Consider the following 51,678-nt stretch of genomic DNA (forward strand, 5'->3'; position numbering starts at 1 on the left):
TGTAATATTCAGGCTCCACACGGATTAAGGACAAGTTTTCAGCTATACGGTAATGTGCCTTTGCTGTTTTTGGCATATGTTTTGTCCCTCCATTCTTTGCTATAAAGGACAACAAAGATTAAAATAATGTACAAAAAGATTAAAACCATGTACAAAAACACTTTTGGTTTTACAATGCAAAGTTAACTAACTTTTCTTTTTTAACAAACATATGAAAGTGTACTGTATGTAGTATGTACACTTCAGTGGCTTCAATCAATGGTACGTTTTCTGCAAATTGACTTATTTTTAGTATACTTTCAAGATTTTAAAGTACTACAAGTACACCTTCAATACAAATAAGCACAATACTTTTTCACAAGGGTGCATGGCAATTAAAAAATAAATACAATTTCTTTTATATGGTTTTTCCTGGCAAACGAATCTGGTTGTGCTATTTTATGCAACTTCCACTGTCAAAGGTCCTTGGAACAAAGCTTTGACCTTTTTATGCCATCAAAAATACTATTCATTCTTAAACAAAATGGCATGATTTTACTCTTCATTGTAGGCTTTAAAGATCAACATGGAGAAAATCATCCTAATGTTCCCTCTGATATTGCTTGTGCTGCATATACAAGGAGGGGAGTTCTCTAAAAATCCAGTTTGTTTGATTGCCGAAGCTCCACAGCCGGAAGTCGTGGAGTTCGACAACACAATCTATGCCACTTGTGAAATAACTCCCAGCCCTAATTTGCCACCTTGCCAGCCAAAGATCTTTGGGCAAATCCTCTTCAAGCAACTCTTCCCCAATGGAGATTTAGAAGTGAAAATCAACCTCCGTGGTTTGCCTGCCATCGATCATCAACAGCGTGCCATGCATATCCATCGGTATGGAGACCTCAGTCAAGGCAGCATCACTGTTGGTCCACATTACAATCCAAACAGCGTTGACCACCCTCATCATCCTGGAGACCTGGGCAACTTTGCTTCTGAGAAAGGAGTTATAAAGCAGTTCCTGAAGCTCCCACACGCCAAGCTCTTTGGGCCTCATTCCATTCTGGGACGTGCGGTGGTGGTTCACGAGAAGGAGGATGATCTGGGAATGGGTTCAGATGAGGAGAGTAAACGCAGTGGGAATGCTGGACAGAGAATCGCTTGCGGTGTGATTGGTATTACTACTCCAAGTCTGTGGCAGAAGACTGAACTGCTCCCCAAGAAAAGATGTGGAGGAGGGAACTGAGAGTCGGATGTGGAGGAAGAGCAGATTCAAATGATTGTCCTTGTGTATTCTTTGTCTATGTCCTACATTAAAGTAATATTTAATACCTGAACATGTTTTTGTCTTTGGTCTTTTCAGAGACTTTCCTATAGTAAATGCACTCTTAAAAATAAATGTAGAGTGGGCCGTTTAGTTTGACTACTGTGCTCAATAGGTTTACACTTTCAGAGCATGACAATGAGATTTAATTAAAGCTACATATTTCTTTAAATTATAAAATGGTTTTCATGATGCCATTTTAAAGGTAGAAAACAATCTGACATAAGATTTTATTTTCTGAATTATAAGGTTTCTCACAAATGTTATTATTAACTTTATTTAAACAATGTAAAATATACATTAACCTTAAAAAGGAGAGATGCATTTTACCAGGTTGTAGCACTTGTGCTAATTTTCACCTGTAGTCCCTGGGCAGGCTGATGTCAACAGTCTTACAAAAAAAAAAAAAAAAAGAGTAAATTAAATTAAATAAAATACACATGTTAATAATACATTTACCACAACAATGATCACACCCTTCATTCATTCCACAACATTTACAAATACAATCTCGCATACATATCAATTACAATACATTATGTAAACATGTTATGACTGTTCCTGGTTTGTTAGACTCAAATGCAAAGAATAACATGTGTTTTCTTGTAAGGAGTTTAAGTATTGCTGACCCACTTTTGGCTGAATGTGTTAAAGTGGGCCAGGATTCATGTAAAGTGGGTGACCTTAAACCTTAAATAATTATATTCATTAAATGTATGTACACTGTTTTTTTTATAGCTGACATGTATAATCTACTTTTTTAGAGAACAGAAATGTGTGCTGTTAGGAAATTTGTGTCAGAGATGGAAGAAATGAAAGCGAGCAAAAAATAAGAAGGAATTAAGTTTAATCTGTAGAGTGGAGAAAGGCTGAGAGGAGCAAAATGTATATAACGCTTTAAAATATGGACACAATTTAAAGGTATAGCGGAGGATCTCTCCTATTTTTTTAAAAAATGCACATGCGCAACACATATTTGCTCCGGAGAGGGAACGCCAGAGAATCGCTTGCGGTGTGATTGGTATTACTACTCCAAGTCTGTGGCAGAAGACTGAACTGCTCCCCAAGAAAAGATGTGGAGGAGGGAACTGAGAGTCGGATGTGGTGGAAGAGCAGATTCAAATAGGATAATTATTTTCCTTGTGTATTCTTTGTCTGTTTCCTACATTAAAGTAATATTTAATACCCTAAAATTCCCTAGATTTATTGCTATTACAAACGCTGCTTAAATGTCTTTTTCAATGCTTTTGAATGGTTTCCTGGCATCCAGCAATTCATGTTTGTTTTGGTCTTTTCAGAGTCATTTTGTCCATCAGGGACGTAGCTTGAGTATTCAGGGCCTCTGTGCAACTTTGCTGTGGGCCCCCTTTAAATAATGTTCCGAATGGGGGTTATGGGTCGCCCTTGGTTCAAACCGCGGGGCACCCCTAAAGTTGTCACCACCTTTTGCCCCGCTGGCAATGGCCCTGCATGCCAGTTTCTAATAGTAAATACACTCCTAAAAATAAAGGTACTAAAAGGGGATGTTAGCAGCGATGCCATAGAATAACCATTTTTTGTTTCCCAAAGAACTTTTCAGTTAATTTTTTTTATTAATGGGCAATTTTTTTGCCCATTATAAAATACTGACCTTTCTAATTCTGAATAGGGAAGTCCACATCCCCGCTACATATAAGTCGGCATGAAATCAAAATTGACAATTTTTTTTTTTTTTTTTTTTTACTGGTTGTGGGGCAGGAGAACTTGACTCTCACAAAAGATCTGATCGACCAATAGCAAAACACAAACATCCAACCAACCATCCAGTCAACCCCCTTATGGACAAAATTAAATCCAGCCCTACTTCATTTTATTTTTCAGAAGCCATTTCACTCTGATATATGTTGCAATAGGGAAGCAAAGACTATCGCAACTTGTGTTTTATGATGAGTTTAACACACATTTCAAAGTGACAGATACCAGCCACCAGAAGTGACATGACTTCCACTCACTAGTAAATATCTGAAATCCAGAAGTTTTCCTGGCTCGGTTTCATGATTTATGTACTGAACAACCACCGACAGACAAGCTGCCTCAATTCCCAAGGCATAAACAAATCAAACAGAATATAAATAAGGGCATAAAACGCAATGTGCCGTGCACTTCCTCTTAAAGTCTGTTTGGGACACTGCTCTTGAAGGGAAAACTGCTGAAATAATTGGATGCAATGAATTTCAGAAGGGAGATGCGATGTCTGCTGTGAGAGGCTGCCATGGGCTAAGTGAACAGATTTGAATTTAGGATCAGTGCTATGCTTGAACTAATAATGTTTATGCATAAAGTCTGAATTGGGATTACTGTTTGCCTGATATCGTGAACTGAAAAGAATTATAATATTTTACTGTGTGTTGATGTATTCAAAGCCGTGAGCTGTAGGCCTGTGTAAGTTCCACATGCCTGATGACAGAGTCACTCCAGCGGTTACTTGCTGGGAACATTTTGCTCCTTAAAATATTGGGAGATACGAATTTATAAGCAAAACTGTATTTACTGCTTCCATTACTCAGATCACAGCTCAGGAAAAGAGTTGTCACTCTATGTGGTACATTTCTTAAGAAAACTGACTGGAGGGTGTGCAGTTATCCATTTGAAAATTAATAAATTACCAATTTAAATTTGGTTTTGTAAGAAGTCTGCAAGAACAATTTATGTTAGTCTAGCCTTTGAGCCTTTAGATGAAAACGTATCCATCATGCAAAACATAAATTCAGTCCAAGTGTGTCCCAACAACAGTTAAATAGATAAATAAAAGTCAAATGAAAGCCATGTCAATATCCTGGAAAGCATATCTCACTGATGTTATTAACCACATGGAATCAGTGACTATTATAACTATTATTATTATATTTTGATATCAGTTTTAGTTATTTTAATATGTTTATTTTATTTAAACTAACGAAAATATTAATGTTTTTAATTTTATTTAATATAGCCCTGGTTGTAACACACCACAAAACAACACAACATAAAAATAGCATTAAAAAAAAGGCATCAATTGCAACAGACTTTTCCAGACTTTTTAATTTCACCTGCTTCTCAGTGCTCTGGCGTCATTAAATATTGGCATAAATGTATGCCAAATTTTAATAAATTCACAACAGTAATCCCAGCTTAACAGATAAAGTCCCCCTGTGGTGAAAATCAAGCTTTAATTTGTGTGGCATTTATATACTTTAAGACAAACCATGTGCAAATTCATAAGTCAACACCATTGCTGAGTATTTCTCCTTAAAACTGCAGTGAACCAGAGACAGTCTCAAAAACACGGTTTGAAATCGCTGATGTTTCTGACGTCACAAACTACCTAGTAACCAATCACGTCAACGAGTGATCGTCAACGAGTGGATCTCTGAGCTGGTGTGAATGAGTGGAGGCGGGACTAATTTGCATATTAATATAACAGCGTAGGCTATACTAAATGAGGCAATATTTTTAAGCCATGAATAATTTTTTTCAAGGGAAAAAAATAGTTTTAAGGGATAAAATTATTGACGACAGGGGGACTTTAATATTCTGAACTAAATAAGCCTATGATAAATATAAAAAGTAGCCTATAACGTTTTATATTTCACCAAGAAGAGATAATTATATCTGTTTTTCTTTTCTTCAGCAAAAAAAAAAGGGATGTGGATGACAAAAGTTTCATCACCATCGAAAGCCATTGTATGAGTAAGAACTGAACAGTAGCTACTCAAGCAGGCTGCTCAAAATGCACGTGCTCCTGTAAAATGAATCCCATAAGATTTCATACAACCACCCTATCACCTGCTTCTGAATATGTTTCTCAATGAATAATTCAACAATGTAGCCTACGTGCGCATCCTCCTGTACAAATGCAGCGTTTCTTGTCTAATAGGACCAAAGAGCAAGAAAAAGCAGCTGGAGAATATGTGTAGCAGTGGGAAGACAGTGACTGACGACCTGCCATAAGGCAGCAGGGAGATGCCAGCGCACCGTGGAGTCAATCGGTGTGTCACGTCAAACTTCTGATTTTAGTCCTAGTTAAGAAGTTTTACAGCTCTAGAGTGAAGGGTAGTCAGTGGCAGCAGGGGACTGTGACAGGAGATGGTGGAGACGACAGATTTGCCTCCTACTTGTGGAGAGATCCAACAGTGCATCGTGCTGCACTGTAACACGTGACGTTTTGGTTCTTTCTCTTGCTTTTACATTCTATATTCAGCTTATTTTGCGATTATCAATTTCAACTAAAGGTTGTAGGCTACTCGATATATGTTCCTTACAACTTACCAGAGATCCAGTGATCCATGGATAGGCTAGCATCTTGTTTCCTGAAATTTATATGCATGATTTTGACGCAGGAGAAATACATTAGCAAAGCCTGTGAACGCTTTAACACAAATAGGTCTAAATCCATGTGATCAGTTCAACTCAGTTTATTTAAAAACATCCAATTATGCAGAATATAGGCTACGATGATAAATATTTAATTGAGTTGTCAATACATAACAATGCAATAGGCCCTATAGGGTTTGATTTTACCCCTAAGTAATACCCCAACTAAAAGCATTATTGATTTGACACAAAATGATACTGAAAATCCACGCTTGTTTCTCTGGAGCATAAGGTTTATAGAAGTTTACCCAACTATGACGACTTCCATTTCTGAGAAACCCGGAAATGTGAAAGGGTCCATAGCATCCGGCGAGCAGCTGAATGTTTTCAGACCTGGCATTTTTTTATTACCATGGATCATTTAAAACAAACCTCCGGAAAATCACGGGTTGTAAAACAACAACAAAAAAACTTGATTTATTTGTTCACCCACTGATGTCATAAATCCACGTGTTTACCGGTGCCTCAGACCACATTCATCCGCTCAGTGGAGCAGAGCAACAGCACAACCACCACAATGTTCTGTGCAAAACATGCTATTCCATTCTTTACCACTAGGGGGCCATAATTAACAGTGTCTCTTTCTTTTTTTTAATGAAAAATACAATTTGTTATTTTTTCCTCCTGCTTCATTATTCTTGAACTAGTGAATGGGTAACCAGATTAACCTCGAACCTGCAGAGACTGTAAGCCTCATAACTCCATTAGCTCTGACTCCCATCTGTTTCCCAAAAGTCCTTCCTAATGCCGCATCAGCTGCCTGGCATCATGCCGCCCGATGTGCCAGTGTATGTGTAATACTGAGAGATTAAATAAGAAAAAGCTTCTCTTCTGCAGAACAAGCAGTTCAAACTTTGCCTTTTGATGTATTTGCAGTCAGGAGCATTGCATACTGTATGTAATCTGGATTGTGTTATGGATTTTATTCATATTTGTATCTGACCAATACATTGGCACATTATCTAAAGTAATTTCACTTCAATTAAATGTATCTTGATTTAAAGGGACAGTTCACCCAAAAATGAAAATTCTGTCATCATTTACTCACCCTCAAGTTGTTCCAAATCTGTATGAATTTCTTTATTCTGCTGAACACATAAGATATTTGGAAGAATATGTGTAACTAAACCGTTGTGGGGCACCATTGACTTCCATAGTATGGGGATAAAAAAATACTATGGAAGTCAATGTTGCCCCACACCTGTTTGGTTACTGACATTCTTCAAAATATCATCTTTTGTGTTCAGCAGAAAAAAGAAATTCATACGGATTTGGAACACCTTGAGGCTGAGTAAATGATGACAGGATTTTCAGTTTTGTGTGAACTATCCCTTTAAGAATAAATAAATATTTGAACAAGACAAATCTACAAACCGGTAAGTAAAAAAAGATTTTTTTTGCATTGAATGATACATAAAACTAACAATCGAGGGGTTTATTTGCTTCAGCATTGTATACTGGAAGTAATTTGGATTGTATTATGGATTTTTATTCAGCTTCTTTGTATCTTACCAATAAATCACCACATTTTAGACATTTCTAAGGAAAGCGTCTTCAGACCTTCAGTTCCACCTCCTATTATAGAATAGAAGAGTCGATTGGTTCAATCGGCTCTTTCTTTATGGAGGCACCTTCCAAAATATTTTCAAAGTAAGCTCTTTGAATCCTCACAGAGGCTTGAAAGTTGACATTTTCACAGTCGCTTTGGTCAAAAGTAATTGAAGATATTTGCGTTGCTGGAGCCAGAGCCAGAGCTGCATCTTCAGCCTCCTCCGCTATCAGGCACAGCTCCCCTAAAAGCTCACCCTCGCTCACAGTTGGGCTTCCCTCCATTTCCCGACCGGAACACGTTTTTGTGCAGACGCCTGTCTTTTTTTCAACAGGACCCTCCTTCACCTCGGTCCCGACCTGCCCATTAGTCTGCCTCACAATGTCTGTCCCACACAAGACGATCTCTTCCCTGTTGTCAGGGGTGACAGGTGTGTCCACCTCCTCTCTGCCTCCATCTGGACAGGGGTGGGAGCCGCGCCACATGTTCGGGAAGCTGTCATTGCCAGCTGTGTCCTGCTCCCATGGCGATGGCCCTCCTCTTCCTGTCCTGTCATCTGAGCCAATCAGGGGGACAAAGAAGATTAATGGACATTGTGTTAGTGCCATGCTAATGGAATGGAGCCCTGCGAGGCAAATGTGTCGTTTACCACAGTAGTGAAGCTCAGTTAAGAATTCATACCATGGTGAGTGCGCTTTGCAAACGGCAGAAAACTGTGAGGGACACAGCGGTTCAATCCAGATATCACGTTAGAGATTTTGTTTAGTGGTGCCTGTTAAATGTGAAGTATGTCGTTTCTGTGACACTAGCACCACCTAGTGGAATTACAAAAATAAAGCATCTTTGCAAATCCTCCCTTTCGCGTATACAGCTCTCACGGGGACATAAAGGCATGTCTCAACATGTAAGAATAGGCTACTTTCAATAAGGTCCAACATATTAAGAATACGTTTAGCCATGTTGCTATATATATCATTGTCGCGAACACGAGCATCTTGCGTATAATAAACCCATTCAAAGTATCTGCACTGGGCGCATTTTTTGACATAATGCGCCACAACTGTTTGATGCGGTGTAACTGGACCGCACCTGGTATTTAAAAACAACTTACACCTGGTATTTAGATGTTTTTTTGGTTAGACGAGTGAGACACATCCTCGTTTACACCTGGTATTTTCATTTCGTCCAATAGATCGAAAGTTCTGGAATACCGGCCATAAAGAAATCAGGACAGAAGTGGTTGAAAGAGGACAAAAGAGACAGATTAAAACACCTGGTGCAACTGGGTACGTGTCTTCCTAGTCTACTTGTGATCCAATAAACTTGCATACTTCACCTTTAAGGCCCCCATATTCTGAGACAATATTCAAAGATATTTCTGGTACTTCTGTTGTAATGACAAAGCTGCTTGTTTTCAAACTTTTTCATTTACAGATTTTAGGAGTGGTAGTATATTAAAAATAATTTAAATAAAATAATTTGAAATGTTAATTCAAATTTGTAGTTTCTGAATTGACCAGTAGTTTGTGATTATAGGATTAACCAAATACCACATTTTTAGCCGTTTCTACCTGACAATTTTTTTTAATTAAAATTATATTCTAATATCGATCTTACTGCAATGTGCAACAAGTCTCTCAACACAGCCACAGAGCCAATGCACAGAGTAACGTTATAACATCACTTTCAACACACTCGGACATATTTTTAATACGAGGCGGTGGATGTTAAATGTAACTTTAGTCATAAAATAAACAACAAAACTAAAGTAGCGGCAGCGGCATACAAGCATGATAAAAACAGCAACTGTAGAATATACCAGGCTCTCAGCCCTGCCCTGCTTCATACAACAGTAATGTTCATTAAACTTATATTAGCTCATCCATGAACATGAGTCCCGTCGGATTGCTTTCCGTCGGCTGTGGAGGTGAAGACAACAATTCCTGTGATTAGTTTTTATTTTTATATTGAATGAACATTTTCATTTTAGTTCAAGTTTTAGTGAATCTGTCAGATTTTGACGTTTTTAGTACTTTTTTCTTTAAAAAAACACATTGTTTTGTTATCTATATTAACCCTGCAAAGGACTAAAATATAACATAAGATAATCATGTAAAATAAGTCTTATGAGACTCTATATTTAAATCACTCACAATTCTTACATAGTAACAAAGCATGTGCAAGTTTCAAATAGCACACCAGCAAATAAAATACACACAACATAGGCATCCAGCTGGGAAAAGGAGTGTGACGGCCTATCAGCGATGGCAACAGCTTAGTTCTGCCTCTCCTCTGCATCATTGGTGCCTATTCTGCTGGATTACTGACCCATATTTGAGAGCATTCAGCTAAAAGGTTAAACACTGCATGCAGCTTATTTGTGGGACAACAGAAACGAGAAATACCACTTTACACCGCAGCATCCATATTTATGGGGCAGTCCTGACCGCAAAACACGCCCCAAAAGTTGGTGAATGTCAGCGAACGAGAATTCACTAGCATTTGCCAAATGCCATGACATTTGAAAGGGATTGGGCATTCATCTGGCCTGACCAATGAGAGCATGCGTGAAGGATAGGTGTGATAGCAAAGGGACAAGAGGGGTGGGCCGGTCAGAGAATTAGCTAATTACAGCTCTTCAACCTCTTGGCGGGATGATTAGCAAATGGCAGATTTGGTTACACACAATTACACACGCTCACCTGCAGGAGGTCGAGGGTTAGTGGTTTTTTGTGCTTCTGGCTGATGCGGATGGTCAATAGAGCACAGAGGAGTGGCACTCAGAGTGATGGCATCTCTGCCTCCTGTTGAACGCCACATAGAGAGGAGCTTGACATCATTTACAGTGTAAAAGACTGTTATCAATGCAAACTACCAATAGATGATGAAGAGAATGAATCTCTTTTATGTAACCAGATGTATAACACACTTAAAGGTGCAGTAAGTGATTTCTGAGAAACGCTGTTGAAAGTGGATCGGACAGAGCACCACAGCACACTAGCAGCCAATCAGCAGTAAGGGGCGTGTCCACTCATGATGGGGGAGGAGAGAAAGCGAGCAAGAGGGAGATCTAAAGAAGGACTGTAGAAAGAGAGATGGCTGAGAGACATTACAAAAGAGAAAAGGTCAGAGGAATATCACTTTAAAAAGAAGAGTTATGATCAGGCAGGAGATTTAAGATCAGTGCTAATATTAGAAACGCTTTCCAGCGCTGGAGAGACAGAAGCGGAAAGGCCTAAAAACGAACACAGAGGTTGCATTGTTTCTCCTCCATACGTGAGAAACATTGGTTTTGCTATGTTTCATAGAATCAAGATATGCTGGTGTTGTAATGTTAGCTACAGTAACAGGACAGTTTTGAGTGTCATTGTTTGCTTGAAGCTGGTGTGCTCGTGCCTTTATACTCTTGTGTACTGTAAGTTAATTTTTTGCTCTTCCTTGTCGTTTGTTCGTCCTCTTCAGCTTCAGCAATGATATAGAGACATTGCATTGTGTGTTTGTGCAATTTGGGGGCGGAGCAATGAAGGGAGGGGTGTGTTCGTTTGGGCTGATCTCAAATGCAACAGTTTCTCAAATCACTTACTGCACCTTTAAAGCAATAAAATACTACTTCAATAATACAGTATAATAATAATAATAATGTAATTTCATAAAATTAATTAAATGATAAACAAATTACAATTATTAGTGCACATAATTTGTAATGGATTTCCATAAAATAAAATAATATTTATATAAAATAAAATAAAATATTGAATTTAAAATAATGAATTGATATTTAATTATATATTTCAAATAAAATATATTTTAAAATATTTAGTAACTGTAAAAAAAAAGTGTATTTAAATTTTATTACAGAGTAGCTGGCTTATGATTGCTCTGAGCAGGATGTGTAAAGATGCAATGTGGCATAAAAGTAGCACAAAAATGTATGGATAGTAAGCCTTATAAATATAATAAAATATCTAATTTGGTCAAATTATATTTAAACTTATTTATAATTACATTTAAGTTAAAATTACTTATATTATAATATAATAGATTTTGAATACTTTAACAGTTCAAAATAAATACATATATATATATATATATATATATATATACACACACACACATAAAATGTACACCGCTCTCCTACACATTTTATAGAGGTACTGTACATATGGAGACTGAAAAGGTTCAGACTGGCCACATACACTCACACACAGAAAGTGACTACAGCTCCCTCATCTGTCTTCATTAGTACTGGCTGCATGCATCACAGGTTAATGCCATATGTTGTCCACAGGGGACTGAGCACTATATGCTGGTGCCATCATAACACTGGCCACCAGTGCTTCCATGCTTCCACTGTCTGATCAGTTTAAACACTGCTTTCTAGGGCCACTGTGGTATGAAATATAATAAACAACAGAGTCGTGCAGTGAATAGGAACCACGGCAGCGTAAAGCAGCACTGAGCTTAAGAGATCAACGTGAACATGGATTGTAAGCCTTGTTGCCACAAAAAGTGTTTGGTTACATTTCGAAGGACTATTATCAATTTGGTTGTTGAAAAACCTGTTGCACTCAATCTTCAACATGCCTGTCTTTTTGCTCTGAAATCGTGACTGATTTTTATTAAGTAAACATAAGAATAAGTTTTCTATTACGATTTCAAGATGAATACTTACTGGAATAAAGTAACTTAGGTTTACCTGATTATCCATACGTCTTTTTTTTTTTTTTGAATTTTTTGTAAAATATTTTTAAACATGTTAAAATGTGAGTATGATCCATCAGGCTTGTGAGGAACGTTTCTTTGTTCATCTCTCAATCATCATTGCTTAGTTTTATGATCAAAGCTCTGCAGTTTTTATATAATGCAACGCAATACATTTAAATATCATCTTACTAAAACATATTATTGGGAGATTGAGTGACAACTGATATTTATAGTCTTCTACACTGTTATAAAGATCTCATTTGATTTACTATACAAGCTGTCAGAATTTAATCTTTTTGCCCATATAAATATCAGCAACTGCACCAAATTGCTAATTTTTGCTCAGTTTGAGCATCTGAATAAAATGTAAGTGTTTTCTCCTCTTCAAGCTCTAGTCTTTTTAGATTTTGTCTAAAAGTTCAATGAGCTATTGGATTTTTAAAAATGAGATTTTTCTAACTATAATTTAATATGTTAGGCTTTACATGGTTAAAAAAAAAAAATGTAACCAGTTTTCACCAGTCAATGACGTCAAAAAAACAACATTTTACTGTATGTACAAACAAAACAGAGACATTTTTTCAAAAATCTCTTCTTTTGTGTCCCACATAAAGTCATACAGGTATGGAACAACATAAGGGTGAGAACCGGTACATGATGAGAAAATGTTCGTTTTTGTGTCGACTATCCATTTAAGAGTGCTTTGAGAAGCCAAAAACTTTTTGGGCACACTTTATGTAAACCTCCAGAAATGATCCTAGATTGACAGCTGACAGCAGCCGTGCGCCTCCATATGTTCCTCTGGACTACTTGAAGATCTCAAGAGAGGGTTTATTTTTAAGAGGCACTGAAATGATGCTTAAGCAGCTCTAAGCTCAACTTCCTTTGTTTGAAAAGGTCATTGTTGTGTTATGGAGACCGGCTACGGAGCTAATTAAAAAGCCAGGCTAATTCTGTATGCCGAACAGCATGGAGCTTCACTGCGGCTGCTTCACGGCCCGCTGTGCAAAACAGGATGGATGGATGAGAGGCGATCCCCACCTGGCAGCTGCCCATCCATCCATTCATTCACTGCTTGTCCCTGCCTCACACTGGGGAACAAAACCATCTAGTTTTATGGACAAACTGAGCTTTGTGTCAGATCGTACGGCTTGGAGTCACAGAAGTCGCTGCAGAAGACTGCTAACTTCCTCTCATGGTGACTTCTGGCACATTTCAAACAAGAAATGATCTCTCTCACTTGTTGTTTTGTCATTGCGATGACAGCCAAAAAGAGTCGTAAGGGGAAAACGAGTTTAAGTCAGACAGGCAGTTCTGACAGGACTGTAGTAGTCAACAAGGAAACAAGTACTACCTGTCAACTAAACAGACAACAGGAAAAAAGGACGGGGATGCCCAAGATCGGAAAGAAAAACTCTTCTATTTTCTTTCTCGAATGCACTCACTATTTCCATGCTAAGCACACTTAAGCTAGCATACTTTTAAAAATAGTACTTATTACAGAAAAATATACTTTAAAATAATATGCTTATTTGATAGCTGAATGTAAGGTTTTCAGACACTTAAATGCATGTTATTTGCAATGAAATTAAAATGCAATTAGCTGACCTGTAGAGTGCTTGACCCACTTACGGTATATAATATTTATCTTTATATTTAACTTCAAAATTACTTAGTTAGATATTTAAAAAGACAATATATCTAAAATACACTTTAATGTAATTTCTATTGAAACTAATAAGTCATGTATTTAGATATATTTAGAATAACACATTTGTAATGATGAATTTGCAATTTAGTACATTTAAAAATATGAACTTAATATTAATGTAACATTGAATAACATACTACAGCTCAAATTATAATCAAGTACTTTACATGTGCTTTAATATAACAGTGAGTCAACACAAAAATAAGTGTATTTCTTTAAACCACGACAAAAGCAATGCTTTAAAATGTACTTTAACGTAAAACTTTTAGTTTGGCATTACTAAGTGCACCCTTCAAAAGGGTACTTCAGTGCGTCAAGAAATGTAGTCCTTCTATTGTCTTGTACAATGTAGTTTTTTTTTATTGCTATCGTTATCTGCAAGTATAATTTTTTTTAAACATACTTTTAAGATCTGAAGTACACTTCAAGTGCACATTCAATACAATTCAGTGCACTTCTTTTTCACAAGTGGCCAATATATATTATACTGACACCTATTGGCACGGAGGCACACTAAATCAGTTTTTATTAGGCTACAATTAGTCTCCATCTCATGTGAGTGACTTTAAACATTTTGTACCAAAGGTACTATTAATTTCTTTAGACTTAAAACTTCTTTAATAAGGGAATAAAAATTGCGAGTGCACTTTAAACTGATTTCCCCTGTTCATTTCTGCAAGGCCACCAACTCTGCCATTCGATCACTTTCAACGACTGAGTTGTGATCCTCTCTCTCATCCACAAAGTTCCCTAATAATACCACATTCCCCAAATGTGTTTGTAATGTGGGCTATCAGTTTCAGTAATGGATGCTTGTCAGTTTTATGGCGGCAGAATGACAGTCTTATGACATGCGAGCGTGTGATCTGTGCTTCAGTGACAGTGCTTTACTACCCTCTTGTGGACGGCGACTGCAAGTACTTCTCTTGTACTGGTGCTTGTACTGCTATTTTACAAAAGTAGGCCAATGTAGACACCTATTAAATGGCCCATATAAAATTAAATGAGGTCCTTGAAACTAAACTAAAATCGTTTCATTAGTGGTGCTTGCCAAGTCAACCATCACTTCATCTATAGCTCATACTTAAGGGTTTGGGATTTGAACCAATGTCTAACTGTAAGAATTGTACCCATTACTTTTCTAAGTGACTTGCCAGTTTTGGCTGGTGGACAGTAAACTGGAAGAAACTGGTGCAAGATATAGTATACTTTAATGCCATTTCTATAGAATCGTGTGTCATGTATTTGTAATGTAATTAAGTTACAATTTAGTCAATTTAAAATATATTAACTTTAAGTGTAATATAAAATAACACACTGCAGTTCAAATTATCAAATAACACACTGCAGTTCAAATGATCAAGTACTTTACATGTACTTCAGTATGTTAGTCAACACATCACAATACGTGTACTTCTTTAGTACACGTAAAATGCATTTTAAAGTAAAACTTCTAATTTTATATTAAGAAGGTTATAGGTTTGGTCCAAAGTCACAACTCGTTCAGTAACTTTTTGTGCCATAGACAAGAATGTCACCACAAATCAAAGCTTGTTGAGTCTAAAGACTAAAATATCATTATTGCATTTAAGGCTACAATTCTATCCTATAAACAAAGATATTAGAAAATTAGATATCCGATAATGAGAGTATACGGACAATTCATTAATTACAGTACTCTAACAATAGAACAATATCAACAAATGGAAAGCACAAAAACCAGCATTCCAGAAACTCTTACCTGGGAGACTCCAAAGTCCCGAAATTTCCAGAGTCTTCAACTTCCTCTCCAAATCAGCAACTCGGTTTCCCAAAATTCTATAATGCACAATAAATTCACCCAATACAGATTTATGTATAACATGAGACATCTTTCTTTCAAAGCTTTGTGTATGAAACCTGCCATATTTAAAGGGATGGTCCACCAAAAAAATTAAAATTATGTCATAATTTACTCACCCTCAAGTTGTTCCAAACCTGTAGGAGTTTCTGTCTCATGCAGAACACAAAAGATGATATTTTGAAGAATGTCGGTAACCAAAACAGTTGATGAACCCCATTGACTTCCATAGTATTTTTATTTTTCCATACTATGAAAGTTAATGTTGCCCCACAACCGTTTGGCTACCAACATTCTTCAAAATATCTTCTTTTGTGTTCAACAGAGGAAAAAACTCACACAGGTTTGGAACAACTTGCGGGTGAGTAAATTATGACAGGTTTTTAATTTTTTAACTCTCTCTTTAAATGTTGTTTTTTGAAAATACACTGTATTTTTTTGAAGTTGTAAAAATAGATTATTTGAGTATGTTTTACAAGAAAATACTATTTCTGAACTGTCAGTGCAAATATAGTTATACACACACCTGTTGGTCTGTCTTTGGTGTTGAATGATTATGTTCTTCTCATGAATGGTCTCCAGTAAGGCTGTCGCTAAAGACTTCAGGTCTAAGATAGACTGAGGTGTGGCTGGTAAACTGCAACCATTCTCCTCTGACAGCAACCCTTGCACTGCAAATAGAGGTGTATTTGAGTGAATAAACGTACACAAGTGTATGCAGTCATTTGATATGCTGCACATCAACATTTCTTTGCTTCTAAGCCTTCTAAGAAAAAAGCTATCACATGACTCAAGCACCTTGTTTAGGAGAAAGGACTCCAGTAAGAGCGCTGCTGTTAGACTTGCAGGAGATTTCAGGATTTCTTCTTCGATCCAGAGCAGTCTACAAGATATCCAGAAAGACGTCCAGAAATATTGCAATATTAATTATAACATTTTATTATAATAATAAAAATTAAACAAAATATTAAAGCCGTGTAAAAGACTTCTCAGCCTTACCTTATATTTCTGTATGTTACCCTTCAACAGGCTGACCTCCTCTTGAACTTGTTTTAATCTCTCATGCAAGTATCTGCAATATGACAAAAGCTTTTGTTGCATGGAAAAACACATCTCATCTAAACTGAAAAACGACATCATACATGCAAACCACAACTGCTTACAAAGCACATTCAGTCTAAATCTCCGGATTTTTTGTTTTAATTGATAAAACCTTGATAAATACCTAACTAAAACTAGCTTCAGATGGTTTTTAAATGGATTCCAGCTGGTCCTTTTTGGTCACTAGCTAGCCATGACTGGTCTAAATGATCAATCAGCTGCTGGTGGGGCTAGTTAGAGCTGGCAGTCCACCTTAAACCAGCAGCAAACCACCTAATGATTCAAAAACCAGTTTGAACACTTTAATATGATTCTTCACAAGAGAGCCTCAGAAAAATATAGGCCTCAAGATGACTTAAAATTATTTCAAATAAGACAAAACACCAAGTAAAAAAATAATTAAAAAAGGCTAAAAAAAAAAAAACTTAAAATCAAGCTAATTCTAATTTGAATTCATGCCCTCAATATCAGTTTTTCTTTCTCTCTAGTTTTTCTTTACTCTCTCCAGGATTCTCATGGACTTATAAACCTGGATATATGAGGAAGTCTAATTTTAAAAATGTGATTTCTAGATGTCTGATGTCGTGTAAATTAATACAATTTTTAAATGCCATTTGTTTATTGTGCAAACCAGCACCATGCCTTTATTGTTATAAAGTATCAATATTTTGCTAGTTATGCAAAGCTCCAAAATATTGTGAGTAAAAATTATTTTTTGAAAACCTTATCCAGTAAATTACATGCATCTAGAAAAGCTCAATTTATTGGTTAAAAATATATATATTTAAAATATTCTTTATCTAGTAAATTATAAACATCTAAAAAAGATGTCAAATTCATTGGTTAAAAAGAGAGACTGTAAAAATTGTTAGTAAATAATATTTTTTGTTTTATTCTTTATCTAGTAATATATAAACATCTAGAAAAGTTGAATTAATTCGTTAAAAAGACTTGGTAAAAATTGTGAGTAAAAATATATATATATAATAAACATATAATATATCATAAATTATTATCCAGTGAATTACAAACACCTGGAAAAGTCCCACATTTTTGGGAATTGTGTAACTTATTTTAATTATAATTATTTTAGTTACTTATTTTAATCTATGGACACTTAAGTTTCTTTAATAAAAAAAAATATATATATATATTTAAACTCATTACAGCAGATGAAACCTAGAAACCTAGCCTGCGTGGGTGGGCCATCAAATATTATTGTGAACCACTGAATTATTAAACATAATGAAGATATGACAAGCTACAATAACACTCCCTAACTTGTTCTCCATGCAGAGGGCGTCCACGTCGATGATGCGCTTCTCCTGGCCTCCCAGAATGTGGTTCAGCTCGAGGTTGAGGCGTTCAGCTTTCTCTTTGAACACGGTCCTCTCTGCCTTTATATCCTGCAGTTCGTCGCTCACCGTCTTCAGACAGTGTTCAAGTTCTTCTCTCTTAAAAAACAGTACCAGCAGATATTCTAACAAAGCGCCATGTTTGATTTACTGTCATTACAGTGAAAATATATACGATTAGCATACAAGAAAGAACTAGAAAATATGTTTTTCTTATTCACTAGAACTGGAGAAGTGCAATAAATAAGGATGGGAATCATATAAAACTTAAAGACGCACATGTAGTGCTGCTTTCTCCAGTTGCCTGACCAGATCCTCACGCTCATGAACAGGGAAATGTCTGAACCCGACTTCATCATCCCCAAGCCTCTGTTTTGTGATGGTCATTCTTAACAGCTGTGAAGAGAAGATCACAACAGGGATAAGAAAAGAACACAATACACTACCGTTCAAAGGTTTGGGGTCAGTAAGTTTTGTTTTGGGAAAGAAAATAATACTTTTATTCAGCAAGGATGCATTAAATTGATCAAAAGATAATAAAGGAAATATAGACATATTTTGATAAATGATCCCCAAAAAAATATAACAGATAAATTATTTTCTTTTGTACTCAATTGACCGTTCGCAAAACCCCGCCCTCGACCGGTTCTCGTCCAATCCTAGCTCAGCAACTGTAACTAAGGAGAAGGACCTCCGTCAAACATTCCGATTTCAGCAAGATAGTGAAACGATGCGCCTATGGCAGTGAGGTCTGCACGGGCTTAAAACTTGCTGTATTTTATGATTGCTTGCAACAATAATAAAAAAATAGGCTACATGTACAAACACCGTTTCACTACGGCACTGCGGCCCCTCATCAGTCAGCAAACAAGAGAGAAAAAGCACGGACTTACTAATTACGAAACTTTGATGTGGTTGAACAGGTACACAGACACAAATTCCTCTGGAACTCAAACATTAAACTTCAAAACAAAGTTCGCGCAGTTGCACAACTATTTACACAAATATATCCTTCTCAGTCGGCTACGAGTTATGAAGAGAACAGCACAGAGAGTTGATGGTTTCAGCGCGTCCTCTGATTGCAGTGTTGTGACTAAAATAGCGCGCGCGGCGGCGGGAGCACATGCGCAAAACAGTTTTGTAAAATGATAGGCTATATGATCAAATAAAAATGATTGATATATAATTTTACAAAACTGTTTTGTGCATGTGCTCCCGTGCGCTATTCTGTCTATACTTTCTGTCGTGCTCTGGAGGATATGTCTGCTGCATTACTCCAAAACCAATCACTTAATGTATGGAGCTCAACCCAGCCATGTGTCTGGTTCTCAATTGTTTGACGGGCGTAGTAACAATAACTAAGGGGCGTGGCTTTTGCGAACGGTCAATTCATTAAAACATACTGAAAAAAATGCACAGAACTGTTTTCAACATTGATAATAATAATACATATTTCTTGAGCAGCAAATCATCATATTAGAATGATTTCTGAAGGATCATGTGACACTGGAGTAATGATGCTGAAAATTCAGCTTTGCATCACAGAAATAAATAACATTTTAATTATTCAAAAAAAAAAAAAGTTATTTTAAATTGTACAAATATTTGATGTATTTTATATATTTTGGGTCAAATAAATGCAGGCTTGGGGAGCAGAAGAGAAAGGAAAAAGAAAAGAAAAACATTTATTTTTAAATAACTTTTAAAAAAACATACCGATCTAAAACTTTTGAACGGTAGTGTATTGAGTAGCCTAATCATTAGCTATGTTTCCATCTATGTATTTTTATGCAAATGTTGGGATATTGCGTTAAAAAACAAGATGCACATAAAATCTTAAATTTATTTAAATTTAAATTTCTTAAAGAGTCCAATTGAGGTGGATACATTTTTTTTTCTTTAAAAAAAAATTTGCATAAACTACAATGGAAACACATTGATGAACAAATTCTTGAATGAGCAACAAAAAAAAACTCAAGTGAATTTACCTCAACAGAGGATGTGATTGGATAACAGGACTAACCAGCGGACCAATCACGTCACATAGCATCTCAAATGTTGTTTGAGTCATTCTGAAATGCCTGAGCCAAAGTCAAACCATAATTAAAATGATTTGGTATAATGACCGCCAAGACCGGTCTCACACGATTGCGTTCCCAAGCATCAGGCATCTGCCTCTGACCGCAAGATACCGTGACAGTGTTTGATAATGCGTTTCATCTGTGCGCTTTTGAGGCACAAATCATTTTTATGTAGGAAAAAAAAGTCACAGGCTTTTCCGGTTGCAGATACATTATTATTTTATTAATGATACTTTGCGCCAGTTTCCCAGGAAGATTTTGTTCTCTTGAACACATGGGATGTAAACTGTGCTTTATTCACAAATGCTTTATATGATATTCCAATTTTTCGAAAAGTTTGGAGGATGCAAATATAGGTATTTTGAAAAGTGTTCTGGGTACCTTATTGTCTCCCTGGGTCTCACTGAGTCTCTGAGTCAGTTCCTTCACCTCTTCAACCAACTGCTTATTTCTCTCCCTCGAATCCATCAACAATTGAGCCAAATTCACCTAAAAGAAAGTGAAAGACAGAAAAGAAAAGAAAAGAAAAGAAAAGAGAAAAAGAAAGTTATGACCTGCAATAAACTGAAAAGTGAAATAACACAAAGTATAAATAAGCTGACCTGATTTCGTTTTTCTGGGGGAAGTGAAGATTCACCATCCTGAAATACATTATAAAGCATACTGATAAACTATGAAGCCAAGAAATGATCATTACTTTTAGATATAAATAATAATGAATAGTAATCGTTTAGATGACACACAATTAGTTCTCTGTATTTCTTCTTCAAGCCCTGGTGTGTCTCTCTCAGCTGGTTGGCCATCAGTTTGTACTGGTCTCTCTCCTGCTGACAGGTGTCCAGCTCTTTGGACAGAATGAGAAGGCCGTCCTTCTTGCTCTCCAGTTTACGTTTGCATATCAAGAACTGCAGAAACAAGAAACCAGTGTGGACCTGTACACTACCGGTCAAAAGTTTGGAAAAATGTTTTTGAAAGAAGTCTATGCTCATCAAGAATGTATATATTTGACCAAAAATACAGTAAAAACTGTCATATTGTGAAATTAGGCCTATTACAATTCAAAATAACTGTTTTCTTTGTGTTAAAAATCCTGTTGAATTTTCAGCAGCCATTAGTCCTGTCTTCAGTGTGACATCACAGTTTCCACAAAAATATGAAGCAGCACAACTGTTTTCAACACTGATAATAATAAGAAATGTTTCTTGAGCAGCACATTAGAATGATTTCTAAAGGATCAAGTGACACTGAAGACTGGAGTAATGATGCTGAAAATTCAGCTTTGCCATCACAGGAATAAATTACATTTTAAAATATCTTCAAATAGAAAACAGTTCATTTAAATTATAATAATATTTCACAATATTACTGTTTTTACTGTATCTTTGATCAAATAAATACAGCCTTGGTGAGCATGAGAGACTTCTTTTAAAAAAACTTTTTTTTATTCTTAAATGGTAGTGTACGTGTGGTGAGGGTGAGGCACAAAAATGTGTAAAATAGTAGCAACAATACAAGCACTATAATGAGGCTTTAAATATTTAATTATCATGCATCAATAGTGCAGGCCGTTAAAAGTTAAGCAAATAAAAAATGTGTTTATTTATAAAGTGCCATAACTAACATGTTATGGCACTTAACTAACATAACTAACAAAAGCAGTGAGATCAAAACTTTTGTTCCATTAAAACACATTTCATCTCAACTAGAAAACATATCAGCAAACCTAAACTGTGTATGATCAGATTAAAAAACACATTAAGTCTAACACATTCATTCATAATTGCTCAAACTTTATTGAAAATTCTAGCAAAAACCACAGATGGTTTTTACATGGTAGCTTGTCCTTTGGTGTCACTAATTTCTCATGGCTGGTCTTCTCTAAATTATTATTAGCTGGTGGTCAGACTAGTAAGCGCTAGTCACCTAGTTCACATTGAATCAGCAGCAAACCAGCTAAACCACTTCACCAGTGTTTCTACACCAGGGGTCCTCAGCAAACTTCAAAGGGGGGCTTATCATGACTAAAAATTATTTAAAATAAGACAAAATAAGCATTAGCCTACAATAAGCAAAACCATTAAAACATTTATATATTTCTAATTTTGTATAATGAGATAAAAAAAAAAATCTCAATTCATCCCCTTAGCATTTTTTTTTTTTTTTTTTGAAGAGCCGCGCGGGGTTCCCATGGTCTTGGAAAACCCGAATATAGGAGGTACTTTTAAAAAATATATTTAAAACAGAACACATTTGACGTAGTTTCTAGATTTTAGATTCGTTTTTTTTTTTTTTCTTAAGTCGAGAGCACTCTTAAACATAGGCAACATAAAATTCAGGCAATTTTTAATAACTTAAAAGCACAATCGATGTATAACAAAAGCTTGAGTTCAGGTGGTTTTGGCAGCGATGCAGCACCATATGGAAACAGCCATCATCATCACCACCGTGTTTTAGTAACGCAACACTCACCTCGCTCACTAAACCTTGCCAGTCACTTTCACTTCTTTTGGACGAGTTCATTTTTTCCAGTGTTTGGCGATAATATTTGAAGTTATTCAAATATAAAGCTAGTATTTGCGCGAGCTTTATGGAGAGGCAGAAACTTCACCCTTCCTCTCAGCCACTGTTTACTCTGGGTCAGCTGGTGCACAAGATCCGGGTTTGTGAAACACTGAACCAGCATCATTATTCAGAATATTAGTGAGGGCGTGGCGATAACTGCGAATATCTAGTAGCGAATTTATCGAACAATGTGCCAGAAAAGTGTAGTTTCTCTTTGTTTTATTGTAGAGAGGCATTGTACATGTCCAACCAGTAGATGGCAAACACACATTATGGGAAACGTATACAAAAGACCATTTGAGAAGAATAGTGATGATTAACGTTTGTTCATTGTTTTAAATGAGCTGTATAATCATTATTACTGATTATTTGCATAAATACAGCCGCTAACTGTTACACTGGCTTTGAATCCATCTCTTGAATCAGCAAATGATTAGCCTAAAAAATGTAATTAGTCCCTTCAAAATGTTCACCAAACCAACATTTTAATTACTTTTTTATATTTTATTTAACAGTTAATATTTTAAACCACGACAACAACATTATTTTTTTTTTTTCAAAAATAATTTTAATTACTAGTTAATTCAATAGCAAATCCTGATGCATCAGATGTTCTTTGATCGAGTTTTACAGTTCTGCAATCCTCATATGTTATGTAACCTGTTTAAGCTGATTTAAAACGGTTTATTTCCTGTTAAATATGTCCAAATGGTTATCAAAAAGTGCTAAATTAATATTTGACACTGTTTTTTTCTGACAAATCACATATGTTAAGGCCATGTTTATTACTAAAAAAAAAATCCCCCTTCCCAAAACACTAAAGAGCACTGAGAAGTCTATTACATAATCTTAAGAAGTCTTGCATAATCTATTAGGTCAATTGACCGTTCGCAAAGACCTGCCCCCCTTAGTTACTGTCGCTATGTCCGACAAGCTATGCTGCTCTCACGCAGTGAAAAATACATCGCGGAGCAGAGAGGACACTAACAACGCACTGACAGACAGGGCAGGCCAGGCCAGGTTACTTTTCGGTTACTTTTAATATTAAACATATTAAACAAAGTCTCACCTTTCAAATTTGGTAATTTTTTAAAAGAAATTTAAACAATATACCATTTTGTGGCACTTTAATGTGTCTGACAGATCGCTGTATACATCAGTTAAAGCTGCTCGTGAACCGATCATCTCTTCCTTCTAGTTAATTCATAGCATCAAATAAACACGAATGAACATAAGAAGGAATGTTGTTTTAACCGCGGAAAGGTTTCAGTACACTCAGGTTTTCAAGTTCAAATCTGACTGCTTTGTCAGACAAAATGGCGGATGACTAAGTATGATTGGGCAGATCGCCTGTCAATCAAGCTCCATGCGAAGGGTCAATTGCATGCAATTACAAAATATTTATTTCAAACTTGTATATTTTATAGATTTATTTTACAAAAGACTTAAGATTTGATGAAAGACTAAATAAACAGTTTATAGCAACTAAGAGAAACCCTCAAGCTTTACTCAGTGTCAAGTGTACAATTTTTGTGCTCAGTCACTATGGTGAAATTATTGGTCACTGCTAAATTGCATTTTATCTCAGATTTACAATCATGATGCCGAGTTGATGTCCATCATGACACTTTCTCTGGCATTCCATCCTGTCTCCTTGGCAAACAGGTACACACTCCCAAAAAGATCAGGGAATTCAGTCATCAGGTTGATTTTCAGAGCATCTGCTTTACTGTGGAGAGAACGGCACACAAGCAACACAATTATTGTGCAAGAAAGTCTTATTTAAAAACTTATCATTTCTTACAAATCTATGATACTTCTTCCTTTCTGGCTGTTGATGATCAGTTGTTACTTTATTTGTCCTCCACCTGGCATTGTAAACGCATTACCAGCTCGGGTTGTTTATTGTTTATATATATATATAATTTAACAGTCTGTCGTTAATTCTTTCTGTAACTTACTAATGCTCGTGTAGGTTGCGTATAAAACGCAGCAGGCCCAGTGTGTTCTCAGGATAGACTTTCTTCTTACCATCCAGTTTCTGGACAAAATCAGATGGCAACTGAGAAAACAATATTTTGACACATTAAAAAAAATGTATAAAGCTGCAATGTATTAAATTTGTCTTTAACAAGAAAAGCAAGTTTAATTATATGTCTTAACTAGCTATTAGCAGGTTTTTCTGATGCACCAGTCAAAAGAAGAAAATAAACTGCAGGACAAAAGATCTTAATTTATGTATCATAAGTTATATGGAGTGCATTGAGGTTATACTTACTTTAGTTTTCCATTCAGAAAAGCTTTTCCCCTCTGTGTATGTTGCAGTGGCAGTAAGGAGCTCCGTATCTGCATTACGACAGTTTTCAGCCTCTTTCTCATTTCCCAAGATTTTCAGATACCGCACTCTCCTGAGACGATGTCAAACACATTATACAATAAGCTTTATCATCTACAGCTATTATGACAGCTATGTCATCTCTATAGTGTCTAATAAATTGTGATTGAAAACATATTTACGCTTAATATATATATATACAGTCATGGCCAAAATTGTTGGCACCCCTGGTAAATATGATCAAAACTGGCTGTAAAAAATAAATCTGCATTGTTTATCGTTTTGATCTTTCATTCAAAAAATTGCCAAAATTCTAACCTTTCATTGAAGCAAGAGAATTGAAAGTGGGGCTAAATCACATTATGAAATAAATGTTTTTCTCCAAAACACGTCGGCCATAATTATTGGCACCCTTTATTAAATACTTTTTGCAACCTCCTTTTGCCAAGATAACAGCTCTGAGTCTTCTCCTATAATGCCTGATGAGTTTGGAGAACACCTGACAAGACCATTCCTCCATACAGAATCTCTCCAGATCCTGCAGATTCCCAGATCCATGTTGGCGCTTCTTCTCTTCAGTTCAGCCCACTCATTTTCTATAGGGTTCAGGCCAGGGACTGGGATGGCCATTGCAGATCTTGGTTTTGTGCTCAGTGACCCATTTTTGTTTTGATTTTGATATTTGTTTTTGGATCACTGTCCTGTTGGAAGATCCAAACATGGCCCGTTATAAGATTTCTAGCCCCGGCTGTTAGGTTTCGATTTTTTATCTGTTGGTATTTGATCCAATCCATGATGCCATGTATCTGAACAAGATGTCCAGGACCTCTGGCAGAAAATTAGGCCCACAGCAGTAAAGATACAGCAGAGTATTTCATTTTACACATGGGGTACTTTTTTATCCCTGTGTGCACCAAACCCATCTTAAGTGTTTGCTGCCAAAAAAGCTATTTTTTTGTTTCATCTGACCATAGAACCCGTCCCGTTTGAAGTGCCAGTAGTGTCAGGTACTTTTCAAACGTTCTATGGACAGAGGAACCAAAAAAATAGCTTTTTTGGCAGCAAACACTTAAGATGGGTTTGGTGCACACAGGGATAAAAAAGTACCCCATGTGTAAAATGAAATACTCTGCTGTATCTTTACTGCTGTGGGCCTAATTTTCTGCCAGAGGTCCTGGACATCTTGTTCAGATACATGGCATCATGGATTGGATCAAATACCAACAGATAAAAAATCGAAACCTAACAGCCGGGGCTAGAAATCTTATAACGGGCCATGTTTGGATCTTCCAACAGGACAGTGATCCAAAAACAAATATCAAAATCAAAACAAAAATGGGTCACTGAGCACAAAACCAAGATCTGCAATGGCCATCCCAGTCCCTGGCCAGAACCCTTATAGAAAATGAGTGGGCTGAACTGAAGAGAAGAAGCACCAACATGGATCTGGGAATCTGCAGGATCTGGAGAGATTCTGTATGGAGGAATGGTCTCTGATCTCTTGTCAGGTGTTCTCCAAACTCATCAGGCATTATAGGAGAAGACTCAGAGCTGTTATCTTGGCAAAAGGAGGTTGCAAAAAGTATTTAATAAAGGGTGCCAATAATTATGGCCGACGTGTTTTGGAGAAAAACATTTATTTCATAATGTGATTTAGCCCCACTTTCAATTCTCTTGCTTCAATGAAAGGTTAGAATTTTGGCAATTTTTTGAATGAAAGATCAAAAGGATAAACAATGCAGATTTATTTTTTACAGCCAGTTTTGATCATATTTACCAGGGGTGCCAACAATTTTGGCCATGACTATATATATATATAATATAAACATTGGGATTAATGTTTCATGAACACTGGACATATTCTTTAAAGTTTCGTACAGTATTTCACCTGCAAAATGTCATCAAAATTATATTCTACCTTTTATCAGTCCAGAAGAAGGGGTGTGCAAGGGTTTGCTCCACTGTTGGTCTCTCTTCTGGATTTCCATTTATCATACACTCAACGAGATCCTTCGCTACATCATCATCCAGATGTTCCAGTGAGTATCTTCCTCTTAAAATATTGTACTCACAGTCCACATCTTCACCAAACGGATGGTGTCCTCCAGAGAGAATGTAGTACACTAACATCCCAGCAACCTTCAAACAGGTTACAGTATAATTCAGAATTATCAGTAAAAAATGGTTACGTGTATGTTGCATTAATTCGTGTTTTTTATATATATATATCGGAAAGCAGAAAAAATCGACACACAAAACAATTTATTTTTTATTTTTACATTCAGAGATAGAAAATGAATAAACAGGTTTAATATTTGATTTCCAAGTGTAGGCAAGCATGAAACTCCCCTTTCCTGTAATTTGTCATCCAAAGATCAAACCATACCGTCATCAGTTCTTCCTCAGAATCAGAATTATAATCATACAGTGTTATAGTTATACACATTCTCAAGCGATTTTTGCTACTACATTTAATCTCCTTCTCATCAAACAAGCAGACTAACGAATGGCTTGACACAAACTGTCCAGAGGGAGCAGTTAGACTTGCATGGAAGGAACTGATGACGAGAAATAAGCTGAATTCTGTTTTTGTTTTTTAAAGTCTGAAAAAGAGGTATTTCTCATTTTTCTGCTTTCAATATAAAAATATATATATTTAATACAACGTTGACGAACCAAATACACTTTGAGTTAAGTGATAATTATTATTTTTTTAAACACACCTGAATGTCGGAGCTCCTCTTGTACCCAGTGTTGACCTTCTCCTTAATGGTCTCTTTTGCCTTCCAGCATCTAGTTCCAGCAATTCTTGTTCGTATGGTGGTTTCGCCCTGTTTTAGTCTGCGACTTATACCAAAATCAGCCAATTTAGCCATTCCTTTTATGTCTGTAACAAATGGAAAGTCCACATTATGTCAAGGGGAAAAATTAAGAAGATATTTTAATTACAGATGTTGCAACGCAGGTTTATCTCCTACCAATCAGAACATTCTGGGGTTTGATGTCTCGATGGAGCACTTTGGTCTGTGGTTGGTGTAAAACCTGTAAGCTGCAGAGAACTTCCTTCACCAGCTTCTTCAGAACCAAACTTCTCTCAATGTAATCATCTGGTAAATGCTCTTGGATATATTCCTCCAGTGTGTACTCACAAAGCTGAAGTACAAGGTATCCAAAATGCTCATCTTCGGTAAAGTCCACATATCGCACAATGGAGGGACTATCAAGGTCTGGATGTCGTAGAAATTCCTCCTCATTTTTGAGATCTTGGTAATTAAACTTATCCATTCGTTTCACAGCCACTTCTGTGCCGTCATCCCTCAAACCAAGGAAAACTTGTGTTCCATCACTTCCCCTAGCAATCAGAAATTCAGGGTTGAAAACAAGAGTAAGACTTCCCAGCTTATATGTCTTGTTAGCATCCATGTTAACAAGCTTCTCAAGCTTGGGCCGCCAACGAAGACTGGTTTGATGCCACCTTCTTGAGTTCTCAGCAGGCTGTGTGAAAGGCTGCACACTTGAGTTTGATTCCTCAATAGATTTCACTACAGTGTCTGGATACGGTTCCTCTTTATCTTGCAGCTCACCTTCTTGTGATCCCACTTCTTGCTGGATTTTTTTCTTTTTCTTCTTCTTTTTCTTCTTCCTGCTTGTTGATAGAGCAGCAGCCTCCTCACATAAACTATTCACTGCACTTGAACCGGCTGGATGTCTCAGTGATTCATCAAACTTCTGCAGTTTTTTTTTCATGACTTCATCCATCTCTGTCTCTGCTTTTATAAGTGTCATATCTGGGATGGGAGACAATTCACACAATGCAACAAGTTCTGGAGCAAAGTCATTTATATTGGCGAAGAGTCCATATGTCCACACTCCAATTAGACTTGAATAATCAGGACGTGTGAGAGGCAATAGACTTTTGCATAACTTCTCATAGACAGATTTGTTAGTACTCAGTTTCTCCTCAGACGTCTTCTGCATCATGACATTGAGTATCTTTAGTATCAGATGATTGACTCTTTCTCCTTGTGCATTTCCAAAGAGCTGAAGACTGTTTGTTAGAATTGGCTCAAGCTCACTGAATGCCTGAGGAGAGATGCTTTCACTGACACACAAAGCAACATTTAAGCAGCTCAGTGCAATCTGCAAGTTTTCCTGATTGATTCTTGGAAAGCGCTTGATGAGTCCCTCAATATATCGGTCTGCACTCTTTGTGTCTTTTAACCACTTGGTGGCGGTCTGACGGTACTGCTCTGCACCAAGACCAATGACACCAAAGTATTTCTCAAAATAAATCAAAGGAACAAAAGGATCCTCTTGAAAGAAATGTTCCTTAAACACTCTGTAAACTTCTGTCTGGTTTGTCGTTTGTACAGCACAATGAAAAGAGAAAGATATACGTACTTTCTCAAACACTTCACCCTGTGAAGATAGACGACAAATAATTTTCTCCACCTTTTTATCAAGTTCTGCATTCCTCCCATTGTTCCTTACAGGTGAAGCTCCAGCCTCTATAAGTGCTTTCACAATGTCTTCACGGCCATTGCCAACAGCACATTGCAATGGAGTAAAAATTAGTAATCTGTTTCCATCTGGGTTAGCTTTTGCTGCAAGTAATCTTTTCACAATACTCAATGGAACTCCAGTTATTAAAGCAGAATAATGTAGAGGTGTTTGTCCATTTGTTGAATGTTTGTTAGGATCAGCCGACTCTTTAAGTAGATAGGAGCAGATTCCTTCATTTTTGCATATAACTGCTGCTGTTAATGGTGTAACATCATCATTCCAGACTTCAGAAGAGTACAAATCATTAATATCTCTGCCTTTTAATGATTTGCAAAGTTTCTTTAACTTGTTGTCTGTGATGCATTGTATTAGGGGATCTGTTTTTCTAGGTATTGGAATTGGAAGTGGAACTGAAAATGGTACTTGGAACTGGAATTCCACAGTGTTCATTACAATCTGTGGAGAGAGATTGCCATTATGGACATTTAATACATCAGTCATTAATGCTTCTTCAACCCATACAAAAAATAGTTTTTTTCAAGGGTGCTATTAGTATACTTCTTTTTATATACTTCTCAGAAATATACTTTATGTACTACTCAGAAATATATTTAAACTTACACTTAAGTATACTTGACTTACTGACAGAAATGTCTAAGTATATTTGGCCTGTACTTGTAGCCTAATCAATCTTTTAATCGGGATACTTAAAGGTATAATTAAGTATTTTAAGTATACTTGGCTTGTAGTTGTGTTTACTCATTCTACTGTCTTGTAAAATTGCACGTTTTGGCACCCAAATACAATATATTAGTTTGAAAATATTGATTTTTAAAGAAAACAGATAGGCTACTTTCCTAATTCTGAGTTTGTGAATTTTTGTGTAGTCAACTGCTAGTGTACATAGGAATTTACTTCAAATTTACTTAACTCTTTCCCCACATTTACGGATTTCTTTTTGTAATTGATGACACAACACTTCCCTACCCTTAATGGAAATGTCTGGCTATCCAAGTTTTCACTGTTATACGGTAGGGGGCACTATTACACCAAAGTAATTACTGACAGAATTTAAATTTTTGGGTGAACTAACCCTTAAAAGAAAACTTACAAGTATACTTGCAGTACAAAACAACTAAACTAGTAGTAGATATATAGTTCAAGGTGTACTTTCATAAACTAAAAAAGTCCTATAAGTAGGCCTATTTAACTAAACTATCAGTATACCCATAAGTTCACTTTTAGTTGCAGTACAAACTAAAAAAAAAGATGTAAACTAGCTGTGTACTCAAAATGTACTACTGTTACACTTTAAGTATAGGCCTACTTAAAACTTTTAAGTATACTTTTATATACAAAAAATTGGGCCAATATAGTCCTGACCAAGTAGTACTGATACAGTAGTAGCTTACACTTCCAGGTCACTCTACTAGTATATTGATATTAGATTACCTACTTACAAAAGGTATACTTACAAATATACTTGAACTTTACTTAAGTACTTAATAAAATTAATATATACTTATTTTTTTGTAAGGGAACTCCAGAAGTTTTATTATTATTATTGGCCTATTATTTTCAGAAAAGAAGTAGAACCACAAAAGTCACAATACGGCAAAAATTGAAAGGTAATGTAAGATCATTGTGGGCCAACAAACATTAATTAATAAACTGTAAACATTATTGTCATCCTTTCTGTTAAAATCTACCTCCATAATTGTCCCTTTATGTAATTTTGTTCACCTGTTTAACCAACAACTAACTATTCATTATGGAACAGAAAATAGCCATTTGGATCCGTGTGAAATATTTTCAGTTTGAATTAAAATGGAGACAGACACATTCAATATCATGGGAATAACATTTTTGTTTCAGCAGGCCTTTAAACTCTGCTTCATGATTGGATGCAATGACCCTCTCACCTAGCCTACTTTCATTAACTTTTCTTTGTCGATATCGTCATATAGCCTATACAAATATTATGGATAGCTGGCAATGCATTCAATTTTAAAGACAGTCAGATAGGTCTGTGTTCTGTTTTTGTTGGGTTAAGCAAAATGTAAAGTCAATTTGTGTTTCTTAAACCCAACACAAATGCAGCCTACAGTAAAAAACTTTTACGTTTGGTCTGCGCCTTCTTCAATGTTTAGTTAGGCTAGGTCCTATATCTTTGCATGTAGGCTATGTATAAAGAAGTATAAATAAGAAGTAAAATAAAGAAATAACACGAATAAAGAAGGAGGAAAAAATATATTGTAAAATGTGTCAAATAAATGTCCATTATGCTGGGTAAAAAAAAACAAAAAAAAAACCTTTGTGCACGGTTTTTGTTTTACCGAAACTCGGGGATGGGCGCACCGATCTCGAAGAATAGCCTACTACTTCAGGTGATGGGAGAACCTCACTTAGAAAGATTCTCTCATAAATTCTTGCAGTTTAAACAATTAATTTTAAGATAATACGTACACTGCAGTGTTACAAGAGAAAGAGAAACTGTAAATGAACAATTTCTCCTGCAGACAGTCTAAACAAGCCTGCTGCAAGACATCGTGACGTCAATATAACAGCGGGCTCATTTAGAGTAGCATATTATCTGGATTTGTTTTACAATAGCCACGAATGTTAATGTGACACATTTAATATAATGTGTTTGCGTTATGTTTTTTATAAGTTTAAATTAAAATTTGCCAAAAGTCTGATAATTATATGTTAAAATTAGCCTACGGCTTTCAAATATCATGTTAAATGGTTATAATTACCTGTGTCATTCCCAGAAATCGCACAAACTTTCTTTTCAGAAGAGATAGGACTATAGGTATTGGTATCAATACTGGCCTTAATAGTAGGCTACCTACTTATCCGATAAAACTGGTAAGTGCCGTATATCTTCCTCATTCTTATACACTGTGACTACACGTCATCCACCCCACGCCCAAATTTAAAGAAAGGGTTGCTTAAGGAACCACTGAATTGTGTTTGGCAACTTATGGCGCTTTTCCACTACACAGTACCAACTCGCCTCGACTCGCCTAGACTCGACTTGACTCGACTCGCCTTTGTTTGGTTTTCAACTGTGTAAAAGTTGTACCGGTACCTGCTGCTTCCAGATACTTTCGTATCACCTTCGGCGAGGTTAGGCTTGTTTGAGATGCGCCTTGCCTCGCCTGAAATGTATGCGAAAGTAGGTGGCTGCAGTGAGGTGAAGGGTTGGTCAAAATCCCTTGTCTCTTCAGTTATACATACATATATATATATATATATATATATATATATATATATATATATATATATATATATATATATATATATATTTCTATATCCTTTTGAATGCTTACACTACTTTTATACAAATCAATAATCATTTCTATATTATTTGGTTGTGTGCTTGTGAAATTATTTATTTCTTTTTAATACATGTTGAGATACAGTTATTTTAGGTGCATTTCAATCCTTGTCTAAGACTTTGCACGCAGGACACGTTTTGCACGTACCTCACGGACACCACGGACACCACGAAGCCTCAGGGGTCAAGGGTGACATGTCAACACATTCTCACTCCCAAGTCGTCACATATGGACGCTTGGCCAGGACCCCTTGGCGTCACTTTTTAACGACCTGGGCGTACCCTTAGCGTCAATTTTCAACGTGCAGGGTAGTCCTATAGACTTCTATAGATCTATGAACTGGAGCCTGCGGCGTTGAAATTTGACGTCTTGGGTAAGCATAACGCAGCCCGTTGTCTGCGGTGAATGGGTCGAGACTACAATAAATAAAAAATTAAAAGGAATAGGCTACAATAAATGATCTATGGCAGGGCTAATCAAATGGCAGACCCCAGATCATCTTTATATGGCCCTCCAACTGGTTTTTGATGTTTAAAACCTCTCGCAATCTGATATCAAACTGCCCTCTGCTCAAAGGTTTAGCGCGATTATAGGCAACAGCATTCAGCGATGAGTTTAACAACGCTCATTTTGGCGAGCAACAGCTTTCAGCGGTGAGTTTAACAACGCACATGGTGAGCAACAGCATTCAGCGGTGAGTTTAACAACGCTAATTTTGGCGAGCAACAGCTTTCAGCGGTGAGTTTAACAACGCACATGGTGAGCAACAGCATTCAGCGATGAGTTTAACAACGCTCATTTTGGCGAGCAACAGCTTTCAGCGGTGAGTTTAACAACGCACATGGTGAGCAACAGCATTCAGCGATGAGTTTAACAACGCTCATTTTGACACTGCTTTAAGTAGAGCATGCTGGATAACGTATTTTTATCGAGTTTTGTTGATGTTAATAAATAAATATAATATGCTACGATTGTGTTCAATTAATCAAAGTTTTGTTTATTTATTGATTTATATTTATTAAATCCTCTTAATTAATAACGCTGACGTCACTGTATGGGGCGATCCCAAGGTCCATTGCGATTTACCACTCGGTAAGTATAAGAGTTAATTAATAGAGATGGATACTATTCTTAAATGTACACATTAAAAACTTTTGAATCAGGACAATAACTTGTGTTTAGAACATTTAGACGTGTAAGGTGACAATTATTTATCATGACGGTAAATTATAGAAGACATTATTAAAAATATAGCTTGCTAACGTTACACCAAATGTGCAGGCTAGCAAAGTTAGCTAATCAAATACTGAAAGTTAATTTTTGTTCAAGTTCATGCATGCAAGGTACAATTCTAAGGGAATGTAAGATTTCCAGTATTACATTAGCCCACAACTATTATCCAACATTATAACGTTAAATGTTCAGATGAAGAACGGTGTTGCCAGATTGGTTTGTTTTACAGCCCAGTAATTGTTTAAAATCCACACAAAATGATATAATAAACACCCAAATAAATCTATAATAAACTATACAAATTAATTCATAACTACAACCTTGTGGCTCATCACAAGTTTTCAATACGAAATAAAAAAATGTGTATAATTAATGTAATAAGTAATGCTGTCATAACGTATTGACTGATTCATATATAATATATATTTTATATATTTAAAAGTTCTGCTGTGGCTTTGGCTTTTTTTGGGGGGCGAAATAGAGCAAAACTTGCATTATTCATTGTTCTGGTCTAAAATGTAATTAACAATATTAACTTCTTGTTTATTAAACTGTATAAAATAAAATCAATATCACATACACTCTAGCCCATTCTGGCAACACAGATGAAGAGAATACTGGTGTAAAATGTTCAAATCTGTTTGTTTTTTTCTTCCTTTAGGTCCTTCAAATTTGGCAGCTTCAATTTTGTTTTATTCTAACCCCCACCACATACACACACAGTCACACACACACTCAAACAAAGGCACTTTTAAGAGCCACGTTCGTCTTGTTAACCTGTATTTCATCAGTCTCTCTCTCTCTCTCTCTCTCTCTCTCTCTCTCTCTCTCTCTCTCTCTCTCTCTCTCTCTCTCTCTCTCTCTCTTTACATATATATATATTTGTTTTATATGTCCATCTCTTTGTTGTGAGTCTTTCTGTCTGTTTGTGTTCGTGTATATTTGGTGTCTAGTCATGACAAGGCCCAAATTCAGGCCCTGCCCTTTCTGCAAGACTCCCAATCAGGCAAGCAGGAAAACTTGCCATGTCTGTTTTGCAAGCCTGTCCACCAAAAATAAAATAAAAGAAAAATTGGTGTCCCTGGATGGCCAGTGGGGGAAATCTGTCCTCAAAAGCAGAAATGCTGGGCGTATAATTGATTCTGCCCGTATTGCAGTAAGTAAAAATGTTAATATTTCATAAATTAGTGTTACGTGAAGTGAAGTTGAAAGCCTGTGTTTTTCTCATACTGAATATCAGACAAGTACCAATGTGATCTGGCCTTTAAAAACATCTTATTATTGAATACATAGAAGAATCCATCTTTACCTATAAATTGTGCTAAAGAGTAACAATAAGTTGTGTTCTCTGTCAAGTAAGTCATGATGGCAATGGCAGAAACTGCAGGAGTACCTCTGACTTTATCTGAAACTGGCCATTGATTGAATTCAGTTCAAGAGTAATGTTTCTTCTAAAATAATCATAATGAAACATGTTACGACACATTTTCTTGCATTGTACTCCAACTCCATTAAATGTTCTTAAATTAAAATTGCTTGTTTAAAATTGTACTGATGTTTCGAATAATTCAGTGGGTTTAACTAATGTGTTATTACTGCTTTTGTTCATTTCAGGTGAGTAAACTTGAAGCTGTGGGATACAAGCCGATTTTATTTATTGGCAAGCCAGATAAAAGGGCTTCGAATAAATGGGTTGCAGAAGTAATTACTCATCTGCACCCCACTCCTGTCACTAAAAATTTTTTGGAAAAGATGCGGAGGGCCTATGAATTTATCTTGACAAAATGTAAGTAATGTTTTGGTTTAGAAATTATGAATATTTAGAATACATCTATATTTCTTTGTTAATATGTACAGATTTTAAATGAACGTAAACTTGTATTATAGCAACCTCAGCAGCACAGCAACCAGAAAATCAAACCGCGGAGGAGAGTCAAACCGTGGAGGAGGAGAGTCAAACTGCGGAGGAGAGTCAAACCGCGGAGGAGGAGAATCAAACCGCGGAGGAGGAGAGTCAAACCGCGGAGGAGGAGAATCAAACCGCGGAGGAGGAGAATCAAACCGCGGAGGAGGAGAGTCAAACCGCGGAGGAGGAGAATCAAACCGCGGAGGAGGAGAGTCAAACCGCGACTCTCAAGGAGTCTGAGACAGTATTTGTTCTTGACCTTGTTCCTCTGTCTTCCCAACTCTCTCCAACCTCTCTCTTTCCTACTTCCTCTTCTACTTTTACAACTATTCTTCCTTCAGTTTCTTCCCCACCTCCACTGTCTTTGCGACAAATGAAAAGGAAAAACACCTCTACCTCTTCACACTATTCTGCCTCTGTCTCTCCTCCATCTGCCTCTTCCATTCCCACGTCTTTGAGTCTGGAGGGGCCATGTGTGAAGAACAGAAGAAAAGGTAAATTTTTGCATAGTACATACTTTCTCTACACTGTTAATAAATTTGCTCCCAGTCACAGTTGACTTAATGTAAATTAGATTCATCGGCTTACCGAATCATTGGTAGCCAGTTCACAGTATCTAGTTATTTAGTTGTGGCCAATGTCCAAGGGCGTTGGTTAATGTCAAACCCTGACCTAAGCTAAGAGGACTTTGGGAAAACCAATCCTGTACTTTTTGCTTTATTGACATAAACAGGGAAAAATTCACTTTGACATGAATGGAAAGGACTGCATATCGCCTCACATGTGAAATTATAAATATGGACTGATTCAGCTACAAAGCATGGCATTCATGGCTTAATAAACTTTCCTTGTTTTTTCATTATTTCAGGTTGCCGAAAATGTAGTAGGCAGAAGGTGTTCCTTTTTGATTGTATAACAGGGGAACGGATAAATGAGGTAAAATATGTTCTGTTAGGCTGCTTTCTTATCTCAATGACTGATTCTGACCTTTCAAAGATAATACAACAATATGGCCTATGCATTGATTGCTTAAACAGTTAGAATACTTATTACTTGTGTTTGTGTGTCTAGGGGAAAGCCGAATTGAGAGTCCACTGGTTGCCTTGCACTGTGTGGTAAGTTATGTTTTATTAATTATTTAATTCCATTGCAATGCAAATTAGTCCATTCCATGACTAATACAATGTAGGCAAAGTACAACTGGTTTCTTGCAAGCAGCATGGAAGTTCATGTCAGTGTTGTCTGTGGCAAGAGAAAACTCCCTGGTCCTGTAGTTGATCCCATCAGTAAATCATCCTCTGAGGTAGTCTTTAGAGAAACTGGAGTGAGGTTGATTGTCAGTACTCAGAAGAAAATAGCAATGAGGTGAAGGCATTTGGAAGAGCTAGATCCATCAGGTAGGCCCTTGTAACCTTTAGGACATGCATTCCGATGATGAAAAATGATGGAATAGTCTTCCGAGCATTCCAAATTCAGACACACTCTCTCAGTCCAGACTAAAGACAAATATCTGGACTGTCTTTAGTCTGGACTGAGAGAGTGTGTCCTAATTTGGAATGCTCGGAAGACTATTCCATCATTTTAAAGACAAATGGGAGAATGATCTACCTCCTTGTTTTCATTTAGAATATTATATTTGTAAGTTCCTGGAATTTTGTGATTAACACAATGGATTATAGGTAATGAGGAGCTGGACCATTCAGTACTTTCTGAGTAATTAATAGAATTCTCAAATTAGCTGACAGACAGCCAATGTATGGACAATAAAATAGTCCTGATGTGATCATGTTTTCTGTTTCTAGTAAGTACTCTAGCGGCTAGCTCTAGCTCTGAACTAGCTTATTATTGAGCCTGCAGGACATCCACTCTGTAATGCATTACAAAAGTAGCAGTGATTCATGCACACATAAATTTATCTTTCAGCATCTGAAACTCTTTGTGTTTATGTGTCATAATTTAGTTTTTCTACGATGGAGAATCCTGTTGTATGTGCTGGAAATTTTATTTTCAAAGGAACATAAGAACATCAAACATAAGATCTGTGTTCTAAACTGTCGTATATGACATAAAATTTTCCTCATCCCGCTAATGACAACTTAATCAGAAACATTTTGAAATCAGTAAATTTGGAAATACATGGCTTTCACAATGTACAGAAACTGTATGGAAAATTGTGTAACTAGAGCTGCCAGACAATTGTAGTTTAGGAAAAAGTACCATATTTTCCTGTGAGATGCAATGTTGTATAAAAAAGTGCTAAATGAAAATACACCAATTAAGTCCAAGTACCTCAAATTTGTTATTAAGTAAATTGAGTACCGGTAAATGTACTCAGTTACATTCCACCACTGGGCTTTACCAGGGTTAATGCTACTTTAACAAGCATCAATACATTTCAATGAACTCTCTAAATTTAACCCAACAGTGATTTTATTTTTTATTTTTTTCCTCTGTGTTCTAATGAAATTTTGTGCACTTATGATATTTTACAGTGGCAAAACCTGGGATGACACATGGGAGCCTGCCAGTGAATTCCAACATGTTATGCCTAAGTCCCCAGATCCCAACCAGCTTTCAGCATGACAGCCTAGTCACCTGGACTCTCACCTGGAAGTTTATTTTTGAGGGTTTTTTTGTTTTTGTTTTTCATTGCTTTTGTTCATTAAAGTTTTTTGTCCAATACCCAGTCTCTTTTTGTGTTTATTTTCTTAATGGTGTTTAAAATTTTCATGAAATGAAAGCTTTAGCGTAAGTTCTGCCGGGAAGACTCAATTGTTACGTCACTTATTACCTTCTCATCTATCCAATCGTGTTCTAAAACTTGTAGTAAGAAAAATGTGTACACATGTCTGAGTTCGCAGATGCTTACACATACATTCACCTTCATCCTCCCCACCTCCACCAGGATGGTCCCTCCCCATACCTCACAGGGGGTCGGCTGCGCCCCTGCCTTCGTCTTTAGGCAGGAAATGCAGATTCCGTACCCTCGGATTGCGAGCTATGCACGGGGCCAATGCCAAAGAACTTTATATCTCAATACTTGCTTGCTGGGCTGTTAATAAATGCATGCTTGTTACACTATTTTGCCTCCCGAGTCTTTCTGGTAGAACTGCACAACAGCCAGGAAGTGTGAGATCAAAAGGGACAAAGTTAGTACTGTTTGTCATAATGGCTTTCCCAAAGACATTATTTTTGCTTTTTTTGTTGTTTTAGTATAAGTCAGTCTACTTGAACTATTGGTCTGGTATGCCAGCCATGAATAAATACCACAGAATACTACTAAAGCTATTAAAATGTCACTTAAATGTTGTAGTCCTGTTTGAAATGTTCAATTACAATATTATATATTAATTCCTTTAACATTTATACTTATAATTGTTATTAACTATTTATATTTGCCTTGCATTTATTCACAGCAAAATAATTTCAAATGAATCATGTAAATATATATATTGTTTTTTATTTTTGGGGGCAATGTGTTCTTCAAAGGAAAGAAAATAATGTATTTTCTGGTGGCTCCTGGGTTGTTGTTTTTTTTTTTTTAAAGAAAATAAAAATTAAAGTCTTTAAATAGTTTGGCATATCAATACATTTGGGGAAATAGTACAAAGTGTGTGCAATCATCTTTAAATGTTACAGACGCATTTTAATCTGTTTAAAACAAAATACTGCATGCTGGAATAACTATAAAGAGTAGGCTACTTTTCTTTTTGTAATTATAACATCCCTGTAGGGTTACATAGCCTATCTTCGGTCGGAAGAGCCTGTTTTTATTTATTAATTAATTAATTAATTGTTATTATTTTTTATTGCAGAACTTATACATACATGATCAGGGAAATTAAGCGTTGTTGTATTTCTTTCAGTGAAAAAAAATCCTGGATTTGCTTACATCAAAAGTAGGAAGAGCTTGTAAATTCCATATATGGACAGTGTGACGTGGCTTTAACGTTTCCTTGGCGCCAGCAGGACAAGCTGTGGTTGGACTAATGTTTAGGTCAGAATAAAAAGCGCTCCATATCGCAACCTATGTTTTGCTGTCGTTTTGACGACAGTAATACTGTCAGTTAACAATGAGGTATTGCTATATTGAAAGAAAGTACACGTTTACCGAGATCCTAAACCTAACCCTATAGTGTAACTTCACACTTCAATGAACTACAATTTACAGCGCACATCCCATCGACACAATGATAGAGGCTTATGGGTAATGTAGTTTAAAAACGTCTAGTAATATAATTAAATAAATACAATCTTTAATGAACAAAGGGACATCCAAATATGTTCATTATACAAACCTCTTTGACATATTTGAGAGCCAGGCTGAAATTTGGTATTTTACTGTGGGCACTTTTAAAAATGTTTTTATAACACCTTTCCATGTATGCCAGACATCTCTGTCCAACATTATGTATTAAACATAGCCTAAATAATTGTCCTACCAAGTTTCACTTTGATACGCTTATCAGACTTTGCATTTGCAGACTTTGAAGAATGTGCTTTTTTTTTTTTTTTTTTTGCTCTTTCATGGGTACTACGGGACCCCTGGGGGGGGGGGAAGGGCAGTAAAACCTATACAGATACTCTCTTCATCATGGACAACAAACTGTATTGAGGCACATTTATATAAACATTAATACAAAATTACAGTAATATTTTACAAAATTTGTAAAATACACTTTTTCTGTATTGCTAAAACACTATACCCCCAAATTCTCAATAGCCTAATCTAATTTGTTGGACTGTACATAATACAAGTCAGTTCAGAGTGGCAAAATTGACTCAAAATGTTGCACTGAATGTTGATACTAACAATGGATGGAAACAATATAAGAGGGAGAGGAAGAAGAGTATGAGTGTAAGAGGTGGTGAACAAGGAGGAATATGGGAAGGTGTGGAGAATGTTGTCAAGGCTGGATCTGCTTTAGGGTTTTTCCCTTTGCCTGCAGAGATGATATTGTCTGTGATGTGAATAAAGTCCTCAATCTGAACGCAACATGAAGACATGAATCTGAAGCAGAATAAATCTCTCTCACTGACCTTGATTCTGCAGTTGCACATCTCTTCTGAGTGACTATAATGCTTTTCATTTAGTTTTTTACTGTAACCTTTTTGTCTTTTGCAGTCGGGTCACTGTATTTTCACAGTATGCAAGTACTGAATATACAGACATTCAATACTATACAATATTCAGTACAATACAATACTTGCAGTGCATACAGTATACAAATTATTCACCTTACTACTGTAAGTTGTAATTACTATACTTTTACTATGTAATTGCAAAATTTGTTTACTTAGTTACAAAATATACTTTTTTCAGTAACTGCATGCTTTGGATTCTGTGTTCTTAATTTTTTGATGTACTGTAGTGTCTAACGAATGATCTGTAGTGTTTATAATATTGACTCACTGTGTCTATGATTGAGAGCATTGTTTAATTTATGGTTTTGAGGCAATTGTTTGATTTTGCATTGGAGTCAGAGGTTCTCTGAATGTGGTTTGAAAATGTGGTTTTGTGTTTAAGGTTTAGAGAATGTGAGTGATGGTTTCAAGAAATGTGTTTTAGCAATTCAGAAAAACTGTAACATTATACTGTTAATCAGGTCACAGCTGATGAATCTACACAATTGAGTGGTGAAATGTTTTGAGTACCAGAGAATCCCATCAGTTGACTATGAAACCTGTACTAGATTATACAGAAAGCACATTGAATATTATGTTGGGGAAAAAAATTTCTTCCTCATAATCTGCTTCACCCATGCCTCAATTGTTATACAGCACCATAGAGTTCTACTAAAAAGTTGAAATAAAGTACCCCACACAGCAGATGTTGTTAATTGCTTTATATTCATAGTTAAGGTAATTGTCCAGAAGTATGAAAGGTGTTACAGTCTTGTAGATTACAGTCCATCATCAGATATTTCGTAGTCACTGTCGTACTCATCAGCTGAAGCACTGTACAAAAAGTTGATGCTCTCTGCTCCAGACAAAACTTGCAGGTAACAGTCTCTTGCTTGCACCTTCATTTGTCTGATTTGATGCCGCTTTCTGAGGATGATGCTCTGCAGACCTTTCAAACCCTCTTCACTTAGGCCACATTGCGAATCTTAAAAGAGGAACACATATATATAAGACCAGCCTTGGAAAATGTATAAACAGTCATCATTTTTGTGTATACTTATTAGGGCTGCCCCCTAATAGTAATCTTTGGTCAGGGCAACCCTATGTTTATGTAATTTATTACAAATACATACTTTTCATTGTCTCACTAGAACACAAGCAGGACAGCTCTCTGAGGGTATTGGAACGAGTTGAAAGAGATTTCCAATGGTGGTCCATCTCTGCAACAAGAATCTTCTGCTCCTCCTCAAGTCTTCTTACTGACATGATGATGTCAAACGCCCTTCTCTTTGTCCTGAGATCGACAGAGTCTGGGATGCATTTATGATAAATAAATAATTTGTATTAAACATCAACCTTAAAAGCATCTCTGAAATTGTATGGGGTTACGGAATGAGATTTAAAGCATTGTGGGTTATGTGTCATTATGTATCAGATTTGTCAGAAGCAGTCAACAGAGTAGTGTACATACCACTGTGTGGAAGCTGCCATGGCCAAGCGGTCTCACCAGACAGAATGGTTTCCAGGCAAAGAGTTTCTGTGATTGGAACCATTCTGTTGGAGTGGGGTGCAGATGAGTAATTACTTCTGCAACCCATTTATTCGAAGCCCTTTTATCTGGCTTGCCAATAAATAAAATCGGCTTGTATCCCACAGCTTCAAGTTTACTCACCTGAAATGAACAAAAGCCATTGCCATCATGACTTACTTGACAGAGAACACAACTTATTGTTACTCTTTAGCACAATTTATAGGTAAAGATGGATTCTTCTATGTATTCAATAATAAGATGTTTTTAAAGGCCAGATCACATTGGTACTTGTCTGATATTCAGTATGAGAAAAACACAGGCTTTCAACTTCACTTCACGTAACACTAATTTATGAAATATTAACATTTTTACTTACTGCAATACGGGCAGAATCAATTATACGCCCAGCATTTCTGCTTTTGAGGACAGATTTCCCCCACTGGCCATCCAGGGACACCAATTTTTATTTTATTTTATTTTTGGTGGACAGGCTTGCAAAACAGACATGGCAAGTTTTCCTGCTTGCCTGATTGGGAGTCTTGCAGAAAGGGCAGGGCCTGAATTTGGGCCTTGTCATGACTAGACACCAAATATACACGAACACAAACAGACAGAAAGACTCACAACAAAGAGATGGACATATAAAACAAATATATATATATGTAAAGAGAGAGAGAGAGAGAGAGAGAGAGAGAGAGAGAGAGAGAGAGAGAGAGAGAGAGAGAGAGAGAGAGAGAGAGAGAGAGACTGATGAAATACAGGTTAACAAGACGAACGTGGCTCTTAAAAGTGCCTTTGTTTGAGTGTGTGTGTGACTGTGTGTGTATGTGGTGGGGGTTAGAATAAAACAAAATTGAAGCTGCCAAATTTGAAGGACCTAAAGGAAGAAAAAAACAAACAGATTTGAACATTTTACACCAGTATTCTCTTCATCTGTGTTGCCAGAATGGGCTAGAGTGTATGTGATATTGATTTTATTTTATACAGTTTAATAAACAAGAAGTTAATATTGTTAATTACATTTTAGACCAGAACAATGAATAATGCAAGTTTTGCTCTATTTCGCCCCCCAAAAAAAGCCAAAGCCACAGCAGAACTTTTAAATATATAAAATATATATTATATATGAATCAGTCAATACGTTATGACAGCATTACTTATTACATTAATTATACACATTTTTTTATTTCGTATTGAAAACTTGTGATGAGCCACAAGGTTGTAGTTATGAATTAATTTGTATAGTTTATTATAGATTTATTTGGGTGTTTATTATATCATTTTGTGTGGATTTTAAACAATTACTGGGCTGTAAAACAAACCAATCTGGCAACACCGTTCTTCATCTGAACATTTAACGTTATAATGTTGGATAATAGTTGTGGGCTAATGTAATACTGGAAATCTTACATTCCCTTAGAATTGTACCTTGCATGCATGAACTTGAACAAAAATTAACTTTCAGTATTTGATTAGCTAACTTTGCTAGCCTGCACATTTGGTGTAACGTTAGCAAGCTATATTTTTAATAATGTCTTCTATAATTTACCGTCATGATAAATAATTGTCACCTTACACGTCTAAATGTTCTAAACACAAGTTATTGTCCTGATTCAAAAGTTTTTAATGTGTACATTTAAGAATAGTATCCATCTCTATTAATTAACTCTTATACTTACCGAGTGGTAAATCGCAATGGACCTTGGGATCGCCCCATACAGTGACGTCAGCGTTATTAATTAAGAGGATTTAATAAATATAAATAAATAAATAAACAAAACTTTGATTAATTGAACACAATCGTTGCATATTATATTTATTTATTAACATCAACAAAACTCGATAAAAATACGTTATCCAGCATGCTCTACTTAAAGCAGTGTCAAAATGAGCGTTGTTAAACTCATCGCTGAATGCTGTTGCTCACCATGTGCGTTGTTAAACTCACCGCTGAAAGCTGTTGCTCGCCAAAATGAGCGTTGTTAAACTCATCGCTGAATGCTGTTGCTCACCATGTGCGTTGTTAAACTCACCGCTGAAAGCTGTTGCTCGCCAAAATTAGCGTTGTTAAACTCACCGCTGAATGCTGTTGCTCACCATGTGCGTTGTTAAACTCACCGCTGAAAGCTGTTGCTCGCCAAAATGAGCGTTGTTAAACTCATCGCTGAATGCTGTTGCCTATAATCGCGCTAAACCTTTGAGCAGAGGGCAGTTTGATATCAGATTGCGAGAGGTTTTAAACATCAAAAACCAGTTGGAGGGCCATATAAAGATGATCTGGGGTCTGCCATTTGATTAGCCCTGCCATAGATCATTTATTGTAGCCTATTCCTTTTAATTTTTTATTTATTGTAGTCTCGACCCATTCACCGCAGACAACGGGCTGCGTTATGCTTACCCAAGACGTCAAATTTCAACGCCGCAGGCTCCAGTTCATAGATCTATAGAAGTCTATAGGACTACCCTGCACGTTGAAAATTGACGCTAAGGGTACGCCCAGGTCGTTAAAAAGTGACGCCAAGGGGTCCTGGCCAAGCGTCCATATGTGACGACTTGGGAGTGAGAATGTGTTGGACATGTGGTTCCTTTTCTCTGGACAAGAGGATCAAGCTATACAGTGCTTTACATGTGTTTTAAATGTATTCTGTCATGTATATTTTCTCTAGAGAGCTAATGCCATTTTGATAATGCAGAGCTCAAGCACTCTTCGGCCTTGGTGATGTTATTTGGTGGTGTTCTGTGTGTGTGTGTTTGACTTTCTACATAGGCACTTGGGACACAACGCTCAGCCGCATTGGCGCTCTCTTCTAACCTGCGAGGTCAACACTGACCTAAATCTAAGGATTGGCCACAGCTATCCTAACTAATGGCGATAGGCACCTCTATCTGCTCTCACGTGTGAAATTGTTTAGGGTTTTATATTCTCTTAGCCAATCAGATGTGATGATGCTATGCTTGCCCTTGCAAAATGGTATAATTGGTGTATGATTTTGTGTAAGGTATAGGGTTGGCTTGCGACCTCCTCGTGAGACTTTGACGCTCGCTCTACCAATGAAACTGCAAACTATTCTTCAGTAAATTTTTAACTTTTTGATTGAACTTCACGACTCCTGGTCTTCTTTCATCATATCTGGTCTCGGGCCTTATAACTGTTACCCCCCTAACAGAGGGGAGGAGTGAAAAAAGCGCAGGCAAGCCGGACAGTTCTCTCTTCTCGCAGTGGATCTGACACCTGTGAGATCAAGATGGAAATCGCGGGATTCACGCTCGTGCACAGTGTTGCTAATAAACTGGATGAAATTTAAGTTCTGTTGCTTTTATGAAAATAAATATAATGAACAAGACACTAAAGCACTTGTTACTTAATCCCATTCCAAATAGGCTACGTGTTTATTAATCTTTTTTTTTTCTTTAATACAGACATGTTTTTTTTATATATATTTTTGATAAAAATTACATAATCACATAATCCATAGAGATCGCACTGTCAGAGAGTTTGCGAATACTCACACATTTTTATACACATAAAAACCCGAAATCAAAGTTTTAAATTCAAACATCTTAAAAGAGAACAATACATCACGGTTGTTTAAACCAATGAGCGTTTATATACGAATAAACTCGGTCGAGAGCAACTGCGCGCAACTGCAGAATCCGACACGTGTGAATCGTCACTATTCACTGCGTCATCATTGCACGCGCCAGACGGAGTATGTATAACCCCGAAATTTTTAAATAGTTTGATATACCCATTACTAATATTATGTAAAACAGCATGCACTCGATTTCCTCCATTGTCCTGTGTGTGTGGGTAGCGGGTGTGTTTTTCAAGTCGCTATGACGACCAGGTACTATTGTGGAGGTACTATCTGCAATGGAAAACGGAGCGAAAAGCGAGCCGAGGCGAGGCGAGTCGAGTCGAGCTGGTACTGGTAATGGAAAAGCGCCATTACTGTAACTTAGGCCTATAATAGCTACACACTTGATGCCACTGTGTGCCCAGTTTAATTTGAATTAGCCTATTAAGATTGCTCATCACTGCAACTGTACCTAAAATGTACTAATTATGTGCTTTGTGATTCTGTAGCCTACTGTCTTTGTCCAGTATTTGCTATATCACCAAATAAAGCAGATGGTAAAAAAAAAAAAAAACTTTTGAACATGTAATCAAAATAAATGCCTACGGCCAATTCAATCCATTTGTCTTGACCCAGTTATGTTTATGATAATAAGTCAATGTCACTGATAATATCATCTTAATCAGTGGTGAAACATCACCCCCTTTCTGAAAGCTAACCATCTTCATTGGTTCAAAACACCAACTTTAGGTTTGTCAGGAACCAGGAGTGATGTAGTCTAGTTTTATAAACAGCATAGCCTACATAAAAAAAATGTTGGTGTTAATGAATTAATAATCAAATGATAATCATAAGTATTTATTTACATTAGTATTCAAAAACATATGCCTAACAACATTCAACAAATGAGAATATAGCTACATGTCATGATTTAAATTTAAATTATATTTTTGCATATCAGGCTAAAACTGATATGAATAAAGACATTGTGTGATCAAGTAGAGTTGTTCTTTGAGTTTTTATAGGAATTAAAGGTATTGAATATCAATAGCTGAATTTCATTATTTGGCTTTTTTTTCTCTCTGTATCCCAGCTTGCAGAACAGTAAGGTAAAGAGGTTCTAATTTTAAAACACTTTTATCAAAATAAGTCTGACATTCAACATTTATTTAGTACATGTGCAGCAAGCTTCTGAGAAATTCTGTTGATAGCCTATTTGAAATCAACCCAAACAAACAAACCCCTCCCTTCATTGCCCCGCCCCCACAAACACGCAATGCGAGTGGATGTCTCTTTATCATAGCTGAAGCTGAAGATGATGAACAAACGACAATAACAAAACATGAACATACAGTACACAAGAGTATATACAAGCAATAGTTCCCTTTCGAGAATGGTCACTTCGTATTGCGTAGCTAATATGGGAAACTCCTTTCCTCGAGAATATTGAAGCTTAAATTAAATTTAAAACGCAGTGAAGCTGCACAGCAAATACCAGCAGAGCTACTAGCTCACCCATTGGCTGTGCTGAGGCAACTGCACATCCTATGGCGAGGCAGCTCAGATGCGCGAACCAATCAGGCAGCTTGGTGCCAAGCACATCAGAGCCCGCCAGAATGGGCATGGCTAAAGCTATAAAAGCCCATCTAATTCGCCATAGTACAGATTTAATCTCCTTCAGCGACCTTCACGTCTCTGTCTCCTCTACGAAGTTATCGCCGTCGAATCAAGCCAAGCAGCTAGAACGAGCCTTACCTGCAGCACACCAGCACCTTCTTCACTTCGAGAAGCCGCTTCTCTTCTGTCGCCGTTCTCCTGCAGCCATCCGGCGAGACTACGCATATCCTTTCTCTGCTACTGTGTTTTGCCATCGCGACACAGCTCTCTGCAGCTGAACTGCACGAGTCGGATGGGCACACGGAGTGCGTTTCAGGCGGTCGCCAAGACTTCGGTGAGAAGCAACGTGGCTCACGTGCTTCGCACCAAAATACTAAACTTGCTAGCAAAAGGGGCTATAAAGATAGTTCCCCCCGCGCTAAGTCAGTAGGGGTTTTACAGTCGCTACTTCCTTGTACCAAAGAAGGACGGTGGCACCAGGCCCATTTTAGACCTCAGACATCTGAACAGAGCCCTCATGAGATGGCCATTCAGAATGCCAACTACCAAACAAATCCTTGCGCAAGTTCGCCCGGGGGATTGGTTTTTCACGGTGGATCTGAAAGATGCCAATTTTCATATTCAGATAATGCCCCATCACAGGCCATTCTTGAGATTCGCCTTCAAGGGGCAGGCTTATCAATACACGGTCCTACTGTTCAGTCTGTCTCTAGCATTTACATTTTACTGTACATTTACAAAGTGCATGGATGCAGCGGTTTCTCCCCTGAGACAACAGGGAGTGCAAGTGCTGAACTATCTCGACGACTGGCTCATTCCGGCGCAGTCGAAAACTGAGCTATTGACACACAGATCCTGGCTCCTTGGCCATTTGGAATGCATTGTGTCTAATGCGTTTTAACTCCTACGGTGGCCGTATTATTTCACATCTGCCGGCAGTCGCGAGTAATCTCCCCCTCACATTCGTCATGGTGCCACTTAGTGTAAAAACGCGAAAGGCGAAGCTTGAATTTCCAGGTATGTCCCTCTTTGGCTAATGTATTTTCAAGATGGAGGCGCAACATGGCTTCCGCCATCGGTCAATCAAGACATGCAGAAAGTACAGTAGATTGCGGCAGGAGATCGTCACTTTGCCTGTGCATGTGAAAATATTAGAGCTGTCTATTTAACCGGCTACTTTAGTGCGATTATTATAGAGAGAAAAAATATTTTCATATTAAAATCTTCCTACCACATCTGGTTTGGTCAGACAAAATTATAAAAGAACTCGATCTAGTAAAGTGGGAGAGTGGTGTGTAGCAAGAACAGCTGATTTAGCTTTTGACGCGAACGACCTGAGTTCAAATCTCCCTCGAGTGACAAATTGTAATCCACAATATTATTTTTTTGTTTATTTATCTGTATAAAATTAAAGGTGGGGTATGTGATTCTCTTTTTTGTCCATTTTTTCAAAAACACTTCCTAACCCACTTACAGCCACTGAGTTAGAAGCACTGAAATGAAAATTAAGCAATTTAATCATCTGTGGAACGGGCAGGACTCGAAAAACTCCAGCCAATCATTTCCAAGACCACCTAGAATCATTGGACAGTAAGTTTGTCAATCAAACAGTCGTACCATACCCCCCTCGCGCGCGTGACCCCTTCGTGCACATACTCAAAGCTCGTGCAACTTACCGCTGAATGTTGTGCCATGTTGCCGGTGTTAGCAGGTAAATGATGACGTCAGGCAAAAACTCCAACCTACGCTAGCCTGTCTCGCTTCCGCGCATCTGAGTTTTCGCTTGTGCATGATTGCGCGTCCATGTTCCTTCGAATGGGTGGAGTCAGGGCCAGAGTTGGAGGAAAGAAGGTAGGACCATTTGAGTTGTGTATTTTCAAAATCTGCCGGCCATTTTGCAAATCCCATACCCTACCTTTAATATCACATGTGGAAAAAACAGCACTCTTGCTTGTGTGCTTAAATAGGCTACCATATTATAAGACAAAAGCTCATGCAGGGCCATTGCCCCTTTATCTGCAATTTTAGGGGCATTATAACTGCATTCTAATAGTGTTTATGTTTGTTTTTTTGCAAAGTGAGTGACATACTCAATAATGTCAGCTAGTAGCCTCGCACATAATTTTAAAAAATATTATCGTAGATGATACAGCTAATATTTACACATGCACACGCGAATCGACTTCCTCCTGCCGCAGTCTGCTGTACTTTCTGCATGTCTTGATTGACAGATGTCTCGTCCAATCAGCGGTCAGTATTCCATTCTCCATAAATACTTTTCCGTTTTGTCTGACTTGTCATTGTATTTTCTGACTTGTTAATTTGTTTTCGGAATTGTTATTGTGTTTTCTAACTTGTTAATTAGTTTTTAGTCTTTCCATTGCGTTTAAAAATTATTTGTTTTTGAATTGTGGTTCCCTTACGAGAGGGCTCTCGAATTGCATAAGGCTTAGCCTACGCTAAGGGAAAACTCCTTTTCTCGAGAATATTGAAGCCAAATTTTTAAAACGCAGTGCAGCTGCACAGCAGACACATATGAACGTCAGCGCAGTCATTGGCTGTGCTGCTGTAACTGCACGAACCTATGGCGAGGCGGCTCAGACACATTTAAACAATCAGGGCACTTCACACCCTGGCACGTCAGAGCCCGCCAGAATGGGCGTGACTTATATAAAAGCACCCATACCTCGTCTCTCCAACTTCGCTGACCTCCGGTGAGAACCCTTCTACGCCGCCATCGAAAAGCATTCAGTGGAACAAGCCCTGCTAAGCAGCTCTGAGGATGCCAGCTCCTGTTTCTACTCGAAGCCACTTCCGGCCCGCTGTTCTGCTGTGCCATCCGGTGCTCTATATATCCTTTTAACGCATTAGTGTGTTCGCCGTTGCATTACACTTTTTCTAAAAGAGCAAAATTGAGCCGTTGTGCGCTTCCCGCTCTCTCCTTGTCTTGAGTCGCATTAAAAGCGCCGCACACAAAGGATGCACACGCCGCTGCGACTCACTATGCCGCTTGCACCCGCGGCTAACTCTCTTTACGTTCAAGAGAGCTACCACGAACCTCACGCTTCCGTTTCGCGCGTCATGCAGAGCTCTCGCGAGCACTCTGCATGACCCTGACGAACACTGTGAGTGAGTTTTCCAAACTGCGTCACTCACATCGGCGAAAGGAAGAAAGAGAGTGTTTGAGTCCCGCCGAGGCCGGATCAACCTCCATTTCTCACACATTTCCCAGTCCCCCCTTTAGTTCGGGTGGCTGGAAATGTCAATATTGCAGCAAACGAGCCTGTTATAAAACATGCACACCTGCAAACAAACGCCATATTTACAGGTGACACAAAACATATCTTCCCTGCTCGCGCTAACTGTCATACGTCATTCACCCCTGTGGCTCAGTGGTGGATTCTAAGGCTTTCGCGCCAGAGACCGTGTTCGAATCCCGGCTCTGGCAGCAGGTGAAATTTATATGAACACTTTTAGTCCGTTTTTCCGCGTCATGTAAGAACTGTCTGAGATCCAGTCACGCTGAAACTGCATTCACTCAGTCACAACAGCCGTTCCTTACTTTCTTCCTCCTGTGATTATTCAACAAACTGACGAGCCCATGCCGGCCCCGCCCCACGTGACTCATCCTCTGCTAAGAGGACATGTTGCTCTCTTCACTGAACTCGCGGCCAGCTTCCTTACGTACAGAAAGTGACTCGCGCCCTCCTGTTCACAACAGCGGGGTTAGAGTATTAATGAGCGTTCTAAAACAGGTGAGCCCACGCCGGCCCCGCGTGACTCACATTCTGCAGAGAAAGACTTCTTTCTCCTATGATTATTCACCAAATGGACGAGCCCACGCCGGCCCCGCCCCACATGACTCATCCTCTGTTAAAGTGAGGGTTTTCTCCATTGTTATTCATAAAACGA

At 37.2% G+C, this 51,678-nt stretch overlaps 4 protein-coding genes and 1 long non-coding RNA gene across 8 annotated transcripts; 2 read left to right on the forward strand and 3 right to left on the reverse strand.

The window, feature by feature from the left end:
- Positions 1-565: 565 nt before the first annotated feature.
- Positions 566-1,222, forward strand: LOC306994489 (extracellular superoxide dismutase [Cu-Zn]-like; the record flags this gene model as incomplete). The annotated part of the gene is made up of 1 exon (XM_079605012.1): positions 566-1,222. The coding sequence occupies one exon, from the start codon at positions 566-568 to the stop codon at positions 1,220-1,222; it is 657 nt and encodes a 218-aa protein (XP_079461138.1).
- Positions 1,223-5,712: 4,490 nt separating this feature from the next.
- On the reverse strand, positions 5,713-22,711 carry ccdc149a (coiled-coil domain containing 149a). 3 transcript variants are annotated; one of them, XM_079596531.1, is made up of 12 exons: positions 22,503-22,711; positions 20,777-20,938; positions 20,636-20,674; positions 20,415-20,522; positions 18,232-18,348; positions 17,879-18,051; positions 16,496-16,568; positions 16,295-16,379; positions 16,023-16,167; positions 15,398-15,474; positions 9,944-10,045; positions 5,713-7,797 (listed from the first exon to the last, which is right to left on the reverse strand). In XM_079596531.1, exons 1-12 carry the CDS (start codon positions 22,551-22,553, stop codon positions 7,271-7,273), a joined length of 1,659 nt encoding a protein of 552 aa, XP_079452657.1. In that variant the 5' UTR covers positions 22,554-22,711; the 3' UTR covers positions 5,713-7,270. The 3 variants fall into 3 exon arrangements, with proteins under 3 accessions (XP_079452657.1, XP_079452658.1, XP_079452659.1); XM_079596532.1 differs by lacking the exon at positions 9,944-10,045 and having other exon boundaries at positions 5,725-7,797; XM_079596533.1 differs by lacking the exons at positions 20,415-20,522; positions 20,636-20,674; positions 20,777-20,938; positions 22,503-22,711 and adding an exon at positions 19,941-20,078 and having other exon boundaries at positions 5,725-7,797.
- Positions 22,712-22,819: 108 nt separating this feature from the next.
- Positions 22,820-32,313, reverse strand: LOC306990117 (uncharacterized protein). Its single transcript, XM_079596494.1, has 7 exons — positions 32,193-32,313; positions 27,909-29,889; positions 27,654-27,817; positions 26,849-27,069; positions 24,874-25,003; positions 24,557-24,657; positions 22,820-24,324 (listed from the first exon to the last, which is right to left on the reverse strand). The coding sequence occupies exons 1-7, from the start codon at positions 32,199-32,201 to the stop codon at positions 24,192-24,194; spliced, it is 2,739 nt and encodes a 912-aa protein (XP_079452620.1). The 5' UTR covers positions 32,202-32,313; the 3' UTR covers positions 22,820-24,191.
- A 666-nt stretch (positions 32,314-32,979) lies between these two features.
- Positions 32,980-38,547, forward strand: LOC306987654 (uncharacterized protein). 2 transcript variants are annotated; one of them, XM_079592114.1, is made up of 7 exons: positions 32,980-35,166; positions 35,625-35,796; positions 35,898-35,932; positions 35,972-36,410; positions 36,785-36,852; positions 36,988-37,031; positions 38,409-38,547. In XM_079592114.1, exons 1-7 carry the CDS (start codon positions 34,966-34,968, stop codon positions 38,497-38,499), a joined length of 1,050 nt encoding a protein of 349 aa, XP_079448240.1. In that variant the 5' UTR covers positions 32,980-34,965; the 3' UTR covers positions 38,500-38,547. The 2 variants fall into 2 exon arrangements, with proteins under 2 accessions (XP_079448240.1, XP_079448239.1); XM_079592113.1 differs by having other exon boundaries at positions 35,898-36,410.
- Positions 38,548-41,732: 3,185 nt separating this feature from the next.
- LOC306991562 lies at positions 41,733-42,600 on the reverse strand. Its single transcript, XR_013796124.1, has 3 exons — positions 42,512-42,600; positions 42,174-42,350; positions 41,733-42,025 (listed from the first exon to the last, which is right to left on the reverse strand). It is a non-coding gene; the product is annotated as an uncharacterized lncRNA (long non-coding RNA).
- Between the last annotated feature and the right edge of the window lie 9,078 nt (positions 42,601-51,678).

This window comes from Phoxinus phoxinus (genome assembly GCF_949152265.1).
Source record: "Phoxinus phoxinus genome assembly, chromosome: 2".
Taxonomy (NCBI): Eukaryota; Metazoa; Chordata; class Actinopteri; order Cypriniformes; family Leuciscidae; genus Phoxinus; species Phoxinus phoxinus.

Excerpts from the sequence above, each read along its gene's own strand:
- LOC306990117 (XM_079596494.1), bottom strand. Across the intron at positions 27,818-27,908 it reads ACCCCAGAATGTTCTGATTG|ACATAAAAGGAATGGCTAAA; the intron begins GTAGGAGATAAA and ends CATTTGTTACAG. Across the intron at positions 24,325-24,556 it reads CGCAACCTACACGAGCATTA|TAAAGCAGATGCTCTGAAAA; the intron begins GTAAGTTACAGA and ends TTCTCTCCACAG.
- ccdc149a (XM_079596531.1), bottom strand. The coding sequence starts at position 22,553 with ATGAACTCGTCCAAAAGAAGTGAAAGTGACTGGCAAGGTTTAGTGAGC. Across the intron at positions 20,939-22,502 it reads GGCAAGGTTTAGTGAGCGAG|TTCTTGATATGCAAACGTAA; the intron begins GTGAGTGTTGCG and ends TTGTTTCTGCAG. Across the intron at positions 7,798-9,943 it reads TAACCCTCGACCTCCTGCAG|ATGACAGGACAGGAAGAGGA; the intron begins GTGAGCGTGTGT and ends TGATTGGCTCAG.
- LOC306987654 (XM_079592113.1), top strand. The coding sequence starts at position 34,966 with ATGACAAGGCCCAAATTCAGGCCCTGCCCTTTCTGCAAGACTCCCAAT. Across the intron at positions 35,167-35,624 it reads TTGATTCTGCCCGTATTGCA|GTGAGTAAACTTGAAGCTGT; the intron begins GTAAGTAAAAAT and ends TGTTCATTTCAG. Across the intron at positions 36,411-36,784 it reads TGTGAAGAACAGAAGAAAAG|GTTGCCGAAAATGTAGTAGG; the intron begins GTAAATTTTTGC and ends TCATTATTTCAG.